General features: G+C 37.6%; 1 protein-coding gene across 1 annotated transcript; it reads left to right on the top strand.

The window, feature by feature from the left end:
* Positions 1–11,522: 11,522 nt before the first annotated feature.
* On the top strand, positions 11,523–43,975 carry LOC108037609. The gene is given in 11 exon segments (XM_044457014.1): positions 11,523–13,647; positions 21,894–22,022; positions 22,102–22,409; positions 23,805–24,021; positions 39,152–39,301; positions 40,380–40,523; positions 40,643–40,945; positions 41,403–41,677; positions 41,735–42,002; positions 42,057–42,176; positions 42,179–43,975. Coding segments are annotated over 11 exon segments (2,247 nt in total). The 5' UTR covers positions 11,523–13,547; the 3' UTR covers positions 42,412–43,975.
* The last annotated feature ends 27,928 nt before the right edge of the window (positions 43,976–71,903 follow it).

Here is a 71,903-nt window from a genome sequence, read left to right as displayed (position 1 = left end):
TATTTATTACTAATTTAACAGCTTATATTTTGTTTGTCCTCCTTTCTGGTTCTGAGACGATTTCCCATGGATTCCCATGCATTCTTCTAAAATAGCACTTTTTAGCTCATATTGCTCTTCCTTATGTCCAATATTTACAAAAATTTTCGATTACATTCAAGACTGGGACTGTGCTGGCTTAATGACCTCGTGAGGGCAGTTCCAGGCAAGCCAAGTCTTCACAATTCCTGCCAAGTGTTTGGGATCGTTATCCTGGTATTACCGAAATCGACCGCGTATCCCCAGTTTTTCACCAGTTTGCAGCAGATTTTCAATAAAAACAAGGTTTCCCCGCCAGAAGCTGCCATACAGGTTTTCGTGCTATGTATTTGGGAAAAGGGAGCATATTCTTCTTCCGATTTTTATTGGGATGACGTGTTATTTGCAGACGAGTCAAAATATAATTTTTATACCCTTGCAGAGGGTATTATAATTTTGGTCAAAAGTGTGCAACGCAGTGAAGGAGACATCTCCGACCCTATAAAGTATATATATTCTTGATCAGGATGACCTCCTGAGTTGATATAGCCATTTCCGTCTGTCCGTCTGTCTGTCCGTCTGTCTGTCCGTCTGTCTGTCCGTCTGTCTGTTTCTACGCGAACTAGTCTCTCAGTTTAAAAGATATCGAATTCAAACTTTGCACACACCCTTCTTTTCTTTGCACTCAGTATATAAGTCGGAACGGCCGGGATCGGCCGACTATATCCTATAGCTGTCATATAGCTGATTGATCGGAAATGGCATAACTCTGCTGTTTGGTAAGTTAGGAAGTTGGGACTTTCTATGGGTTTTATATTTGGCCAATCAATCCGACGTACCAAATTTCATAAGGATCGGCCGACTATATCCTATAGCTGCTATATTACTGATTGATCGGAAATGCCATAACTTTGGTGTTTGTAAAGTTAGGGAGTTGGGATTTTCTATGGGTTTTACATTTGGCCAATTAATCCGACCTACCAAATTTCATAAGGATCGGCCGACTATATCCTGTAGCTGCCATATGACTGAACGATTGGAAATGCCATAACTTTGGTGTTTTTAAAGTTAGGAAGGTGGGATTTTTTATGAGTATTAAGAATGCATCATATATATATATTTGGAGAATATAATTTGCAGAATATTCTGCAAGGGTATTTCAACTTCGGCTCCGCCCGAAGTTAGCTTTCCTTTCTTGTTTTGGTTCAATATGTTTGTCGTCGAGAGGTGTCGCTGAAGATAAACCACATATTAGCTGTAAAATTAGTAAGTAAGTTTAGTTGAATAAACTCCACGAAATAAGCAGCGGCATGAAAAAATTCTGAACATTTGGTTTGTGTTAAATAATATTTTTGTTTTTAAGGAGGCCCATAAAAATGTATATCCTCGATTTTCCAAAAACATCTTACTGTGTGTATTTTTAAAGGAAAGAGCATGACATTACGTTAAAAATAGAAATTGGGCCTTTTATAAAACAATTTAATTTAAAGCATTAAAGGGCTTACTTAACGATTTGGGTGAGGGTTACAGAAATTAAACAACCTTTGAATAATTCTTTATATCTTAACATAGTTTTATAGGAGTATTCAGTCAAATATTTGGTTTAAAGGCCGCAATTTCTGATCAGCAGAAAAATTAAAACTAATGCATTTTTTCTGGCACTGTTGCTTTATACTTTGAAATGTACTACACCACGAAATATAACCCAGAGTACCAAGGAACACGAACTACATTATAGCACGAAGTTCAAGCTGAAGTCATTTTTATGGCACTCCTAATATATTTATTTGCTATAAAACGTGTTTTAAAACTTTGAAATGTACTACACCATAATTAAGAACTCAACAATTAGGACCCCGAACTGCCTCACGAAACTCACAAACTCAGAGTTCTTAGGGACAAAAACTACATTATAGCACCGAAAAAATTAAACAAATTTCGTAACACACCACTCTCAAAAGCATGGACAACAACCAAACACTGAAGGACTTTTAGCTGTGCTGCAGATTGGACAACAACCCAATGGGCTGGGTACTGTCCGTGGTGATACAAATCGAAGAAGCCCTTGTGAACTTTGGGACTTGAACTACAATATAGCACGATATAAAATTTCGTAACATACAACTCAAGCGTGGACAAGAACCAACAACTCTAATGACTTTTTAGAGAACTGAACGAAACGGATAAAAACAAAACGATATTCAATATTATATGTAAGCGCATTACAAAAAAAAATGTACAAGTTTGCGACTAAATTAATAAAAAATTCGATTAGTGTTTCTTCAAATAATTATAAAATGTAGAATTTAATTAAGTTGTATATCTTGAATGGAAACAATTTTCTTTAATATGTATCCCTTTACAACACTTTTGTTTGCCATTTTAAAATTGTAAGAATTATTTACGACATGTTAGACGCATTCAAAAGAGGTGATCTGGTAAGCAAGAAAGTAGGCATTTTTTTTAAAATTATTAAAATAAAAAACATTTTTCAATTCGCAAAAAATTTTTAAAATAATTTATGTTGGTGTTAAGAGTACACGTAGTTCGGGAGTTCTCTTAAGCAACCTGTTAAGGATAAAAAAAAATCAAATTTGCCTATCAATATTTTTGTTAACTATATGTGGGTGTTAACAGGGTATGTGTTCTGTATTATTTTCTAAATGTGTGCCTAAGAAAGATTGGAATATCAAAATCAGCTTAGAATTCATGTCAGATCCTTTACAAATCTACTAAATGTCAAACAGTATGGATTACACACGGGAATGTAATGTAATCCGTTAGAGATTTAATTTATTTTTAATTATTTTTGATTTGCGTGTTATTTATGTTCCACAGAAGGCGACACCTTAAATTGGTGAAATGTGCCATCACTTGGGTCTTCAGTAAAATTATCGTGTGATAAATAAGAATTTTTTTTTGGGATCTATGACCTAATTTGGAAAAGTGTCCTATCTCTGACGATTCTTCTAATATAACATTTGGCGAATCGTCTGCGATTTTTTAGATTTGACTCGTTCCAGGAAGAATTCCACAGAAATCTGTCTATAGAAGGCTATCTGGTTATTCTGGTTAGTTTTGTCAAAAAAAACAATTTTGTTTTTTACATTTTTCGATAGCTACAAGTGTCTGGAATATTATATTAAAAGGGCAAATCGAAATATGTGAAATATGAAATAAATAGTTTAAAAGTTATGAGCCGACCGACTCACAGTAGGTAGGGAGCGTACATAAAACTTTAAACGCGTTTTCTGGAAAACTACATTTTTCGAGCTGGCGACTGTCATATCTCAGTCAATTTTAACGAATCTTAAAGTTTTTTTTATACGCGTAATTAAATTGTCCATTAAATGAACTATAATTAAATAGATAGCTTATACCTTGGATTTTTTATCGACAAAAAGTGAAGAAAAAGTTCAGAAAAACGAAACTAAATTTTTTAAACGCCGCCATTCAATTTTGATAAAAGCTGTCTATTCCATAATAACACTTCTAATAAACAAGAAAATTTGTGATTTTTTTGTTTTAGACGATTTTTACGACCTGTAACCTCGCCAGCGGGGTTCAGAAAGCCGAAGTTGATATACCCTTGCAGAATACTCTGTAAATTATATTCTCCAAAATTATTTATATGATGCATTCTTAATGCTCATACAAAATCCCAACTTTCTAACTATAAAAACACCAAAGTTATGTCATTTCCAATCGTTCAGTTATATGGCAGCTATAGGATATAGTCGGCCGATCCTTATGAAATTTGGTATGTCGGATTGATTGGGCAAAAAAAAAACCCATAGAAAATCCCAACTTCCTAACTTAACAAAAACCAAAGTTATGGCATTTCCGATTGTTCAGTTATATGGCGGCTATCGGATATAGTCGGCCGATCCTTATGAAATTTAATAGGTCGGATTGATTGGCCAAAAATAAAACCCATAGAAAATTCCAACTGTCTAACTTTACAAACACCAAAGTTATGGCATTTCCTATCGTTCAGTTATATGGCAGCTATAGGAAAGAGTCTGGCGATCTTTATGAAATTTGGTAGGTCGGATTGATTGGCCAAAAATAAAACCCATAGAAAATCCCAACTTCCTAACTTTACAAACACCAAAGTAATGGCGTTTCCGATCAATCAGTTGTATGGCAGCTATATGATATAGTCGGCCGATCCCGGCCGTTCCGACTTATATACTGCGTGGAAAGGAAAGAAGGGTGTATGCAAAGTTTCAATTTGATTTCTTTAAAACTGAGAGACTACTTCGCGTAGAAACAGACAGACGGACAGACAGACGAAATGACGGACAGACAGACAGACATGCTTATATCAACTCAGGAGGTGATCCTGATCAAGAATATATATACATTATAGGATCGGATATGTCTCCCTTACTGCGTTGCACACTTTTGACCAAAATTATAATACCCTCTGCAAGGGTATAAATATCAGAAATACACCTGAAAAGTTTTGAGGTACCTATGTTTTTTTTTTGTCCAAATAAAAATTCCTGAAGATAGCCTATTTTTTGACACAGCTACCCTTAAATAATAAAAAATTAAGAACATTTTTAATAATTTTTTAGACATATACTTTATTTAAGTTTACATGGTTCCAAAATTAATATTAAATAAATTTAATAAAAAACCGCAATCAGTTCACATAAAATAAATTTTACACCAATAATCAAGTTTCTTGCTAAATATTTTTCGTTATAATATTTTAATTATTTAATTTAACCACTTTTTTTCATCACAAAATTTGAAATCAGAAATGTGATAGCCGTATAACCTGGCTAATGAGAAAAGCCGGCTGAAAATATATGTTGTTCTGTGTTATTATTAAAACGAAATAATAATTTTATTTAATAATAATGTATTAATTAATAATTAATCTAATAGGAATTTGTATTCACCAAATTGGCTTATTGCGTTTTTGAAAAAAAGCGATAAACGGCGGGCACAAAAACTAACTTTGAGAAATTATGTGAAGGCATGGTAATTACATTTCAGTTTAAAACAAGAGAGAACGCTATAGTCGGGTGCCCCGACTATCAGATACCCGTTACTCAGGTAAAGGGAGTGCGAGGGAGATGGAGATAGAAACTTTGATCACGCATAACTTTTTAACGAATGGTCCGATTTGAAAAATTTCTTCTACATTTCGATAGGTATTGATAAACACAATACAACTGCATTTTTACTTTTCCGAAATATTTAAATTTTTAAAATCGTATATAAGCGATTGTGGGCGTTAAAGGGGGCCCACGCACCATTTTGAAACAAACTTGCGCTGCGTAGGAACTTCTAAAATCTACATGCAAAATGCCAATCTTCTAGCTTTTATAGTTTCCGAGATCTCAGCGTTCATACGGACAGACAGACAGACGGACAGACAGACGGACAGACGGACATGGCTAGATCGACTCGGCTAGTGATCCTGATCAAGAATATATATACTTTATAGGGTCGGAAACGCTTCCTTCTAGCTGTTACATACTTTTGCACGAATACAATATACCCTTTTACTCTACGAGTCACGGGTATAATTAATACTCTTGTTAAAAAAAATTATTACCAAATAATATACGACCTATACTCAGTAGTAGTTTAAAGTTTTAACTTCAAATACAAATCTGGTGTTAGTGTTTTGGCGCGGTCATCGGGTTCTGGCTTTCTGATGGCATTTATGCAGGGGAAAACGTAAGTTAAATACACAAAAAAGCCAACCTGCCGATTTGGGGCTTTAAATGTCACCACAAATAAGGTTATAAATATAGAAAGTACCGATCTACGGAATGGTAATTTAGTTAACAGATTTCCTAATCGTTTAGAAATACACTCACTCGCATATCTCTGCGTACACCCCAAAAAAATTTCAAAATCTAACTTTAAACCCTAGCTGTTCGGCCATTTATGCATATATTCAACCCATTCTTTTTTTTAAACATAATTATAATTTATTGTCTTCATTGACGTATTTTTTTTTAATTATTCAACAGTGTCTTATATTTTATTTTTAATTTTAAACTTAACACTACCAAAAAATGTACCCGCAAAAGTCTGCGTACACCTGTTTAAAACACAAATAATATTATTTTTAGTAACTGGTAGGGTATTCTTTTCTCTGCAAAACTTCCGTAAGGCGTCTCGGGATGGAATCCACTTTTTTTTTTGTCTCATTTGCAGTAATTTTCCCCTACTCCTCGAGAATCACATTCTTGAGCATTTTTTAGATGTTATCGTGTGTCTTCGGATTTTCCTCTCAAGAAGATCCCAAAAATGCTCATTTGGGCTTAGATCAGGACTTTGGGGAGGTGTTCGCAGCTGATTTATGACGTTATACAGCAGCCAAAGCTTGGTATTCTGCGCCGTATGCTTCGGGTCGTTGTCTTGTTGGAACCAACATTCACTTTCGAGCCCTAATTTTTCAGCACTTTCTTTTAAATTGTTTTTTAATATGTCAATATAGATTTTCTGATCCATTATTAACTCGATAAATACCAATTTTCCAACGCCACTTGCTGCCATACACCCCCACACCATTATTCCGCTTCCTCCTTGCTTTACTGTGCCAACCAAATTTTCTTAATTTGAGGCTTCTCCGCTTTTCCTCCATACCAAAACCTTTCCCTTGATTCCAAATATGCAGAATTTAGTTTCGTCGGGAAATATAATCTTATTCCAGAAGTCTTGGTGTTTGGAAATATACTCATTACTAAAGGTTAGGCGCTTATGTCTATTGACTTCCGATATGAGAGGTTTTTTGCGGGCGACTCTGCTATGGTAGTCAGCCTTTTTTATGGTCCGGCGTACAGTATCTTCGGAAACTCTTTTGGAAAATCTATCCTCGACCTTCAGCTTTGCCTGGTGAGCTGTCGTCCTTGGGTTGAGCTGAATAGATTTGATAATATTCCTCTGCTCGCGGATTATAAGCAAAGGCGGACGGCCAGAACGAGCCTTTGGCAAGATACTTCCAGCCGAGTTGTAGTTATCTATCACTTTTGGATGGATGAGTGGGTTCTACCAACTAAAGCACCAATTTCTCTATAAGATTTTCCATCCAAAAAACCTTTTAATATAATTTTCCACTCCTCAACAGAAATTTCCTTGCCTTTTTGTTCCATGTTGCAATATGCTCGTTATTATAATGAAAAAGTTTCATTTTAACTGCGTAATGTCTATTTTTAGGCATTCTAAAGTAGATCGGCGACAACAAAATTAACGGAAATCGCACAATCCTGCATTCCTCGAAGTTGAAAACTGCTGTACGCAGACTTTTGCGCGTACACTTTTTCGTAGTGTTAGGTTTAAAATTAAAAATAAAATATAACCCCCTGTTGAATATTTCTAATATTTCTACGTCAATGAAGACAATAAACCATAGTTTTGTTTAAAAAAAGAATGAATAAAATACATGCATAAATGGCCGAACAATTAATGTTCAAAGTTAGATTTTGAAATTTTTTTGGGGTGTACGCAGAGATATGCGAGTGAGTGTAAGGACCACTAGATATGCTGGAAGCTTCGGTTCGTCTGTGCGTGCTTTTGTCTTTTGGAAATTTTAAACTGAAAATGTATTATTAAAAAATATATTTTAATAAATTATGCATCCAAAGCAATGTACTTTATTCTGTAAAAAAATTGCCTGTAGTGGTGGTCATGTATGTTTTGACATTGAATATATTTGGTGTTTGAAAAACATTTACTTTCATAATAGTATGTTGGATACTGTGATACAATTTGTTGCCCATTTTTCTTTTACAGGTTTGGCAGTATGAGTTCGTACAGAAAAGATTTGCCGTTCGAAAAATAAATGTCACATCAAATAAACAAATTGTGTTTCTAAACAATTTTGCTTTATGTTAGCTTTCTTTCACATATTTAGGAAACTTATACCATTGAGAAATCGACTATTAAAATTTTTCGACCCAATCGGTTTTATATTTAAAGATCGGATTTATATTTAAGGAAAAAATTATAGTATTTTTTAAGTTTTATTTAAAATATTTCTTAAAATATATTTTATTTGTGTATAGGCGTTATTGAATGGAAGCCAAGGGTTATTTGTTAAGCTATCAAACTGAAAATTAAAAGTTTTTGTAAGAGGTAACTCAGGCCTCTGGCTATAACTGGAGTTGTTGATAATATATCAATCGATATTTTTTCCTAAAAATTATATATTTATATCGTGATTTTTTATTTGCCCAAATATCGGAATTCCGACATTTTTTTTTGATATTTTTGTCTGAATTCCAAAGCGACATCGAGTGAAAGAATTCAGGCGCGAAATAAAAAATTGAGTGTAAAATCAAACTATACGGATATAAAAAACGGCGTCCGCCATCAAATGTGTTGTGTGCGACTCAAGAAGCATACTATTGTTTTTAAAAAGAAACTTATTGTCTTTTTATTGTGGGTGGTCAATTTTTTCATTTAACACAAAAAATATCAAATATATCAAATATATCGACATTTTTATGTGATATTTTATATTATAATTTATTTTTTTTATAAAAAAAATATCATCGATACTATATTTTTAAAATTTTCGACAACCCTAGCCGTAACATAATAATATATAAATTCGTTAAAAATAATAAAACTAAATAAACAGGCAAAACGATGTATCTCCGATTTCAAGACAATTACAGACTAAATAAAAAACAAGTTCCCAAAAGTTTGCAACACAGTGGAGGAAACCCTATAAAGTATTTGTATTATTGATTAGGATTACCAGGAGAGTCAATCTTGCCATGTCCGTCTGTCCGTCCGTCTGTCCGTCCGTGAGTCTGTCCGTCCATGAGTCTGTCCGTCCGTGAGTCTGTCCGTCCGTGAGTCCGTCCGTCTGTCCGTCCGTCCGTCTGACCGTCCGTCCGTCCATTTCTACCCAAACTAGTCCTTTAGTTTTAAAGCTATTTGCTGGAAACTTTCCCAAAAGTTGTTTTTCTATTGAAGGTAGTATATAAGTCGGGGATTTGATAATATTTTAATACTATGGAATTGCGGTTTTAATTAAATTAAAATCGGACATCTATATCACATAGCTCCCATAAGAAAATCGAATTTTTTTTATATTTGTTGTTGAACACGCCACACTAGGATGGACCTTGTTTTTGTGTATTGTCAAATTATTATTTTTATATTTATATTTCTAAAGATCCCAAAAAAAGCGGGTAGCGGGCAAATCAGAAAATCGAAAAATAAAAAAAACAACATGGAAAAAATGTTAATTTGCTGTTTTTCTCCTTATCAAAATATTTCTTTAAGATAAGGTAATTATTTAATATATCAAAATTACGCTTGTAGTTTTGTCAAAATCGGACAACAATATCATATAGCTGCCATGAACAGCGGGAAATGAACATTGTTGGCTTCACTGTTTTTAGTAATATAGGCATAGAAATCGAAATAGTCGGCTTGTATTAACTGCGAGGGTATATAAACTTCGGCTTGCCAAAGTTTTCTTGTTAAAACTAATGTAATTTACAAATATAAGGCAAAACAGCTTAAAGTTATATTTTTTCATTAGAAAATACAAAAAAATAAAATGAAAAAAAATAATAAATCCACCTTTAACAAGGACGGAAGCTAACTTCGGCAAGCCGAAGTTTTAATACCCTTGCAGACTTTGCCGAAATTGCTAAAACTGAAAAAGTAGCGAAAGGAATAAGGTATACATAAATAAACTAGATTTGCATCGTTTAATGTCAATTGCTTTTATACTGCAAAAATGTCATATAAAAATGGAAAAAAAGGGATACTTTCGCAGCCTTTAACTATTTTTCCTACGTAAGCTATAAGAAATAGACGTCCGATCGGCAAGCGCTTTTACCCTAATCAAAATATGCGTAAATAAATAAGACTTGGAAAAATGTATGTCAGTAGCTTACACACTACGCGAAAAATTCAGAAAACCAACAGATTTGGACCGATTTCACCCTGTGGTTCCTATGGGAGCTGTAGGATATAGACGTCCGATCGTCACGTACTTTTACCCTAATCAAGGTATGCATAAAAAATACGATTTGGAAAGATTCATGTCAATTGCTTATATACTGTGCGAAATATCCTAAAAATCATTAAATTTTAACCGATTTCACCGTATTGTTCCTATGGGAGCTATAGGATATAGACGTCCGATCGCCAAGCGCTTTTACCCTGATCAAGGTATGCATAAAAAAATAAGATTTGGAAAGATTTATGTTAATAGCTTTTACACTGCGCGAAATATCTTCCATTCTTGAAAGTTATATCCGATTGTTCCTATGGGAGCTATAGGATATAGACGTCCGATCAGCACGCGCTTTTATCTTGATGAAGGAATGCATAAAAAAAATACGATTTGAAAAAATTTATAGCAATAGCTTTTACACAGCGCGAAATATTCTGAAAAACATAAAATTTGGACCGATTTTACCCAATTGTTCCTATGGGAGCTATAGGATATAGACGTCCGATCGCCACGCGCTTTTACCCTGATCAAGATATGCATAAAAAAATACAATTTGGAATGATTCATGTCAATAGATTTTACACTGCGCGAAATATCATCAATTCTTGCAAGATATATCCGATTGTTCCTATGGGAGCCATAGGATATAGACGTCCGATCGGGGCGATTTTCAAACTTGATCTGCGTACACATGTTTTAGGACGAGTGTGAAAGTTTCAGATCGCTAGCTTTTAAACTGAGCTCGCAAACGGTATTGAAACAGACGGACAAACGGACAGACGGACAGACGGACATGGCTATATCGACTCCCCTATTGATCCTGATCAAGAATATATATACTTTATAGGGTCGGAAACGTCTCCTTCACTGCGTTACAAACTTCTGACCAAAATTATAATACCCTCTGCAAGGGTATAAAAATAGCGTATGGCCGTACGTCTTTAATAATCTTTTTTTTTAAATAGACTTTATTTTAATAAAAACTCTGAGAAGTGCATTTTCAACGTTTTATAAATTGGCCGAAGTTAAAAATATCTTTGGTTTTAAAAGATTCCGTGTTATTACGTAACTGTAAGGACGTTTTGTCATGTTATGATATGAACATTATCAAATTAACATAGACCTTTATAAAATGGTGAATGGTCTCGAATTCATAAATGGAATCAGATATGAAACAAATAGTAACGTCAATATCAGCCGCAATAGGCAATTGGACATGGTAAAGCGATTTGTTAAGTTGACTGTGAACGTTACATTCGATTTAACTCGTCACTCTTTGCCCCATAGCCGACTGCGGCGGAGCCTCAGCGGCCATGCTGACCCACTTTCACAGTTCGTCAGCCCTTCTCAATGCCGGTTGGTGGTGGGTTTCCTTTTGCCCGGGAAGCAGTTCCGCTCTCTTTACCTAAGACGACATGCGCTGGTCATCCTCACAGAGAGTCGATTTCCAGTACCAAACCTCTCTCGCTGAGTGAATTTCCCTGCCGACACCTCGTTGTCCGAAGCTGCTCGGCCGAGTCCTGGCGGAGGCTGCAGCAGTTCCGCGCAGATATCCGACCGATGTGGACGTGCAGTGCTCGAATCACAGAGACTTACTCTAGCTCGCAATTGCGTACCGCGTCCGAGGCGCTGTTCCCAGCCGAATCAAACGCGAACGGTCCGCTGGCACGTGCTTTTTTCATGCCGAGCTCAAGGTGTTTCTATAAGTGCGTGTGTGTTCCCCTTTTCGTTGAAAGGTAAAATATTGAAGTAAAGCCCCAAAATATATTTTTATAGTGCACAAGCCCTATCCCGCTTCCCTTTTATATAGTCAAAAATAATGAAAATATAAGAACGCAGAATTAAAAAATTAAAACCATTTTGTATAGAGCATTACTTTACCACACACAAACAAAATGCTTTCAAAAAGTTGCAGATTATTCCCTGGTGGTTGGCCCCTGCGCTATGTCCATACTTCGGCGACGTCCTTTGAGCCGCTTAATTTTAATTTGGACGCAGGTTCTGACAGCAACCAATCGCTGTGGTGGCACTCTCTCCCAAATAATGCATTGCACGGCTCTTCCGCCACCATTTTTTAGGCACTCCTGCAGATTTTGGTCGCCGTTCGTCAAGGACGGTGGGAAAACCAGATAAAAGTTGGCACGGATCGCACTATTAATCAAACTTGGAGTGATCTGTTGGTGCTTGTGCTCAGTCGCAGCGCAGGCCAAATTAGATAATTGAATAAGACGGAACGGCAAAGACACCCGAACTCCCGCAACAACAATGTATTTTCCATGGTATTCTCCTAAGAGAGGAATCAGTTTTTTCTACAAACTTTCTGTAGCACGATGTATTATTCAAAGTTTAGTGCCTTCATTCCATTTCTCAGTGCCGACTTTAATAGAAATGAGTGCATGTCCCAGTCCTACAGTGGGTACAATTTGAACAATTGCGGCTGCTCCCATCCCCGGAGGAGACTGTCATTTGCCTAATGCAAGCTGAAAGCTAGGGAGCAAATGACGAATGCCATAATAATTGCAAGCGAAGACATCCCTTGTTATTTGGGCCCCTCCCCGTAGGTTTCTGCTTGTTCTCTCAGTCTAATGCTCGCTTCAAGGGAATTTGGTAATCGTGACCGAAAATATGTCTCCCATCAGTGAAGAAAAAGTTCATTTTGGACGAAAATTGGTTTGCTAATTATAACTCGTGTTTCTGGCTTTTCCGTTTGACAGAGCTGGCAGTGAAGGATCGCAGCAAACGCACATAAGAGATTAGAGAAAAGCAAACAATTCTAGAAGTCCTGTTTAGTTTAAAGAGGCATCGGTTAAAAGCACAGAAAGTCAGCTTGCTTGTCACCAAAATTTCATTTGAAACTCCAGGCGTTTTGCGGATTAGCAAGGGGAGTGTGCCTATGGGTCTATCTGACTTTTCAAGACCTTTTGAGAAACGGTTAGCCCATATAAGTTGGGCATCGCAATAGTTACGAAAATCATCTGCACAAAAACAATTCGAGCGTAATTCGGGTGCATTCAAGTCGTCAGTGATTGCAACTCAAACTCATGTCGGAAAACCAAAAAGTGGTACATATTTCTTTTGATCGGTGAAAATAAAATAAATATATACACAAGCCATTTTGTGCGAAAAAAGCTAAAAAGAGTGGTTGTTGAGCTGATTGCCAATGGGTCTATCTGACTTTTCAAGACCTTTTGAGAAACGGTTAGCCCATATAAGTTGGGCATCGCAATAGTTAGGAAAATCATCTGCACAAAAACAATTCGAGCGTAATTCGGGTGCATTCAAGTCGTCAGTGATTGCAACTCAAACTCATGTCGGAAAACCAAAAAGTGGTACATATTTCTTTTGATCAGTGAAAATAAAATAAATATATACACAAGCAATTTTGTGCGAAAAAAGCTAAAAAGAGTGGTTGTTGAGCTGATTTAACCAGCCCATGAGTGTTGAGAGTGGATATCCCAAGAAAGACAGTAAGAGGGACTTGGACTGTAATGCGAGTGCCCAACGAAGCTGACGATTGCTTTCTCTGCTGCGCAGCCAGTGGATCTACTGACTATAACTTTCTCGCCTCTGCTAGAGAATGGATTACTCGAAGGCCAGGAGCCTGGTGCTGTCTTTGCTGTGCGTTATCAATGCTGCAACGGTGGATGGTGAAATCATTTTTCGTATCGATCCGTTGGGTAAGTTAAAAAGAACCTATTTCAAATAAGGAAAATTGAAAGGAAATCAACTTCGACAAGGCGAAGTTTATATACCCTTGCAGTTATTACAAAAGGACTACATTTCGATTTCTATGCCTAAATATGTCGATTTTGCGCTGCATTTTGCCAACTATATGATTTTGTTGTCCGATTTTAACAAAACTAAACGCGTACTTTCTGATATAGTAAATAATTACTACATCTTAAAGAAATATTTTGATAAATAGAAAAACAGAAAAAAATTGTATTTTTTTTTTTTTTTTTTTTTTTATTAATTTTTTGATTTTTCTATGGGAGATGTATAATATAGATCTCAGATTTTAATATAATTAAAAACGTAATTCCATAGTATTAAAACATTCCCAAGTCCCAAAGAAAAAAAATAAATTGAAAACAACAAAGTTAAACTTCTCTTTTTTTCCGATTGTTTCCATGGGAGCAATATAATATTGTCGCCCGATCCAGCTCGTTCCAATTTATATACTACCTGCAATAGAAAGACAACGAGCAAAGGAAGTAAAATAAAGTATAAATAGATAATACAGAGATTGTACAGATCGTACCATTATATCCTATAGCTTTCGTAGGAACGATTGCCTCCGTGCTTGCACTTAGATGAGAGAGCTATATTTCTGATTTAATAAATGTACGTATCATTAAATATTAGTGTTTGGTTAACTGATATTTTATGAAAAGTGGCAAAACTTCTTCAATTCTTATTTCGGAAATTTATTTATTTCCTTGCAAGTCAGACGTCCGTAAAAGAGATGCAGCATAATTATTTCGAATTGCAACCTCTGCAATGCGTCGTCCTTTCGTCCTATTTGAAACCTCGGTGATATCCTTTCTTGGGCATCCCCGATATACATTATAAGCTTTTGGTTGGGAACAGAATTTTATTATAATGATTTCATTGCACAAGCCAATCAGAATATCTTTTCAAAAATATTGATAGTTACCACTTAACGAATTGCCTAAACAATGCAAACTTCTTACAAAAATAAATAGTTGATTCCATTTCGTAATGCTTGTAAAGTCGGCTCATATTTCTTATTTATTATGTCCTTAATTAACGCATCTAGCTCATTTTTATTTCTTACGTAACGTTTTGCGAGAATACTCGCATTGGTAAACAATTAACTAACAAAATATAGAGCTTCTGAAATAAAAATGAGGTTATGTTGAATTTTGAAGAAACCATATTTAAAATCTTTAAATATTAATAAATAACAGGAGGTACATTTCATTTGGGGACAACCGGGGGAAAACACTTAAAAGTTTTCTTAAACATTGTAATGTACAAAATATACATACGTACTAAAACAGTCTCTCTCTTTAACAAAGATTAACACAAACGCAAATTATTTATATATTTATTTGTATAAATAAAGTACATACGACTATGTACAATATCCATTCCAATCGTTTTTGATTTGAGAGGGTTTTAAAATTTATCTTAATTTTTGAAATTCACTGCACTGCGGACAAATTGCAAATACATAAACACTTGTTCGCTCTTTTCATTCAATTTCTGGGAAGTCCCGTTATAAATGGAAACAAATTGTATGATGTAAAAAAGGTTGGACAATAAGCTGATCCAAAAACCGGCTTTCGCTGGAATCAAATTTTTATACCCGTTACTCGTAGAGTAAAAGGGTATATTGTATTCGTGCAAAAGTATGTAACAGGTAGAAGGAAGCGTTTCCGACTCTATAAAGTATATATATTCTTGTTCAGGATCACTAGCCGAGTCGATTTAGCCATGTCCGTCTGTCCGTCTCTCCGTCTGTCCGTCTGTCTGTCCGTATGAACGCTGAGATCTCGGAAACTATAAAATCTAGAAGATTGGCATTTTGCATGTAGATTTTAGGAGTTCCTACGCAGCGCAAGTTTGTTTCAAAATGGTGCCACGCCCCCTCTGACGCCCACAAGCCACAAGCTGTGGCCACAGTTTTGATGATATTATGAAAATTTTAATTGATATGTATTTGTTTCGTCAATAAATATCGATTGGCCTAATAAAAGTTTGCCACGCCCACTCTAACGCCCAAAAACCCATTAAACGCTTAAGCCTGGCTAGCGCCTACATTTCCGCCTTTCATGGCGCCATCTAACGGATGACTTTGGAACAGCTGGCCAGGGTGCTGAGTCAACGTTAATTCTCGATAATTTCTATTAAAGGAAATTGCGATGGTTTTCATTTCTCAATACCGAACTATATCCCAAGAACTATGCCAATCAAATCTAGTTAGCCAAATTGGAGGTCTGAGTCAAACAATGGCGTATGTATGTAAGCATATACATATGTATGTATTTACATTGTACACAGTTGCAATTGCCCGGCAAAGATAACTCCTTTCAAAGAAAGCTATTCGCTATACCCGTTACTCGTGTTGTGCAAACATTTAGACTTTAATGTACATAATACTATTTAAGAATGTATGTGTTTAGCCAATATAAGTATGTATGTTTAATATTTCTATTAATTTATTGCACTCAAAACATAAACATAAACACAGCTGCTGGTGCAGGACAAAAGCTGCCTGCGCTAAAGCAGCGCAGTGCTCGTGCTGTAAAGCTGCCGGCACTAAGAGATCGCCGAATTCAAATTGATAATTTGAACTTTTTGTCTTTATACCCGTTACTCGTAGAGTAAAAGGGTATATTGTATTCGTGCAAAAGTATGTAACAGCTAGAAGGAAGCGTTTCCGACCCTATAAAGTATATATATTCTTGATCAGGGTCACTAGCCGAGTCGATATAGCCATGTCCGTCTGTCCGTCTGTCCGTCTGTCCGTCTGTCCGTCTGTCCGTCTGTCCGTCTGTCCGTCTGTCTGTCCGTCTGTCTGTCTGTCTGTCTGTCCGTATGAACGCTGAGATCTCGGAAACTATAAAAGCTAGAAGATTGGCATTTTGCATGTAGATTTGGGGAGTTCCTACGCAGCGCAAGTTTGTTTCAAAATGGTGCCACGCCCCCTCTGACGCCCACAATCGCTTATATACGATTTTAAAAATTTAAATATTTCGGAAAAGTAAAAATGCAGTTGTATTGTGTTTATCAATACCTATCGAAATGTAGAATAAATTTTTCAAATCGGACCATTCGTTAAAAAGTTATGCGTGATCAAAGTTTCTATCTCCATCTCCCTCGCACTCCCTTTACCTGAGTAACGGGTATCTGATAGTCAGGGCACCCGACTATAGCGTTCTCTCTTGTTTTTTCCTGTGGTCACTACAATTCACATTATGTTAAAAAAAAAACAAAAAAAAACACAAGAAGGCATATTTATATAAAGTTGTTTAGCTGAGTAACGGGTATCTAATAGTCGAGGCCCTCGACTATAGCGTTCTCTCTTGTTTATTTTGGCCTATGGCATCGACCGCTGTGCAATGGTTATAAATGCTATTAAATATCAGCCAGCAAATTAGAAGGGGTGGCCGACCAAAGTTATTGGCCAAAAGGTCAGTGGATCGTTTAGAAAGACAGTCAAGAATGGAGCCTTTTGCATCTGATGCATCACAAAACAGAACTTGTAACTTATATGTACGTTTGGAAACAATGAGAAGCAAACCCGAAATAGTAACCTCATTTCAAGAAGTACCGTTAATGACAAAAAACATGCCGCCAAACGTTTACAATTAGCCAGACAGCACTAGAATTGTCCTTGGAAAAATGGATGAATATTTTGTGAATGACTCCAGAATAGTTTTGTTTGGAGGCCGTGGCTCCTGAAGTTTGTGTGACGACCACCCTCGAAAAATAACTTTTTTAAGGTAAAGTGGTTTTATAAGTTTGGAGCAGTATATTGGGTCGAAGCCATTATGAAAAAAAGCCATTATGAAAAATTCCAAGTTCCTAAGTTGCTATGAATTAATATTAACTAGTTAAGTTTCAATAAAAATTAAAAAATTCGGAAAAAAATTAATTAATTGGGGTTGCCAGAAAACTTCAGTAGGCACTAATATTATTTTGACCGCAGCAGGTATATCGATATTTGCAACTATTTTTTTTGCACTATATGACTTCAAACAAGAAAGGAAAGCTAACTAACCCTTGCAAAATATTCTGTAAATTATATTGGTTGGCCAAAAAATAAAACCAATAAAAAATCCCAACATCCTAGTCTTAAAAACACCAAAGTTATGGCATTTGCGATCGTTCAGTTATATGGCAGCTATAGGATATAGTCGGCCGATCCCTATGAAATTTGGTAGGTCGGATTGATTGGCCAAATATAAAACCCGTATAAAATCCAAACTTCTTAACTTTACAAACAGTACAACAATATCGGAATTGCGATATTTTTTTGATATTTTTTGATATTTTTGTCTTGGGTCGCTCTGAATTCCAAAGCGACATCGACTGAAAGAATTCAGGCGCGAAACAAAAAAATTGAGTGTAAAATCAATCTATACGGATATAAAAAACGACGTCCGCCATCAAATGTGTTGTGTGCTACTCAAGAAGCAGGATGACTGACGCACACATAACGCAAAGGGTGTTATTAAAATCCCAAAACCCTGCATACTGGTCATAAAATATATATAATAAAATACTATTGTTTTTAAAAAGAAACATTGTCTTTTTATTGCGGGCGGTCAATTTTTCATTTAACACAAAAATATCAAATATATCAAATATATCGACATTTTTATGTGATATTTTAAATATTATCATTTTTTTTTTTGATAAAAAACAACCCTATATAGGATATAGTCGGCCGATCCCGACCGTTGGGACTTATATACTGCGTGCAAAGGAACGAAGGGTGTGTGCAAAGTTTAAATTCGATATCTTAAAACTGAGAGACTAGTTCGCGTAGAAACAGACAGACGGACAGACGGACATGCTTATATCAACTCAGGAGGCGATCCTGATCAAGAATATAAATACCTTAAATGGTCGGAGATGTTTCCTTTACTGCGTTGCACACTTCTAACTAAAATTATAATACCCTCTGCAAGGATATAAAAATGTATGTTGTGCATACATTTGGCCTAAGAGCCTAGGTCAAAGTCTGATTCCAATATTTTGGTAAACATGTACAGAATGCTGAAAACATTTTGATTAATGGTCGCATTAAAAAGATAAAATCAAATACCAGTCTTTACAAATAGAAAAAATTGCCAAATTTGAAAGCATCAAGGAAAAGGAAAAATGAGGATATTTGCTAGATGCTGGCAGCATCTTCCGTTCCACTTATTCCTTCTCTGCACCATGTAAAGTCACGAGAAGGGTTAGAATCAAATGATTAGTCTATTAGATATTTTACGAATTGTGATAATTACTTACAGATACCAAAGTCGGGAAGAATTCTTTAAAAACCTTTATTGATAATAATATTTAAAGCTTCTGGAGCATCGATTTTAAAGGTCGATACAATACAAAAATAATTCGAAAAAGCGATCTATTAGACCATCTATGTGGTAAAAAACTTTTATTCAATTCAGTTAAAACATATAGAATCATACCTTTCCATAAAAGTTGTTCAGTTTTTAATTCACCATCTTAGTAATAATTTACAATCGTCTCATTAAGGTCTTATTTTAATCTTTTTGTCTAATTAGTATCCTTACCCGAGTCGATATAGAACATCTGACTGAGATTAAATAGCTTAAATGCAAATTCACAAATGTAAAGACGGTCAATGAAATAGCATTTAAAAACCAAAGGATCATATCAACCGCCCATGAGGTCTCTAGTAAATATCAAGATGTTTTTATCTGTGAAGTATTTGATAACACATGTAGGAAAAGCTTTAAGCTTTAAGCTTTTATATAAAGATAATGGTTTCCTCTGAAGCAGACGTATTGCGACTAGTCCTATGATCAAGAAAATGTCTTCTTCCTTTTTGAGCCACAAAAATAAAATTCATTAACAACAAATTTAGAGTTTTATTTTTTTTATTATTTGTAAGATTTATTTTAAAAATCACAAGATAATGAGTTTTATTTAGTTTTATTTTTATACCCTTGCAGAGGGTATTATAATTTTGGTCAAAAGTGTGCAACGCAGTAAAGGAGACATCTCCGACCCTATAAAGTATATATATTCTTGATCAGGATCACCTCTTGAGTTGATATAGCCATGTCCGTCTGTCCGTCTGTCTGTTTCTACGCAAACTAGTCTCTCAGTTTTAAAGATATCGAATTGAAACTTTGCACACACCCTTCTTTCCTTTGCACGCAGTATATAAGTCGGAACGGCCGGGATCGGCCGACTATATCCTATAGCTGCCATACAACTGATTGATCGCAAATGCTATAACTTTGGTGTTTGTAAAGTTAGGAAGTTGAGATTTTCTGAAGGTTTTATTTTTGGCCAATCAATCCGACCTACCAAATTTCATAAGGATCGGTCGACTATATCATATAGCTATTATACAACTGAACGATCGGAAATGCCATAACTTTGGTGTTTGTAAGGTTAGGAAGTTAAGATTTTCTATGGGTTTCAGTTTTAGCCAATCAATCCGACCTACCTAGTTTCATAAGGATCTATCCTATAGCTGCCATATAACTGAACGATTGAAAATGCCATAACTTTGGTGTTTTTAAAGTTAGGAAGTTCGGATTTTTTATGAGTATTAAGAATGTTTCATATGAATAATTTTGAAGAATATAATTTACAGAGTATTCTGCAAGGGTATATCAACTTCGGCTCCGCCCGAAGTTAGCTTTCCTTTCTTGTTTTGTTATAAAAGTGTGAGGTGTGGAGAAGGATTAAATTAAAAGTTAACTTAGTCCTTTCGTTATTGTCACTGCTAATCCGCTTGCCTTGGCCATCTCTGTTGGTCGCTTCTGGGGGATGCTCCATCTGATCGTGTATTCGGAGACGATCCTGAGAAGCTCGTTGGGACTCTCTCGGCCTATCCTTTAACAACATTTTTTTTTGTTTACACGAAAAAATAAGCTGTAATAAAAATAAACATTTTTATGATGTGTATAATATAGTCCTAGTTGCATTTCCATGCTTATAAACATTTTAAGTTAATATAATTATAAACTACAACAAGAAAGGAAAGCTAACTTCGGGCGGAGCCGAAGTTGAAATACCCTTGCAGAATATTCTGCAAATTATATTCTTTAAAACTATTCATATGATACATTCTTAATACTCATAAAAAATCCCACCTTCCTAACCTTAAAAACACCAAAGTTATGGCATTTCCAATCGTTCAGTTATATGGCAGTTACAGGATATAGTCGGCCGATCTATATGAAATTTGGTAGGTCGGATTAATTGGCCAAAAATAAAACCCATAGGAAATCCCAACTTTCTAACTTTACAAACACCAAAGTTATTTCATTTCCGATCAATCAGTTATATGGCAGCTATAGGATATAGTCGGCCGATCCTTATGAAATTTGATATGTCGGATTGATTGGGCAAAAATAAAACCCATAGAGAATCCCAACTTTCTAACTTAACAAACACCAAAGTTATGGCATTTCCGATCAATCAGTTATATAGCAGCTATAGGATATAGTCGGCCGATCCTTATGAAATTTGGTACGTCGGATTGATTGGCCAAATATAAAACCCATAGAAAGTCCCAACTTCCTAACTGCAGAGTTATGGCATTTCCGATCAATCAGTTATATGGCAGCTATAGGATATAGTCGGCCGATCCCGGCCGTTCCGACTATATACTGCGTGCAAAGGAAAGAAAGGTGTGTGCAAAGTTTCAATTCGATATCTTTAAAACTGAGAGACTAGTTCGCGTAGAAACAGACAGACGGACAGACAGACGGACAGACGGACATGGCTATATCAACTCAGGAGGTGATCCTGATCAAGAATATATATACTTTATAGGGTCGGTGATGTCTCCTTCACTGCGTTGCACACTTTTGACCAAAATTATAATACCCTCTCTCTATAAAAAAGTACTAAAGGTCTATGAGCAAATGTGGGATGTAACCTGAACTTATGATAAAAAAGAAAATAAAATTAAAAATGTATTTCTGTCAGAATTAGAGTAAATTAAATTTAAATTTACCAAAAAGTTACTCAATTTAAGTAGTTTTGGAATAATTTTGGGAATATTTTTAAAAACGTTTTAAGCTAAAAAATGTCATTTCATTCTTTTTTAAAACATTTTTAACTTATTTAATAATTTTAGAATTTTCTCAGCTGTGAGTTTCGGGTTTCTAGGAAAATGTTATGATATTGTAAAACAAAAACATAATTTGCCTCTTTTTTATCTTGCTTTTTGACTTAGCTTTGTTATCGGCCACTTTGCGCACATATCAGAAAGCGGCTTGTGATTCGGATCAGGTGGTTATTGCCTGCCCTCGTGGTACCAGCATTTCAATCGAGTTTGCCCAATACAACAAGTTCGTAGCGAAAGGTAAGTTAGAAAGCCACTTGATTCTCTTGATGCGAATTTGTTTCTACTTTGTGTGAATTCTTCGGTATCCTTCTCGCAGATGGCTACAGTATCGAAGAGCTATGTCCAGGGTCAGGGAATGCAGGACCTGTAATCCGGGGCAGGTCGAAGCATCTGCTCCGCGGGTCTATCTTTGGCTCTTCCTCACTGAAACTACCGTCGAGCAGATATATTAATGGCGGCTATGGCCTTGCAGTACCATTGCAAACTGTCGATGAATCTAACAGCACCATTGCAAGGGGCTCCGAATTGGTCTCCGGCACGACTGGCTCTGTTGACGACGTGCAAAGTTCGGATTACAACAGTGAAAACCCTTCTGAAAACTGCATGTGGCCAAATGCCTTACAGGTAATTAACTAGAAAGCATGAAAAGCTAATAATGTCTTAAAGATCGTGCTTTCAACCGCCATAACAGAATGTGGTTTTAAATATGTAATGAAATACTAAAATAGTTTGATACTGTCTTTTTAACATTTAAACAATGTTTTCACAAATTTTCAACGACAAAATAAAATAAATAAGCCGTTCACAGCCAAGCTCCGTAGGCACCTCCAATTGTATTGAATTTTTGGATTTTTGGTAACACTTTGAAGTCAAAAACGTGAATTTAGCCTGAAAATTCGATATATTAGTTGTTATAAAATTAACAAGAGAGAACGGTATAGTCGAGTGCCTCGACTATTAGATACCCGTTACTCAGCTAAACAACTTAATATAAATATGCCTTCTGGTGTGTTTTTCGCCGCTCGAATTAGCACCTTGGCCAGCTGTTCCAAAGTCATCCGTTAGATGGCGCCATGAAAGGCGGAAATGTAGCGCTAGCCAGGCTTAAGCGTTTAATGGGTTTTTGGGCGTTAGAGTGGGCGTGGCAAACTTTTATTAGGCCAGGTATTGACGAAACAAATACATATCAATTAAAATTTTCATAATAGCATCAATACTGTGGCCACAGCTTGTGGCTTGTGGGCGTCAGAGGGGGCGTGGCACCATTTGTAAACAAACTTGCGCTGCGTAGGAACTCCTAAAATATACATGCAAAATGCCAATCCTCTAGCTTTTATAGTTTCTGAGATCTCAGCGTTCATACGGACAGACAGACAGACGGACAGACGGACATGGCTAGATCGACTCGGCTAGTGATCCTGAACAAGAATTAATATACTTTATAGGGTCGGAAACGCTTCCTTCTACCTGTTACATACTTTTGCACGAATACAATATACCCTTTTACTCTACGAGTAACGGGTATAAAAATTTGATTCGAGCGAAAACCGGTTTTTGGATCAGCTTATTGTCCAACCTTTTTTACATCATACAATTTGTTTCCATTTATAACGGGACTTCCCAGAAATTGAATGAAAAGAGCGAACAAGTGTTTATGTATTTGCAATTTGTCCGCAGTGCAGTGAATTTCAAAAATTAAGATAAATTTTAAAACCCTCTCAAATCAAAAACGATTGGAATGGATATTGTACATAGTCGTATGTACTTTATTTATAGTTTCCGAGATCTCAGACAGACGGACAGACGGACATGGCTAGATCGACTCGGTTAGTGATCCTGAACAAGAATTAATATACTTTATAGGGTCGGAAACGCTTCCTTCTACCTGTTACATACTTTTGCATGAATACAATATACCCTTTTACTCTACGAGTAACGGGTATAAAAATGGCAATTACGTGTCGTTGCATCTGGGTCTGAAGTACAACTAATGCTTGTTTTTATTTTCCCTATTTTCAGTACTCCTTACTGCAAACTGTGGTCGAGGCCTGCCAGAAAAAGAAGCACTGCAAGTTCCACGGATCTCCACAGTTCTATGGACAGGGCGCCAGCGGTGTGGGCGACTCGTCGGGAACGAGCAGCTATCACAGCAGCACGGCTAGCTCCCATGCAATAAGCAGCGACCCATGCCCCAAGCGCAGGAAAATTGTCGAAGTCGCCTATAAATGCCGCCCATGTAAGTGACCCCTATATAACACAAATTTAGTCTCAACAACAACAACCATCACCTCAGCACCAATGGTAATGTTAACTGGGCTAACTCGGTTTCCATTCTTTTTTGGATAACTACAAAGCAGTCATGGGGGCACACAAGCGAAAAATGTAGTCAGGTGAAATGGGAACGAGTCGTTAGGAGGTATTGAGTTCTCTGTTAGCATGGCTAAAAGTCAGTTGCAATAGGAAAATTTTAAAGTCGTCTCTGGGACATTAAGGTGCTTTGCAAGCAACACAAAACATCGATAAAACAAAAATATCCTTACCATTGTCAAGCATCGGTCGCGATTAAAAGGCACAAGCCAACAAATTGAATTTAATAGCAAATATGCCGTTTGAAAGTATCCCGACCCAGTGATAACTATAATGAGCTTGGCGTCTGAGACCAGCCTCTTGTTGACTATTTAACTCGAACAATTAGATAATTTATTTATGTGAGCTTATTATTTAGTTCATACAATTTTGCTTATTAGGTATTGAGAGGTATTTGTAATTGTTGTTCCTAAAAAACGTTTTGTAAAAACTGTTTTTTGTAAAAACAATATGTAGTCTAAACATCCAGGTTTCAACTTTGTGCACTCTTATACCATTGCAGAGGGTAATTTTTCTATTGTACATACATTGGAATGGGCCGGATCGGACGCTTAGATCATATAGATCATATAGCTTCCATAGAAATAATCGGAAAATAAATGAAAATAAATTATAACCTCTGTGTTTTTACAGATATACTCTTAGAAATAGCAATTTTAATTTATCGGTTAACCGACCCAAGTTCGTTGGTTTTACACTTCGGCTTGCCGGCTTACCTTCTTAATATTCAAGTTAAAATTTCTGTTAAAGGCAAAAAACAAACGTGGAATAAAAAATATTACTGAAATTTTAGAAAATTTGCACTAAAATGAATGAGAAATTTTCGTAATATGATTTGTAGAAGCTTGTGCAAGCCAATTTTCAAACCAATAGGACAATTTCCATACCTATCTTAGGGGATATCTGCCCACCAAAAAGGTGGGTAACTTCAAGAACTACAAGAAAGGAAAGGTAACTTCGGGCGGAGCCAAAGTTGATATACCCTTGCAGAATATACTGTAAATTATATTGGTTGGCCAAAAATAAAAACTATAAAAAATCCCAACTTCCTAACTTTAAAAACACCAAAGTTATGGCATTTTTGATCGTTCAGTTATATGACAGCTATAGCTATGCTGAAATACTCGATGTTAAGAGGCCCATGTGCAGGCAAATATGTCTTTCTAGTTTATTGGTATTATATATTTTAATAGACAGTGAGCCAGTCTTATTAGCAAAATCGCTAACGTTGTCTCTTAACAGAGGTTAAACATGAAAGGAATGCCCAGGCAGCTGTTACATTTTGTTATTCTTTATTTCGATTTGTATTCTTATAGGGTTAAAATCAATAAAGCAGCTTTTCAGATAAATTCGTCGATCGCCCCTATGGCAGCTATACGATATAGTCGTCCTATTATCATACAATTAAAATGCCCAATAATATAGATGTAGGCCCAGAAAACGGGATTATTTTGACTAGTGAGTTCGATTGTCTTAGCTACGAAAAAAAGTGGGGTATTAAGAATGTGATTGCTAAGATTGCTACCAGAGAGTATAAAGAGCACATTAATATTTTAAGGTAAAAGAAACTTATGTTGGGGCAATAAAGGTAACTTATGGAATCCGGGCAATGACTTTCAACCTCCCGCTGAGTTTCTGAGACTTTTGGATATGTGCTCCTATTTTGGAGGTTATCATTTATCGATAAACGATCCCAGGAGGTCCCCAGAAAGACATAACATTCGTGTTTGGAATTGAAAAAAAACAAGAAAGGAAGCAAGCTTTGGCAAGCCGAAGTTTCTATACCCATGCAGTTTTTACAAAACGACTACATTTCGATTTCAATACCTTTATTATTAAAAACAATGAAGCTATGTTGATTTTGCGCTGCATTTTTCCATTGTTTCTATAGCAGCTAGATTTTAATTTACGTAAAACCGTGATTTAATAATATTTAAATATTACCAAAAACAAAAAAAAAATTAAAAACAAGAAAGGAAAGCTAACTTCGGGCGGAGCTGAAGTTGATATACCCTTGCAGAATATTCTGTAAATTATATTCTTCAAAATTATTCATATGATGCATTCTTAATACTCATAAAAAGTCCCAACTTCCTAACTTTAAAAACACCAAAGTTATGGCTTTTCCGATCGTTCAGTTATATGGCAGCTATATGATATAGTCGCCCGATCCGGCTCGTTCCTACTTATATACTACCTGCAATAGAAAGACAAATTATGGGAAAGTTTCAATCAGATAGCTTGAAAACTGAGGGACTAGTTTGCGTAGAAACGGACGGACGCACAGACGGACATGGCTAGATCGGATCTTCTGGTGATGCTGATCAATAATATATATACCTTATATGGTCGAAAATGTCTCCTTCACTGCGTTGCAAACTTTTGACTGAAATTATAATTCCCTCTGGAAGGGTATAACAACAAAGTTATAATATTTTTTAAAATATATTTTTTTTCGATTTTTCCTCTGAGAGCTATATGATATAGTCGCCCGATCCGGCGCGTTCCTTATTATATACTACCTGCAATAGAAAAACAACTTTTGCGAAAGTTTCAAGCAGATAGTTTGCAAAGTTTCCAAAGCCCCCGTGGTTCTCTCGTAGACTCTCTTTCCTAAAACATTCCATGGGTAGACTTTTTACGAAATTTTAGAGTTCAAGTTCACCATTCGATGTATCTAATAGCTCGTTCCAATTTCTTAGTCCGCAATATGTTACAATAGTTACCTAAACCATTGCAGAATAGAATTCCAAGACAACACCAAGCAGTTCTACGCATTTGGTAATTCGAAATGAAAATCGCAACAATTTCAATCTTGCCTTCACCTTGTGACGACATCTGCCTCTAGTGACGCCGATATTGCGAACTTATTTGCACAACTTTTCCAGTCCACGCATTTATCTTTCAGTTACAATAACACTTCATCCTACCCCTACCCTCTTCCCCACTCCAACTGTATTTTCACGCCCGTAATTAGTGAGGATGATGTTTTACAAAATCTGAAAACAATCAAGATGTCTTTTTCTTCGGGCCCTGATCTTGTACCGAGCTGTATTAAAAAAAATGTGCCAATGCTTTGTGCAAACCTTTATCTAAACTTTTTCAGATACTCCTCCTTCATTTGTATTTCCCTGAAGTTTGGAAGGAATCGTTTATCATTCCACTTTATAAAAAGGGAAGCAAATCGGACATTAAAAAACTACCGCGGTATTGCAAAACCTAGCGCGATCCCCAAGTTTTTTGAACAGCTTATTACCGCTCAGCTACTGCACCAATGGAGTAATGCCCCCAACTCAGCATGGTTTTATGAAACTAAGGTCAACGACTACAAATCTTCAGGAATTTACCTCAGTCATTAGAAGCGCTTTTAAAAATTACAATCAAACTGATGTTAGTTTTACGGACTTCAGTAAGGCTTTTGATTCCGTGAACCATCAGTTATTATTAAAAAAACTAACGTTACTAGGATTCCCGATCATGTTGACTAAGTGGATTTCAACATACCTTTCGAACCGGACTCAGAGAGTAGCTTTTAAAACCACAATCTCAAACTCTGTTCACGGGAACTCTGGTGTTCCGCAAGGGAGCCACCTAGGACCAATACTGTTTGGAATTTTCATAAATGACTTGCCTCAAGTAGTTCTCTCTTCTTGTGTTATGATGTATGCTGACGAAGTAAACTTTGTTTACCATTATCGAACCCCTCTCTTGCAAGCCGATCTGAACAACCTTCATTCTTGGTGCATCCAGAATTTGCTGTTTTTAAATAACTAATGAATGATCTTGAACGGATAAATTCCGTAACAGACCTTGGAGTGTTATTCAACCACAACTTAAACTTATCTGATCACATTGGCACTATTGTTAGTAAAGGTAAAGGGGTTTTTGCCTTTGTTAAACGTTGGTCTAAGGAATTTGAGGATCCCTATACCACGAAACACTTATATATTTCATTGGTTTGTCCAATTCTGGAATACTGCTCTTGTGTTTGGTCTCCTCAATATACCAATCATCAAGACCTTATCTAATCGGTACAGAAACCGTTCCTTTTGTTTGCTTTACGTGGCTTAAACTGGGAAACACATCGTCACCTACCATCTTACGTGGATAGACCGCGTCTACTGAAGCTGCCCTCCCTCAAGGATTGTCGAACCTGCCACGGTGTCATGTTCCTTCATAAATTAATAACTGGACTTGTAAATTCAAGCTACCTTCTGGGTCAAAAAATTAATTTAAAATAGTTAATTAAAATAGTTTAAAATTAAAATAGTCAAATAGTTAATTTAATTGTAACAAACATCCTAACTCACCTGTCCTTGTTCCCTCCCACTGTGAGTCGGGTACTATGTTTATGTTGGCAAATATTTGTTAACTTGAATGTAAATAAATGTTTTACATGTCGCTTATAAGAACCTAAAATACTAACCGTCATCTTCAGTCATCTATACATACTCTACAACCAAAGTAGTAGTATACTATTATATATGTTTCATGAACAATACTCTACCTTGTAATGATCATTAACAAAGCATTCCCATTTGGTGGCTCAACAGTGACAACCGACCGAGGAGCGCAGTCATGTATCGTACGGCACGATTCGCGAAAAGATAGACGCGAGATAAGAAAATAAAGGTAAAGGTGCCAATGAAGCAAGTATTAATCGTTTTAGGAGCGGTAGAGAGTCAAGATTTAAGATTACAGGAAAAAGTCTATTATAGTCAGAACATAATACTCTGAAAGGCTTATGCAAGGCATAGTTAGATCTACAATGATTTAAAATTAGGGGAATATAATTTCTAGTTAATCTACTTGGCACAGAAAAGTTTAGCCGACTTATCAAGTCGGGGCAGTCAATATCACCATGTATAAGGTTATAAATAAAGATAGTACCAAGCATCGTTCTACGGTTGGCTAGGGAGGGTAAATTAATCAACAGAAGTCTACTAGAATAAGAAGGAAGTTAAGATTTGCATCCCAGTTTAGGCGCCTTAAAGCAAAAAGAAGGAAGTTTTTTTTTTGTGGACTCCAGACGGGAGACCCATACTCCAGATTCGGACGGACTAGCGAAATAAATAAAGTTTTAGTCAAATAAAGGTCATCGAATTCTTTTGACCACCTTTTAATAAATCCAAGCACTCCTCTGTCCTTATTAACCATGGACGAAATGTGATTAGAAAATTTTAATTTAGGGTCCAAGAGAACGCCAAAATCGTTTACAAAAGTTATTCTATCCAAAGAGCTGCCACTTAACGCGTAAGTCGCGTATATCGGATTGGCCCGACAAAACGTCATCAGCTTGCCCTTGGAACCGTTTAAATTTAGTAAATTAGCTCGGCACCAGTTTTGAAAATTATCTAGATCGGATTGTAAGTCTATTGTAATTTTTGCCATTGAGCAAATATCTTTATACTGCAGGTATAACTTAACATCATATGCGTACATAAGTACGCATAAATGACTTATAGTTGATGGAAGATCGTTAATAAATAATGTAAAAAGTAACTGATCCAGATGGCTCCCTTGTGGGACACCGGAGGTAACACGGAGAATTTCAGAAATTGAATTTTTAAAAAGGACCCTTTGTGACCTGCCATTCAGATAACTTAAGATCCATTTAAGTAGATCGACTGGAAAACCTATCAAGTCAAGTTTTTGAACAGTGTAAATGACGTCTGTTTGAAAACTACTATTGAAGCTCTTTATCACAAATGTAGTGAGCTCTAGAAGGTTTGTGATTGTGGATCTACTTTAATAAATCCGTGTTGACACGGAGAAATAATTGCTCTGCAAAGGTGCTGCAAATGAGGAGTAATGATTTTTTCAAAAAGCTTAGGAATAGCTGACAACTTAGAAATACCTCTCTAGTTACTGGCTTCTAACTTGTTACCTTTTTGAAAAGAGGAATAACAAATGATTCCTTCCAAATATTTGGGAATTGGGAGGTTTCTAAAGATAAGGTAAGCAACTCGTGAAGAGGTTTGCACAGGGCCTTAGCGCAATACCTAAGCACGCACCCTGGAATACCATCGGGCCCTGGCAAATAAACAGGCTTAATACGAAGAAGATCCAAAAGAAGAGAACTTTCTGTTAAAGTGGGACACAACATGAGGTTTGACTTGGAAAAAATTGGTCAAATAAATCGGCTAGCGCCTGATCTGTGGTTGCCGTCATGTTTTCGAACGAAAGCGAGGAAGGATATGAATTAGATTTACGCTTGGTGTTAACGAAATTATAAAACTGTTCCGGGTCTTGAGAGAACTGGACCTTACAACGGTTTAAGTAACTATTATAACACTGAGCATTAAGCACGGTATATCTTGACCGAGCACTTAAATATCTAGTTAAAACAGATTGAGAACCCGTATTTTAATATTTCCTAAAAAGTCTGGACTTTACATTTCTTAAGTGTGTCAACTCTTTGTTAAACCAAGGAACACAGGAATTAAAAAATGAGTTTATTGCAGTGTTAAAAAACCTTAACTGCCTCGGACATATTATTGCATAAGTAAAGATCAGACCAATTAATGCCAGAAATAAAATTATTTAGCCTCAGAAAGTCAGCCTTGCGAAAAAAATGTATTCGTTTGGTTGACTTTGCTTATTTTTCTTCTATAACTCTACCCGTGTCAAATGTAAGTTCAATTGTAGTGTGATATGGATCTTCCGGTTGCGTGAGTGGTGCTACTCTGGACAGAAACACACCTTCTGATACAAAACACAAATCAAGTAGGCGACCTAGTGAATTTCGAGAATGGTTTACTTGAGATAAGGATATGTCAAGCAGGCCGTCAATAAAATCATGCTGTGCTATAGGTAGTAATACATTCGACGTGATCCTCAGTGGATCAGGTAACTCCAGGTATATTAAAATCACCTAGAACCACCAACTGATCCCTTTCGGAAAGCTTATATAAATAATCAGGAAGTTCAGACAACGTCGGAATATATGAGCAAGTAGACAAATAAATTCAATGGTATTGAATTCCTCAAAAAATAACTCCTCTGACGGGAGGTTTGAGTCAACTCCAATCCCGTCATACTCCTCCCCGTCATACCTGTATATTGCGTACTTACCTGGAAAAACTTCAGAGCTAAAGATCCGGCTTTAACCAGGTTTCTGTAAACACAATAATATGAGATGCAAACGAAAGGCTATCAGAATACAATTTAGTCAGCTTGCTACGCAAGCCTCTTGCATTTTGATAGGAAAGAAGTTAGTTTTTTTAAATTGCCAGTGTACTAATTTGGCCTCGACTAGGAAGTTCGACACACCCGGGCCCCTTCTTCTTTTTCTTAGCCTCGAACTCTTTTACAATTAAATTATTCGGCCAAAAGTCGCCCTAGCATATGGCTACAAAGAGCTCGTTAGGGACAGTTATCTTGAAAGATGAAATGTCTCTAGCATAAGAAAACTTAAACGTTTTCACCTTTACACTATTACAATCGGCTTTAGTTTTGTCTTGTATATAAGACAATACATCAGAAGATGTTCGATCAGGGGAAAGCCGAGAAACAAAAATTTGTTTCTTTAGTGGAACCACTGAAAGGGATTTTGGTGGAGCAGACATTGTTTCTGCAAAACCAACTTGAGACGGTTGTCCGGACTCAGAGGTCTCTTGTGGTGGCGGTGCTACATTCTGAGAGGTAGGTGGATCCACTAATTGTGAAACCACTACGGAAAAATCGGAGTTCTTAAAGTCCCTGTTTGCATGCATTCTGTTACGGATTGTTCGGATACCGAATCTTTTTTAGATGCTGATCTTAGCAACATTTGAGAATTTGCTGCAGTCAGCGTCTGATCCGCCGGAATGCTCTGTTGTTCTTTTGAGTTTGGTTGCGTACCACCAGAGGCCTTTTTGCGCTTAGGGGACTTTTCAAATAGTTTACGACTATTAAACTGCGAATCCAGCGCAGAAAGGAGATCATCAGCTCGGCAACTCCGAAACAGTTTGGCGCATGAACGATTTCATCACGTTCGCAACTTCAACACAAGCATCACAACAGAACTGCAAATTAGGCCTTCTTGAAAGGTCATCACTTGTCCGGCTAGTGAAACCGGCGCACTCGGTGTGCACCATGTTTTCACACAGCAAGCAAGTCATATTAGATTGGACACCCCTGATTACGAGGCTGCATTTTTTGCATAAGCAGACTAAATTATTGCTACTCATTTTACCTATTGAAACCACTGTTCCAAGAAAACGAATTGAAATTTATAAGCGAGCAGTTATTAGTATTAGTTATGAGCGCAGAAACTGCACGCTTAGAACTTTCAAAACAAAGAGAGCGGGAGCGTAATTTAGTTCAAGTGCATGCAAAAGCAACACTGAGAACAGCACTACGACTTACGACGAACAACGCACAAAAGAGAAACGACGGGGTTACAAGAAAAGAAAAAACAGAACAGAATTACGAAAGTAAAACAATTTTTGATTATTATTAGTGCACAAAGATTCAAAGATCACTCGCGAAGCGAACGGAAATTAAATGTAAATTTAAAGATCTGAATGAAAGTGAAAATTGTTTTAATACAACCCACCGATGGGATTAAACTAAAACAAAATACAAAATCGGAGCGCAGACAAAAAAAAACGACCGTTCACTTTGAAAGTCAAAGACGAATGTTATTCCAGTTTACCATTGGTTTTTAACTTAGATCAAAATTTAGACGTATAAGTTCACAGTAAAATGACAAAAGCCAAAGCCCTTTTTGTCTTTTTAGAGACTTACCTCGATGTGGAACTTAAGAAACTTAATAGCTGCGATCGGTCTTGGTGAGGCTATTATGCCAGTAATAAGTACAATTGATGGCCTGTACATAAAAAGCAGCTTTTTAACTTCTGTTTGGTGATGCAAAACAATATAACAAGCTTGATATGGTCCTGAAACAGGAGCTGATTAAACATTTTAAAGAAGAGAGAAAGAAATTGATACTAGAACGCAAATACGAAAATCACAGGATGTGGTCATTTATAAGGACGGGGACTTGGTCGCCATTGTTCGCCACTGTTCATCTCTGGAAGAAAATTGGCTAGCTCGTTTTTAGGTGAAAGCGCGGATTTTGTAAGTTTTTTATGTTATTAGCTAGAAGATTTTATAGAGCAGAATTTGTACTTCACTCGCAAAATTTGGCAACTTACCGGTTAATCATATCTCTGGTTGTACAGTATACACATATGTACATATGGGCCTTCTTGTGAATTAAGGGGGTCTTCTAGTCTAGAAATTTGAGAAAATCGAAAATTTTTTTTTTCATAATTCGATAGTTTTTATATTCAAAAATATCTCCCTAAAAGGATTTTTCAAAACTCAAATTATTTTCAAAGTTATAGCCGCTTTAGTGACGTGGCCACTAGACCGGTTGAGCGAACGACCGGAACAATAAATGGCTGGAAGCCCGGGCTACCTTACTATGAATAACTTTCTCTCCTTCTTTCTATAACAATACCCTTATTCTCAGTATACTACACTAATCGTTTGAAGGTCATTGTATGAAGCTGGGATAGCTGATTAAGGGAATGTAATTTATACGTAATATTCTATCAGTTACGCTGCCCGAAACTTAACGTAAAACTTTAAACGCGTTTTTCTCGAAACTACTTTTTTTGATGAGGTCGTCACTATATCTCAAGATCCAATCAGTCGATTGTCGATTTACTTGAAATTTGGCATGAATATTCTTTAAATATATCGCTATCGCCGGAACCAACAAAAAATAAAAATTTTAAATTTTATAATATTTTTAAAAATTTCACATAATGGAAAAATTAGTGGAAAAAATCGACTTTTTTCTTTGAGTAGCCGCCATTTCATGAATTTTTTTTTTTTTTTTGGTGCTACATGCCTTAGCGACATTTGTACTCATTAATAATCTATCATTGTTTTATTTTTCAAATAACGACAAATGATAAAAAAATGGAAAAAAAATATCTATTGCTTTTTTTTATCAATTGTTGAAAAACGCTCGAAATTCAAGACTCTAGACTCTAGACCCTTAAAGTCAGTGTTGTCAGAATTGCTTTCATCCAACTTTGTAATAGAATTCACAGATTCACATGTGACCCGTTTTCGGATGATAACATTTGTTGTTTTCTCCCCAAACTTTAAAGGGCAATATATGTACAGGATATATAGGATATAATAAAAAGGATATCCATTGTTTAAAAGGACAATTACAAACAACGGAAGAAAAGCCTAATAGGTAGTATTCGACACCGAATAACATTGTTTTAGGACCACGGTCGTTGGGGACGAGTGCAGCTAAGGGTTTTCACCATTTTTACAAAAAGGGCGACATTAGCTGACTTATCTCTTTGCTTCTTAAGTTAAAAAAAAAATTGTGATTCAATATATTAAAAAACAAAAAAAAATTTTCATTGTGTTCGTTGGCACCATTAACAATTTTAGCAAAATTAGTTATTCAAAAGCCAATGCATATCTGCAGTTGGATGAATGCATTTATTAAAAAAAACAAAACCAATAGAAGCTATTAGATTACAAAATAGACTCGAGAATTCACGAGTGACAAATAGAAATGCATGGAATTGCATATGCATCTGAGTTAGCGTATGTATCAAAATTGTTGATGCAGTTACGGCAATCATATTGACAAAACCTGAAATATTTGCATGGATTAACTCAAAACAAGAGAGAACGCTATAGTCGGGTGCACCGACTATCAGATACCCGTTACTCAGGTAAAGGGAGTGCGAGGGAGATGGAGATAGAAACTTTGATCACGCATAACTTTTTAACGAATGGTATTGATAGGTATTGATAAACACAATAAAACTGCATTTTTACTTTTCCGAAATATTTAAATTTTTAAAATCGTATATAAGCGATTGTGGGCGTTAAAGAGGGCGTGGCACCTTTTTGAAACAAACTTGCGCTGCGTAGGAACTCCTAGAATCTGCATGCAAAATGCCAATCTTCTAGCTTTTATATCTCAGCGTTCATACGGACGGACAGACAGACGGACAGACGGACAGACGGACAGACGGACAGACGGACATGGCTATATCGACTTGGCTAGTGACCCTGATCAAGAATATATATACTTTATACGGTCGGAAACGCTTCCTTCTATTACATACTTGTGCACGAATACAATATACCCTTTTACTCTACGAGTAACGGGTATAAAAATATAAAACTATGAAGGAATAAAGGCAAGTTATGGTAAAATAAATTGGATCAAAGGAAAATGGAACAAGAAGTGTACTTGGTTCAGTAATTTGAAAAATTTATCAGAGTAGAAGCTTATTTACTATAATTGATACATTTTTGTCAGAAAGGAACTTCATCAGGAAATGAAAACTTAATCAGTGGAAAAACTGGAAACAGCTGCATCAACTTATCGTTGTCGTTGTAAATTGACTCCATTACACCTAAGATATAACATTTTAAGAGTCGCACGAAGATTAGACCTTATTATTAGATAATAGGCCTAAAAACAGCTCACGTTGTACCAGATTTCGTCAGCAAGTTAAAAAGAGAGAAACTATGTCACATGCATTTACTTATTCAGGAGTGGATTACGCCAAAGTCATACGAGAAGAGCACAAAAATCATACAAAGGAATATATAGATACCGATTCAAATTTTGTTGGAGCAAAACATGGGTTTTTGGAGCAGCATCGAAATTGAACTTAATAACTTACCACAACTTTTAACTGAGCTAAGGAAAATAAAAAAGTAGTGTAGCACACCAAAAACTTATGACATAAAAATTTAAAAAAAACAACATTTTAGATAAAAAAAGCGGGATATACGACTATTGTTTCTACTACACATAAAATTTGGAAAAAATGTATATTGATAACTTTTACACTTACACAAAGAACAACAAGGAGAATAGGGCAAAAAAATGAAATCATCGGATATTAATCCACAACGCTTGCAGCTTCCTACAAAATATCAGCTAGGCGCATTATGATATATCTTTTATTATATTATAAGTACACACATATAACGCCATTTCGACAATGCGGTCTACGAAACCGAATTTCTCAGGGTAAACGCTATAATAATGGAGAACAAAAGTGATATATAACCGAGAATAGTCACATAATCAAAGAGCTACAACTTCTTGAGACCTGGATATGGGCTCAGCAGGTGCAAGTCTACATAGAAATGTAAATAAAGGAAGCAAAACATTGGCTTTAGAGATATTTAAGGATCTGCAATTGGCAGATACACTCTTCAACACAACAGAACTGGTATACATTCTATTGAGCAGTGAACATTTTCGTTTGTATGTAAAGGGAGGAAGCTATAAGACAAAAAGGGCAATCTTATAGCAATTTCATCGGTTTTAAGCCGGTTTCCCACTCAAGCAAAGGTACAACAATGGCATCTCGTCAGCGGTTTTGAAACTGGCAAATTTTTAAAGAAGCACATGAACCGGAGAATAAACACGCTTTCTACAAGCCCTACTATTCTGCGAGATCTATTGTGTGCCTTCGCCTTAGATTGTACGTCTGGAGAGATAATCTGAACGATTCAATTAAGGGGGTACCGTATTTAAAATTTTGATTTTATTTTCTGAATGCACAACATTTAAAGAATCTTGCAATTTTCAAAGTCGGTGCACACGATCCTGCAAAATCTACTAGAATAATCGTTTGAAATTTTGCACAGTACTTCGTTACTAAACTCCTCAGGTAACGCCGTCGAGTTTTTTTTGCTTTTGGGAAATTTTTCGTTGTTTTCGATGTTTATGACTTACAAGTGAAAAAAAATTAAAAAAAAATCTTGACAGCGTTACCTAAGGAAATAATGACTATTGATTTTATCAATTCAGATGATTCTGTGATTAGTTACGATGTGCACCGAAAACCACTTTTTTTTTCTAAATGCCGCCGAAGATTCCCTATATCTCACTCACTTTTCAATATTTTTGGATGCCAATTTTTGCACATATTGTTTAAGTGTTTTATTATCACATGGAACAAAAATTTTACTGAGACTATTCGTATTGCCAATAAATATTCGTAAGAAAAGATTTTGCAGCGTATTAACCATACATAACAAAACATATTTGAATTTAAAGAGTAGCTTTTCATATCGTATTAACAAAATTTGGACAAACAAAATAATGTAAAAATAATGTTTTTAAATTAAAGTTAAATTTTAAATAAGAATAATTTTAATTTTTAATGTAAATTTCCCAATTTTTAATATTAAATTAATTAATTGTTCTGTCAATTCGGTAAGAAATTTGTAAGCCAAAAAAAAAGAAATCAAAGGGTAGTTATACATTTTCTTATAAATTTATTTTATGAAGACTTATTGGCCGTTTAAAGCTTAAGGAAAAAAGTAATTTCTTTCAGTTTTAATATACATGGGGCGTAGAATTGTTATTTTCCGTGACCTCTTACAACTATGACATAATGCCAATATTACATTTAAAATATTAGAGTAGGTAATAGTAATATAAATAAATGAAAATGATTCACACGGTAACTACGAGGATCAAATACGGTGCTTTTGACGGTAGATGCTCTATGTGCCAGCCCAAACCATTTAAGGAGGGGGTTTGGTATTTACATTTTTTTGCCTTTTTTTATATTGTTTTCTGAATGAACAACATTTGAAGAATATTGCGTTAAAATTTTACATTGATCCAAGTAAAACTTCCGAAGTTATGGGCAGTTGAACGTAGGTGAGTTAGATCGTTTTGTATTCGATTTTTGGGTGCCCAAAACTTTAAAATGCTCTCCTGAAAAGTTGCCATTTTTAAGTCAGTGAGCACGATCTTGCTGGACGAATCGCTTTGAAATTTTGCACACTATTTCTGTACCTAAAACCGCAGGTAATGACGTCGAGAGTTTTTTTAAATGAGTATTTTTCATTTTATAATAACTAATATATCGAATTTTTAGGCTAAAATCACGTTTTTGACTTCAAAGTGTTACCAAAAATCCGAAAATTGAATACAAAAAGAACTCAGCGTAGTTACCTTTAGAAACATCTTAACTAGTAAACAATTTTTAATCCAGTAACGAGTTATGCTATTCACCGCAAAACCTTTTTTCCTGGAGGCGCCTACGGAGCTTGGGTGCAAACGGCTCATTTATTTTTATACCCTTGCAGAGGGTATTATAATTTTGGTCAAAAGTGTGCAACGCAGTGAAGGAGACATCTCCGACCCTATAAAGTATATATATTCTTGATCAGGATTACCTCCTGAGTTGATATAGCCATGTCCGTCTGTCCGTCTGTCTGTTTCTACGCGAACTAGTCTCTCAGTTTTAAAGATATCGAATTCAAACTTTGCACAGGAAGTTGGGACTTTCTATGGGTTTTACATTTGGCCAATCAATACGACGTACCAAATTTCATAAGGATTGGCCGACTATATCTTATAGCTGCCATATAACTGACTGATCGGGAATGCCATAACTTTGGTGTTTGTTAAGTTAGGAAGTTGGGACTTTCTATGGGTTTTATTTTTGCCCAATCAATCCGACATATCAAATTTCATAAGGATCGGCCGACTATATTTTATAGCTGCCATATACATAACTGAACGATTGGAAATGCCATAACTTTGGTGTTTTTAAAGTTAGGAAGTTGGGATTTTTTATGAGTATTAAGAATGCATCATATGAATAATTTTGGAGAATATAATTTGCAGAATATTCTGCAAGGGTATTTCAACTTCGGCTCCGCCCGAAGTTAGCTTTCCTTTCTTGTTTTTTTTATGATAATTTGTGAAAACATAGTTTAAATGTTGTACTTTGATATGCTTTTTTTGGCCGAATTAACCATATCCAACTTAAAAAAAATTTAAATTAAAACAAACCTATTTTCTAATAAAAGAAGTAGGTTTCTCCATCTGGCAAGAAAAATTATTAATATTTACTTGTACAATCATTTACAAGTTAAGTTTCTTGCTGAAAACTGATCTTAAAAATGTGTTTTTAAGTGCCTAGATTTTGTTTAAATTAAATAAATTAAATAAAAGTTGTAAATCGGTTTTATTTATATTTTAGATGAGTTCCGCAGTAAGGTGGCTTGCCACAGTGATGTTGCTCAACTAGAGTGTAATCCGTACTCCCGGATAGCCATATATAGTGCCAGCTTTGGAAGAACCGAGTACGAGAGCATTCAGTGCCCCCAACCACAAGGCGTTCGTGAAGAAAGTAAGTTAGGGTTATTGCAAATTATCACATTTGTTGGCCAAAATAAATAACTCTTTACTTTAAAAGTCCTTAAGACTTTTACAACTCGTATTTGCTAAAATGTTCAAATTAGGCAATGGTTAGATGGTCTGTTCAAATTCTTCAAATTATCATATAATTATTTCTGACTTATTTTATTATTTTTTATTCAAAAAATAAAATTTCAGGAAAAGTGATTTATTTCATAACTAAATATTAAAATTGGTAGTTTTAGACTGTTTACAGAAACACTTCAAAAATGTCACTCAAACGAAAACCAAAGCTATTTTCGGCAATCCGACATTTTTATACCTTCACATCCATACCGAAAATTGATGAATGAGTTTGAAAATAAATTTACCGATCGGCGAATAATACTTATAATAAATATGTCAGTTATATAATAGATAAAGGGTGTAAAAATCCGATATGAACTATGCTCAAGTTGTCAAACCATAAGACAAAAATATCGAGGTATACGAATTATTTTACAAAAACCAACCAATTTAACTTCAGCTGTAAGACCTATGTCAACGTATATTAGCTACATGATATTGTCATCATTTTTATTGATATAGCGGAAAACATTATATAAGACAAATTTTTAAAAAATGAGCAATCGTTCCTCGTTAGTAACATATTTTTAAAGTATATGAACCGAAATCAGATCCAATAATACGGGAAATAAACTTCTACTTCTTCAATTTCTATTCTTCTATTTCTATTTTTGCCAATTGCTTTAATAGCTAAACTAAAACAGTATTTCTAAAATTGCTCAGAAAATACTATATTTTGGAGTGTAAACGGACAGACGGACGGACGGAGATGCCTAGATCGACATGCCCTATTTTAAATTATAAATATGCTTTCCTTAATAATATCGTTCCACTTTAAACATCTTGTTTATAGTTAAAAGCGATTCGTTAGAAAGTTATAACAAAGATATTCTTTTATCGACTTTTAAGAAGACGTTTTCGCCAAAAAAAGATTTTATTCGCCATAGCGGTTAATCGATCTCATATTTGTGACACTAAATTTGCATCGTAATGTTTGCCTTCAGCGTGCCTGGCCTCGTTTGCCACAGAGACCGTAATGCAAATTTGCCATGGCCGGCGGAGATGCAACCTGGCTGCAGACGCGAACACTTTTGGTACCCCTTGCCAACCCAATTCTCGGATGTACTTGAAAGTTGTTTATACATGCGGTAAGTGAAAAATCGAGGCCCGGAACCGAACAGTGTACTTTGCAAGATAAATGTCGAATGCATTTTAAATTATGTACTTCACATAAACTCCGTCTAATCTTCTTTTTGCGCATGTATAGTTCCAAAGCAAGTTCTAAAGGACAGCAAGGATTCGGAAAAGGAGCCTGACGAAGCTGAGGATTTTGAGGGCGGAATGAATGACCTTTATGACGATGAGCTGATTTATAAGGAGTCCGAGGCGATTCCAAAGCTGTATAGCAACACAACAACCCCAGGACGCCGCAACGGCACCAGCGGGCTGGGGTCAGGAACCGATAACCCGACGAGCAATCAGACCATGACAAACAACTCTTTGGTCACAGATGTCGATAGCAGTGGCGTGAATCCTGTGATGACACACAGTGCTGACTTGAGTCTGGAAGGTGATTAATTTATGACTATCAAACTTTCGTTCCTTTTTTTGCTGAAAAGCGGGTTCTTAGTTTTCAAGTGTGAAAATTGATTTTTAAATTCAGTGCTATTTTAAAACAGTAAACAAATAAAAGTCGAGGGTGTTGTTTACCGACTTAAACATTATTTTTATTATTGTATACAGTCTTTTATTTTGAGATTTTCTTAATGATTGTCCTAATGATTGTCCCAATGATTGTCTTTAAGATGTAAAAATTTTTGATATCTTTTTCTCACTATTTAGAGTTGTTGAAGAAGAAGCAGTGTAATGCCTATTAGTGATTTCTACCAGGTTTCTTTAAACTTAATTTTATAGGGTTTATTCTTCGCGGTAAGGACAATATTCTTAGCTATCGGATATTCTTAGTTTACATATTTTCTTTAAACTGTAATTTATTGTAATTTTTAAAAACTTGTTTGTTTCAACAGAGGACCAAGAGCGTCTTTATTTGTATCTGCTTGCGTTGGGCTCACTCGGAGTGCTCTTCTGCATAGTAATTATCGCCACTAGGTTAGTGCTTCAAAAGCGTCGCGATCTAAATACTGACACGCACTCAAGCTCTTCGCTCAAAGGAAGAGCAAGAGCAGGAGCATTAGTTGAGGAGACAATTATTTCGAGCGGATTCAATGACACGATTTCCGAAATAGACGCCGATATTGACATGAAAACTTCGCAGCCTGTGCCCTTCGTGTCTAAGAACGAGGTAAGTAGTTTTTAATAAGGTCGTTCCGCTACCCACCATCTTACCTGCCCCATGCAGAATTATTTGACATACGCGCCAGCAGGCAGTCTGTATGCAGGCTTATCCCCTAACCAACATACCTCAGTTGCTAGCCCGGGATCCACAGCCGGGATAATGGCAAATCCGCTCTTGGTGGGGACTCGTCAGTCACCCGACCTCATTGGCATTACCCCGGGTCCCTTTGTGACCACGAATATCGCCAGTACAGGCGATCAGGGTACGATGGCGGGCATTTTGACGTCAGCTATTGTGATTGGAGCCAAAGCCCCCAGTAGCAGTGCCATAAGTAAGTAATCCATCCCATTTTACCAATGATTCCAATATTTTTCTCCCTCGCAAGGCACCATGGTACCCATAACTTCGCTGGCTCAGTATACGTCGGCGCCGACAATCAGAGGCAGGTATTTAATTAACGCCGACACCATGGGCGTGCTTCATCGGCCAAGTAACACGCCGACCCCCCGACCTCGCTAGCCGGGAGCTCGCCAGTACATCCGCCTCAATCGGTTCCATTACCCCCGCCGCTGGGTATGACTGTGACTCCACAGAGCCATGTGTCCATGCCTATTGGGGGATCATCGACCTTGCGGCGCGCCAAGCCGCCCATGTTACATCCGCAGCTTTCATACGACGGCACTGCTCCACGCACTCTCTCCACAGGCGTGGCCGTTGGCTCACAGTTCTACTACGGATGACAAAGCACACTAGACTGCGAGCCCCATGTGTACACAACAGCTTTGGGTGTGGGAATAGGCGTGACTCCGTCAATTTCCAGTACCCAAGGGTCGTTCGATGCGGCAGATCGAGTAAGCGCAGTAGACGGATTGACTACATCTTAGCCAATGGCGCCAGCAGATCCAAACTGATCTACGTTCCTGGACAATTGTGTGCTAACTGCAGGGCGCATTCCCTAGAAATGTCGTTTGGGATTTCCCTCACCAGCTAAACCCATATCTAAAGTAAAGTAGGCGTCCATCTGATGCACTGCCTTTGAATTGGTCAGAAAAACATGGAAGCTGTTCTGAACATGTACGGGAAACCGTGAAATGTAATTAGCTAATGAATATATTTCATTTTGGGATAATTTTCAGATAATACTATAGGATAATAGAAATTGGGATTATCTGGGCTACATAAATAGGTTCCCTTTTCGCCAGCGTGACCACTACTAAAATGTATGTTTAAAATATTTGTTCGTAAAATTGGTTGTATTATACATGACAGTAAATTGCGATATCAAAATATACGGGCAAAAATAATCGTACACATATTGTCGATCAGTAGGCTAAATTAGATAAATTGCTCCTTATCATGTAATGTTAGTTTTTGGGCTTTAGTATATTAGTAGTTTATAAATTAGTTTACATTGGGACTCAACCGCAAGTTTAAATTCGAATCATACCACCCAGTGACTTGCAACTCTCATGTCGGTGTATTACGTCCTTTGTTGAATATGTGCAAATTTAAAATGTAAAAAGTACTTTTTGTTAATTACTTGTATATATCTTAAATACGTTGAGCTGTCCGCAGCTCTGAGCATATAAACAAAAAACATTTATATTATGTTGATCTACTCGTGATTTTTGGTTACTGTAAAGTGCCTTCCTAATTAGCCTTTAAGTGTGTTCTTTATGTGTACTTAAAACCTAGAACCATCGTCTGAAATATAAAAAACCGGTACCCAGATAAATACGAACAATACATTGTATAGTAATATTTTCATTGAAACATTGTAAATAAATACTGTAGTAGTCAAAATATTCTCATAATAGCAAACCCACAATTACAGGAACAGTTATCTGCAAATTATTGGAATGTTGATAGTGGAATTTCAAAATTGTAAAAATATGTATAGTTGCAAGGGAAAAGGACAAATTTTTTAAGGACATTCAAGATTCCCAATATAACGCTATTAATCAAGTGTATATACTATTTATTTTAGGTCAGACTTAAGATTTAGGCTAATTCATAAAAGACAACTGGTATTTGTATATCAAAAATGTTAAGGAAAATGAAAAATAAACCAACTAAATCATGAAAAATGCATGCTGGCACATAATTAACCAAGTAAATTCCATGATGGATATGGCTACGTCTTGCTCGTTAAATATGTAAAACTCTTAAAAAGAAATTAAAGGAAGGATATGTAGAATAAGTTTACATGGTAGGTAAACTGCAAAAAGCTCTTAGTTGTCTCTTTTCCTTATTTATTATTAAGTATTGTAAATTTTATACGATTTATTTTAATGAAATAAATAAATTATGTATTATTATTCCGAATACAAGTTTTATTATTTGGGTACCTATTTCAGATTTTAGAAAATTCTTAAAGGTTATATGTTTTCATTGAAAATGTTATTGGTTTTTCTTTCTGGTTTCTTAATTGGTAAGTACTCTTCACATCGTCTTCAGGAGAAGTTATGTGAAATTTCATTACGGCATGAATTGTATTCATTAACCGTTACTATGTTGTTAAGCTTTTTATGTTTTGACTGACAACTAGACTGGTGAGTAGTTTATGATTGAGGGTGCGCTTAACAACAGCGAAGAAGGCGGAAGGGGAAAGTTGAAAGATCCGCTAATGCGCGCATGCCAAGGTGGCCTGCCAAGGGCACCGAGGTAAAATTGTAATTGGAGGACTTTGGACTGCAAAGAAGAGGCGCCGTGAATTAACGGGATATCGGTGAACCTTGGACCCGGTAGAGTGATCGGAGGCAGCAGAAATAATGGGGCACAGGCCTATATAAGACGGGGATACGGAACAGGGATCAAGGATCACATGGACATAGACATTCCGGATTGGTGTTAATAGACTTAGGGGTTGCGTTGGAGTGGTACACGCTTGAATCAGGTGTCAAGCCAGGTGTTGAACCAGGCGTTGAACAATGTGTTTAACAAGGTGTTTAAAAAACCGGTAAAAAAAGGACAGGTCTTAAGCCAGTTGCCGAGCCAGGTGTTATACCGAGCCAAAGAAACTTAAGCTTAACATTGGTCATGAGAGGCTAAAGTGGTTAAATAGTATAGAGCGTTCGTCCGGAAGAATTGCTTGTTGGCTCACACAGATTTCACAGGATTTCGTTGGTCCACTACCTGTATCAAAGCACGGTTGTCGACCGATTCTACTAGATAATACCGATGGACGGGTTGTCAAAGGTTATAATGGCAGACACCGGAAAGCAATTTACAAGCAGATTGTTCTTCGAGGACTGCACCAGTTGACAACCCCTTGTACGCCATAGAAGATTAAAACGGAGAAGGCTTCTGTTAAGACGATGATTACTCAGTTCTCAGTTGACAACCCCTTGTGCGCCGTAGGAGATTAAAATAAGGAAGGCTTCTGTTCGGTAAAGACAATGATTACTCAGTTCTCAGGGGCAGATCAGACCAGATCTACTAACTTGCAGTAAACACGAGTATAGCCGACATTCTCCAGCATTTATATTGTAAGATATTTATCCACGTCTGCGCTATACAACGAGCCAAAACGGAACAGGAAGAAAAACTTACTCGCTTATTATGATCTTGATAAGGCAATATTTACCTTTAGATAATTGACAGCCCAAATTACGGTCCTCAATCGTAGTGTATTAAGGGGGTCTTCTAGTCTTAGGGCTTGAATTTCAAGCTTTTCTTTAACAATTAGTAAAAAAAAAGCAATAGATATTTTTACTATCCGTTTTTTTATTATTTGTTTATTAAACTTAAAGGAGTACATAAAATAAATTTAAAAAAAAATTGTTTTCATTTAGTTATTCGTTATTGAAGAAGAGGGAAAAAAAGAGGTCGTGCCCTCGTCGCCATCATTTCTATGCTTGTCGTTTTTTGAAAAAGAAAACAATGATAGATTCTTATCTTTTTCATGAAATGGCGGCTACTCAAAGAAAAAAGTCGATTTGTTCACTAATTTTTCAATTTTGTCGGACTTTTAAAAATATTATAAAATTTAAAATTTGTATTTTTTGTTGGTTCCGGCGATAGCGATATATTTAAAGAATATTCATGCCAAATTTCAAGTAAATCGACTGATTAGATCTTGAGATATAGTGGCGACCGCATCAAAAAAAAGTAGTTTCGAGAAAAACGCGTTAAAAGTTTTACGTTAAGTTTCGGGCAGCGTAACTGATAGAATATTACTTATAAATTATATTCCCTTAATCAGCTATCCCAGCTTCATACAATGAGCTTCAAACGATTAGTGTAGTATACTGAGAATAAGGGTATTGTTATAGAAAGAAGGAGAGAAAGTTATTCATAGTAAGGTAGCCCGGGCTTCCAGCCATTTATTGTTCCGGTCGTTCGCTCAACCGGTCTAGTGGCCACGTCACTAAAGCGGCTATAACTTTGAAAATAATTTGAGTTTTGAAAAATCCTTTTAGGGAGATATTTTTGAATATCAAAACTATCGAATTATTTTCGATTTTCTCAAATTTCTAGGCTAGAAGACCCCCTTAATATGGTCCATTCCGAGGTGCCAGCATGAGGGCTGAGTCTATAGATGAGCAGCAAATCCACGTCGGGGTTACCAAATGTTTGGCCAATCGCGAACGATTCGTGTTTGACTCAAAATAGTTGATCTTATAGTGGTCAACGATTATTCTCGGGTCACAAGATATCGCTTTTCGAAATTGTTAGTGTGTAGCATATTAAATGGCCGACACTATAGCGTCGGGTTTAAAATGGTGGGTCTTTTTAATAGCGATATTGCTTCAGGTTGGTCGTCCGAACTGCCAACTGTAACCTTAACAGGTAATCGTTGGGGCATCTGAAAACACGGTGACAACCTCTGATTTAGATGAGTATGTTTTTTATTTTAACATGCTAGTTTATTTCGGACGTTGATGCACTATGATCAGCGCAAACAAGTGGCCCTTACGGCAACAAGCAGTGCTTGTAACGCTCGGAGCCCTATTCCCAAATGGGCGTAAAAAACGAGATTGCGAAGAATGAAAAAGGAAACGGACAGAATAAAATTAGAATGCATACGAAACAAAATACTAATACTAATTTTGTGCTAAATAAGATAAAATTAATAATTTTAAGATTGGCAAGGAGTCAGTAGTAGAAATAGTATGGTATAGTCTATTATAGTCACTACACAGTACTCTAAAAGGTTCATGCATATCAAAGTTTAATCTACAATGATGTAAAATTAGAGGAATAAAGTTCCTGGTAATTCTATTAGGCACAGAGAAGTTTAGGCGACCCAGTAACTCGGGACTTTCCACATCCCCGTGAATAAGTTTAAGAAGTGCCAAGCATCGTTCTACGGTTTAATAAGGATGGTAGATTAATTAGAAGAAGTATACTGAATAGGATAAGGCCCCGTAGAGCAAATAATGAAAAGTTCTTTTGCACTGACTCTATCCGGTCTATATGTACACCATTCTGAGGACTCCGAACTATTGAACAGTATCGATTGGCCTAATAAAAGTTTGCCACGCCCACTCTAACGCCCAAAAACCCATTAAACGCTTAAGCCTGGCTAGCGCCTACATTTCCGCCTTTCATGGCGCCATCTAACGGATCACTTTGGAACAGCTGGCCAAGGTGCTCAACAGAGTCAACGTTAATTCTCGATAAGGATTTCTATTAAAGGAAATTGCGATGGTTTTCATTTGTCAATACCGAACTATATCCCAAGAACTATGCAAATCAAATCATGTTAGCCAAATTGGAGGTCTGAGTCAAACAATGGCGTATGTGTGTATGTATGTAAGCATATACATATGTATGTATTTACATTGTACACAGTTTCAATTGCCCGGCAAAGATAACTCCTTTCAAGAAAGCTATTCGCTATACCCGTTACTCGTGTTGTGTAAACATTTAGTCCTTAATATACATAATACTATTTAAGAATGTATGTGTTTAGCCAATATAAGTAAGTATGTTTAATATTTCTAGTCAATTTATTACAAGAAGGTATATTTATATTAAGTTGTTTAGCTGAGTAACGGGTATCTAATAGTCGAGGCACTCGACTATAGCGTTCTCTCTTGTTTTCCTTCTATAAATGTCGTGATGTCGTTCAATGCCACCGGTGCCAAGAATTTGGACACACTAAAAATCAACTGCGTCAGATGTGGCCTACAACACGACTTCGAGGCCTGCTTAAAGGATGTTTATCCAGTCAAATGCGTAAACTGTGGCGGTAACCATACAGCTAGATATAAAAGCTGTCTAAAAAGAGTGCAGACGTGTTTTGCGCGAGCTCCGGAAAAAAACAGCTCAAAAGTGAAAAAAAAAATAACTAAAAATACTCGAGTGGTGTAATAAAACTAAGAAGTGCCACGAGTGATTCAAAAAATGAGCGTAGAAGCTCCCTAGACCAGAGAAACAGTTATATCTCTTATTTCTCAACCCGTGATACAGAAGTAGAAAGAACTTATTCAAAGAGCAACTCAGCCCTACTGACCATTGACAGTGCAAGAGCACGGTCTTGTTCTCCCGCCCTACTCACACCAACTCCCACTTCATGGAGCTTGCAGTGTAGAACCCCACCCCCAGCTTCGACTCACAGCTCACCAGCCTCGAGCACTGCGACCTCGTTAATTTCTGCAACCGCAGCCACTGCAATAACAACATCAACGGTCGCCGTTAACAACAACGGGATTTCGAATGCGTTTGCAACTTCTGCAGCGCCGAATAAAACTACAAAGCCAATTGTAAGTACGAGTGAAAATATCGGCAATATCAAACAACAACAAGTGGGTCCGGCTATACAGACTGGCATGGACCGTTACATCCAAATCAAACGGAAGCTAAGTCCGCAAAATAAAATGGTTGGAAATAAACCAAAACAAAATTGCCCTAATAAAGGCAGCGAATAAACAGGTGCATCTAGTAACAACAGATTCGGCCTATTGTCGGAAATTGATAATAATCAATCCGAATCTGGACAGGCTGTTCAAAAGAAACCAAAGCCCCCACCAATTTACATAAGGGAACAGAACTCAAATGCCCTAGTAAAGAAAATTATTGCGCTGGTCGGGAATGACAACTTTTATGTTACTCCTCTTGTTAAAGGGAATATTCATGAAACCAAGCTTCAAGCTAAAACTGAAGATCAATTCAGAGCTGTAACTAATTACCTAGACGAGGCTAGGAAACCCTACTACACGTACCAGCTCAAGAGTAGCAAGGGCTTGCAAGTAGTGCTAAAGGGCATAGAGCCCGACGTATCCACCAATGAGGTAAAAGAGGCACTGAAAGAAAAAAGATTCTTCTCCAAAAATATTATTAATATTATCAACAAAAATAAAAAGCCTCAACCACTCTTTAAGGTCGAACTGGAGCCAGAAAGCAGAGCCTTGAAGAAAAATGAAGTACACCCGATCTATAAACTGCAATTCCTGTTGCACAGAAGGATTACTGTTGAAGAACCGCATAAGCGGAATGGCCCGCTGCAATGCACAAACTGCCAAGAGTATGGACACACCAGAAACAACTGCGGGCTTCGTTCAGTCTGCGTAGCTTATGGTGGCTTCCACAAATCCGAACCTTGCCCTGCAAGCAAAGAAGACCCAAAGACAAAGAAATGCGCTAACTGTGGAGATAACCATACCGCAAACTACAGAGGCTGCCCGGTCTATAAAGAGCTGAAGAGTCAGTTTCAACAAGCAAAACAAGCACGCTCCCAGAATGCACGAAATGCGTACGTGCAATCCCAAACCACACCTAATGTTTTCTTTGCGAAAGCAGCCAGATCTTCATTTGGGCCCCTCAACACAAATGGGGGAGTTTCATACGCCACTGCCCTAAAATCAGGACTTGCCAATCAAACGGGGTTCCCACAAGCTCAATGCTCTGAGCAAAATATAATAACACCTCAGCAAGCAATAGGACAAATACCAAACAGCATGGAAACCATGATGCTGACTTTACAACAGGGTATGATGGAATTTATGTCCTTCATGAAAACAACAATGACAAACCTTATGCAAAATCAAAACATTTTAATAAATTTGCTCACATCCCAACAATCTAAATAATCGAAGTCTTGTCTTCGAATATCCATGTGAAATGCCAATGGCGTTTCACGGCACAAACTTGAAATAACTCAATTCCTCAATGAAAAGCAAATAGATGTAATGCAGCTGGCAGAAACGCATCTCACAAGTAAATACAACTTCCAAATAAGAGGCTATACTTCATACTGCACAGATCATCCGGACGCTAAGGCTCACGGAGGAACTGGAATCCTAATCAGGGAACGCATTAAGCACCACTTTCACCAGAGGCTTGCAACAAATTATTTGCAGGCTACATCTATAAAACTACAAGCAGGCAACGGCAGTATCACCATAGCCGCTGTCTATTGCCCACCTCGTTTTACAATAACTGAAGAGCAATTCTTGGACTTCTACAATTCACTCGGAGATCGCTTAATAGCAGAAGGAGACTACAATGCCAAGCACACGCACTGGGGATCAAGACTCGTGACGCCCAAAGGAAGACAACTGTATAAAGCAATCAAAAATTTGAGCAACAAACTCGACTATGTCTCCTCTGGCAGTCCCACATATTGGCCAGCTGACCCCAGAAAACTCCCGGACTTAATTGACTTCGCTGTGACCAAGAACATCCCAAGAAATTTAGTAAGCGCCAAATCGCAATCGGACTTATCATCGGACCACTCGCCTGTTTTAATAACTCTCCTCAAAGCCCGAAAGTAATCGAGCACCACTTCAGGCTGACCTCGACTAGAACTAACTGGCTAAAGTACAAAAAGTACGTAAGTTCCCACATTGAACTAACACCACAGTTAAACATAGAGAACGACATCGACTTCTGTGCTGATGCCCTGGAGTCAGTACTCGTGGCAGCAGCCAAAATCTCAACACCAGAAGAGACAATCGTGCGTAGCAATCAATACAAAACTAATCTGCAAATCGAACAACTGGTTCGGGAAAAACGACGTCTACGACGCGCTTGGCAATCCTGCAGATCGCCCCATTCGAAGCAACTCTATAATGATGCCACCCGCAGACTCACCAAAATCCTCAAGCAAGAAGAGGTGCTTGCGCAGCGCCGGTGCATCGAGAAACTTTCGCCGACCATCCTTTGTGGAGAGGTCACCCAAATTTAAGCTCTCCGATAGAATCAGTCACTCCGATTAGAAACTCCTCGGGTACTTGGGCCGGCAGTGACGAAGACAGAGCCGAAACATTTGCTTTACACCTACGAAATGTATTTCAGCCAAACGCCGCTACAAACTCTCTTCAACTACCGCCGCTTAGCTCTAAAATTGCAATTAACCCGATTTTGTTCCAAACACCTGAAATTGCTAACGTCATTAGGAAGCAAAAAAAACCGAAAAAGGCTCCAGGGGGCGACCTAATAACCCCAAAAATGATAATTGAACTTCCAAACTGCGCAGTGGATGTTATAGGCAAGCTATTTAACGGGATCACAAAAGTTGGCTACTACCCCAAAAAATGGAAAAAGTCCGTGGTTATAATGATACCGAGGCCTGAGAAAGACCACACAATTCCCTCATCGTACAGGCCAATAAGCTTACTATCGTGCCTGTCCAAATTGCTGGAAAAATGCCTGCTCACGCGCGTTACACCATATTTAAGAGAACAAAACTTAATCCCGGCACATCAATTCGGGTTTCGTGAAAGCCTCGGAACCATCGAGCAAGTCAACCGGATAACTTCAGAAATCCGTACAGCCTTCGAAACATCGGGAATATTGTAGTGCGATATTCCTCGACATCTTTCAGGCATTCGACCGAGTGTGGCTTGAAGGCCTTATGCATAAAATCATAACATTACTGCCAGAAAACACTCATAAGTGACTTAAGTCGTACCTCTACCACAGAGTCTTTGAGGTTAGATGCAATACAACGACATCCAACGAGTATAACATTGAAGCCGGAGTCCCACAAGGTAGCGCCCTGGGCCCTACCCTGTTTGTCCTATACACAGCAGACATCCCTACGAACGAGAGGCTGACTACGTCCACATTTGCTGACGACACCGCAATCTTGAGCCGCTCGAGATGCCCAACTAGAGCAACAGCTCAACTATATGATCATTTGGTGGTGAAAAGTGGCTATCAGACTGGCGAATCTAAATTAATGAACAAAAGTGTAAACATATAACGTTTACCCTTAACAGACAATCGTGCCCCCCGCTAACTTTGAATAGTACGCAGATTCCCCAAGCCAGCGATGTAACAAATCTCGGCGTTCACCTCGACAGGCGCCTAAACTGGCGGAGGCACATTGAATGCAAGAAAGTACATCTCAGACTTAAAGCTAGCAGCCTACACTGGATTATAAATTCTCGATCACCCCTGTATCTGGACTTTAAAGTTCTTCTCTACAACTCCACCCTTAAGCCCATTTGGACCTACAGCTCCCAGCTCTGGGGGAACGCGAGCAACAGCAACGTTGACATCATACAGCGCTCACAATCAAAAATCCTGCGAACAATCACTGGGGCACCATGGTATGTTCGGAACGAAAACATCCACAGGGATCTGGGCAACCACCGGTCAAAGATGAAATAGCAAAGCAGAAAGCGGCCTAACATAACAAGCTTACACTGCACCCAAATAATCTCGCAAGGAACCTAAGACGGGTTTCAAACAGAACTCGTCTGCATCGTAACGATCTACCAGCCCAGCAATAAATATTAGGGCCCGTTAGTCTAAATTCAGTCATGAATTACATGACTGTAAGTTAAGTTATATTCTTAAGATTCGATATACTTATTGTTAGTCTCATATAGAGAAGATTCAATAAATAAAGTATATATTTAAAAAAAAACAAGAGAGAACGCTATAGTCGGGTGCTCCGACTATCAGATACCCGTTACTCAGGTAAAGGGAGTGCGAGGGAGATGGAGATAGAAACTTTGATCACGCATAACTTTTTAACGAATGGTCCGATTTGAAAAATTTCTTCTACATTTCGATAGGTATTGATAAACACAATAAAACTGCATTTTTACTTTTCCGAAATATTTAAATTTTTAAAATCGTATATAAGCGATTGTGGGCGTTAAAGGGGGCGTGACACCTTTTTGAAACAAACTTGCGCTGCGTAGGAACTCCTAGAATCTGCATGCAAAATGCCAATCTTCTAGCTTTTATAGTTTCCAAGATCTCAGCGTTCATACGGACAGACAGACAGACAGACAGACGGACAGACAGACGGACAGACGGACAGACGGACAGACGGACATGGCTATATCGACTCGGCTAGTGACCCTGATCAAGAATATATATACTTTATAGGGTCGGAAACGCTTCCTTCTACCTGTTACATACTTTTGCACGAATACAATATACCCTTTTACTCTACGAGTAACGGGTATAAAAAAAAAAAATTTATCAGCAGGTTACAAAACAACGAAAAAGTCACACATCCCATCGCAGCAACGTTCCCCAACATCCGGTTATAAGAAATGTTCGGTCAAACTTTGTGGCTCCAAACTCCTACGCTAACACCGTCCATGGTCAAAGTCAATAGTTTCCCCCACTGGGCAGCAACAACAGGATGCAAACTCATTAACACCGTCAAATAGTACCACCTCGACAGCAGCAGCCATCACAACAACAACAAAGGCCTTAACAACGACAACCGCCAGATCAAAAGCAGCCGTTTTCCCCTCAACAACAGCGACTCAACTAGGAGCAATTGCAATGGCAGCGTCAAGAGCAAATGTTCTTGTAATCCAACGAAAATCTGCCAATCCTCCTCGCTTATATTGACAAGCTATTCAAAATGATGGTATAGATAATGCGACTTGTCTCAAAAGTGCTACCCAAAATTCTCCAGGCACTTTTTAAACATTTTCAAAAACATATGTCCCTAAGTTTTCCGATTGATCTGAAAATCCACGTTCTTTTCTACCAAAGATCTCAAGCTGGCCAGACGTATGGTCACGCCCCATCCAGACTGGTAACGTAACCTCAAGTCGGCTCATAAGCCATGTGACTTGAAAGAAAAACCAGGCCAAACCAGCGGCACTGCCCTTCCTACTCACTGCAATTGCAGATCAGGGAGGCCAAAAATAAATCAGTTCAGACAGACAAAAGGAAATCATCAGGTGCCAGCCACCCAAAGGGTAATTGTTTCCTTATTATATTTGCCTCCAGACCCCACTGATTCCCCGCGTTTTTTACAGGAGGGTCTGGCCCCTTATAAACCCTTATAAAACATTATTTGCCAGTACCCTTCATGCATTTTATTTGTTTTTTTATTTATTTTTTTACTTTAGCTGTAGCCAAATAGTACCAACCAGCCATCTAACCTGAACTGCCAGTCGCCGCAGTACAGGGAGGACATACTAATGGAGACGCAATGAACAATCCAAAAGTGCAAATGTGAAAAGACAGTATAAAATAAAATAAACACATAACCCCTAAATTAACCCTAAGTTGCCTAGCACGTGCACCTGCCCATGTAGGCATAAGAAAATAATAATGTATAAAAATATTAATAATAAGTGCTAAAGATTAAATATCTTAATTTGTTTGTGTTTTGACGGGTTAATTTAAAACAAAAACTATGTAAAAGTGGTTATATCTGTCTATTCTCTCGCCCACTCCGGCTAAAATTAACTAGTTATTAAAGTTCGGTTAAATTAAGCTAAAGCGTTTTATCTAATTTTGTTTATTAAAAGTAAAGATCTAGTATCCAAAAAGTGAAAAGATAACGTGTTCCTATACCCAATATTTCTGCCATGAGTGTTATTTTTTTTCTTTCTTCTTTTTCTTTGCTGAAACCCAATAAGAATAAATAAATAAAACACTAGAAAGTAGACCAGTAAAGTCAAACAACAAACACATTCACCGATTAATCTAACATACTTATTTTTGATCAGCTGTCGCCGCCGGAGAAAGATCTTTCGCCGTTGGATTGACGACCATGTAAGTGAACAACAAAAATAAAATGAAACCCACCAAGTTATATGGATTTGCTCCTGTGATTGTTTTGTTGAAAGTGTTAAGAGAATTTGACCATGCCCTTCAGGCATATTGGCAAGGAGTAAAAGAGACAGAACAACGCTAAAGCCTCTCTCTCTTTCATTTCTTCTAGATGAGCAGTTTTATTTATTTTTGGCCTATCCAATTTTTTATTACTGTCGCTCTCTTTCTCTAACGCATGCAGCCACGAATCGAGACGCGATAAGAGCTTTGCGATCTTTGTGTTTACAGTTTGGTATTCGCTGCCTTCTAAGCCTTGACCTAGTTTAATTTTTGTAAGATGCTGAGACACAGTGGCGGCTCAACATAATGTGTATGGCTAAACTTTACTTAGTTCTAGTAATATGAAAGCGATTTAAACTTAATAATATTTAAATTTATAACTATCTATAACTACTCATGGCAAACTATTGAAACATATTACATATCTTATATATATAATTATTGTTGTACTTTATATGAAATATATTGAACCCTCTTATTTCAGCCACCTTATCTCACTCACTTTGCAAGTAGGTAGTTGACTAGGGAATTAGGGAAAATGAAATGATAATAATGTAGGCAAAAAACTCATGAAAATGATATTTAATTCCTTATCTTTATTATACCCTTGCAGAGGGTATTATAATTTTGGTCAAAAGTGTGCAACGCAGTGAAGGAGGCATCTCCGACCCTATAAAGTATATATATTCTTGATCAGGATCACCTCCTGAGTTGATATAGCCATGTCCGTCTGTCGGTCTGTCTGTTTCTACGCAAACTAGTCTCTCAGTTTTAAAGCTATCAAGTTGAAACTTTGCACACACCCTTCTTTCTTTTGCACGCAGTATATATGTCGGAACGGCCGGGATCGGCCGACTATATCCTATAGCTGCCATATAACTGATTGATCGGAAATGCCATAACTTTGGTGTTTGTAAAGTTAGGAAGTTGGAATTTTCTATGGGTTTTATTTTTAGCCAATCAATCCGACCTACCAAATTTCATAAGGATCGGCCGACTATATCCTATAGCTGCCATATAACTGATTGATCGGAAATGCCATAACTTTGGTGTTTGTTAAGTTAGGAAGTTGGGATTTTCTATGGGTTTTATATTTGGCCAATCAATCCGACCTACGAAATTTCATAAGGATCGGCCGACTATATCCTATAGCTGCCACATAACTGAACGATTGGAAATGCCATAACTTTGGTGTTTGTAAAGTTAGAAAGTTAAGATTTTCTACAGGTTTTATATTTGGCCAATCAATCCGACCTACCAAATTTCATAAGGATCGGCCGACTATATCCTATAGCTGCCATATAACTGAACGATTCGAAATTTCATAAGGATCGGCCGACTATATCCTATAGCTGCCATATAACTGAACGATTCGAAATGCCATAACTTTGGTGTTTTTAAAGTTAGGAAGTTTGGATTTTTTATGAGTATTAAGAATGCATCATAGGAATAATTTTGGAGAATATAATTATAGAGTATTCTGCAAGGGTATATCAACTTCGGCTCCGCCCGAAGCTAGCTTTCCTTTCTTGTTTTTAATTTATTTTCGCTTTAAAATATATTTTAAGTATGTTTAATAAAATCTTTATAATGAATTCCGAATAAGAAGATTTTTTTAGTTCGGGAATCATGCTTTACCGATATGAGGCATTGACCTAGCTGCTATACTACCTTAAGGGATCGCCAAATAAAACTATAGGATGCAATGCACCAGGCTATCATTGGAAAAGTGGGGATACGGCCGCTCACAGACATCTGAGCTGGGCCAACGGGTAGTGTGGGTGGTTTAATTTTCCTGATTGCAATTCTATCTCTTCTTTCTCTTTTCTGTCCCGTCGAAACTAGCTAATGGGTAAACATAGCACGTGAATATTTATTTAATTATTCCGTTCAGCGAGCAAGTAGAACTAATAAGTACTAAGTACTAATTAAGTATCCCCCAACCCATTTGACCGACTAAACTGAGTCGGAATACTAGCGCGTGCTCCGCAGAATAGGACTACGATTCCATCAGCTCGAATTACAGGTAACGAATCCTTCGTTGTATGCTACAGGTATCTCCTAACTTAACTTGTAGACTTTGTACAAAGAGGGATTCAGCCTGAGTACCTATACATCTCATAAAGTCTTAAGCTTAGCTCTGATGACATCCCATTAATAGTTCAATTGAGAGTCGCTGTGGAAAAAATTCGGCGTAGGCCTCGCTTCTAAGGAGCAGTTAACCGGCTTGTTAGCCTTGATATGGTGTTAAACTCTTCTAATGTCATCAACGACGCTGTCGAGCTGTTTTTCCGGAACATCCACATCGCTGCAGAATCCTCAACCTGTGGACAAGTCTCAAGCCCCTCCAATCCACATCAGGCTTTAGGTTAAGATCTCAAGACAAAAAGCGGATATCGATCGTTTTCAATCTTTAAAAGTTTCTGTATAAAACCAAACGCAGGAATCCGTACGGTTGAAATCTCTGAAAATCCACACGGAATATGAAACCACAGCTTCTCCGAAAGATCCCATAAAGAAATCTGACTATTCATGGTCCGACCCAGAAATTTCTTTAGCTTTTTCGGCAAACTTGGGAACCGTTTTCAGCCATTTGACCTAGCGAGCGCCGAGAATGTAGAAGGAACAATTGCCTTCCTTAATGCTCCTTCCCCGGATGCATTACTGATCCAACACGTAAGTCCAGATGAAGTTTGCATTTATATTCAAAAGCTGCATCCCAGAAAAGCCCCGGGCTGTGATGGCATTAATAGCAGAATCGCCAGGGCTTTGCCTAAGAAGGGAATCCTGTTCCTTGTTCTCCTCTTTAACTCAATGCTACGTATCCATCACATTCCCTATCAATGGAAATGTGCTGTGATAACGATCATACCGACCGATAAGCTTGCTACCCACATTCTCTAAAATATTCGAGAGAATATTTCTTATCACTTAAAACTCTAATTAACTTTACCACGAATACAATGAGTCTGAACGACGTTTGCACACAACGTCAATGTGAGCAAGACGAGAGACGGCTCTCAGTACAAAGAAATAACACGTACTTCTCTTTTAAGGGGGTATATACTTTTTTTTGTTGAAAAAAATAGGAAAGTTTGGATTTTTTTATGTATGTAACTATTGTTTTTATTAAATGAATGATTATGTTTTCTGAATGTTTAGATTGTTGACAATGTTTATGCAAAAATTTTTGAAAAAATATTTAATAGTTTTTAAGGTGTGGCTGTTTCCCTTAAACGCCTTTTTTTTAAAGAGCCTTGCGGTGATATTTCCCCAGGACAAATGGGTCAACTGATACCGAAAAAATAAAAATATTTCATTAGTTTAAAGTAGTATCCTGTACTGAACGAACGTTTTAAAAAATTTTTTTTTTTGTGCATACGGGAACGTTTAATGCAAAAAATGACGTTTTTGGACGCAAAAATTCTTACAAAACTTTCTATTTCGGCGAAATAAAAATTTTTACATGAAAAAACGATCGTTCAAGTACTAATAAAATTCATTACGAACATTTAAAAAAAAATTTGAAGAAAATCGGTTCAGTAGTTTTTCGCCAATCCATATCACCGCAAAGTCATTTTTAAAAAAACCATTTCGAGATATTCGCGTTTAAAGTTTCAAGTTTGGGTTTGGGCGGGGACGAACGCGCGGCTAGGAGCGCTGTAACTTTTTTTCTACTGCCCAAATCTCTATGAAAATTTTGGGAAATATTCTCAAGAAGTTGTTCTTTAAGATAAAGCAAAAAAAAAAAATTTCGATTTTTTGAAAATAATGCAAGCTCTGATCAAGCGGGGGCAATTACCCCCAACTTGACCGAGTTCTTAAACGTAGCGAGCGAGAGAGCGCGTTCTTGCTCCCCCTCGCTACCATCGACGTTTCTGCGGCCAAAGAGCGCTGAAAGTGCTCCAATGCAGGTATGCAATAACCTAAGCTCATGAGCAGTAACTAGCACCGCAATTTCTTTAACAACGTCAACTGTAACCACAACAACAACTGCAACCGTATCGACTGCGCGTTTAATGACATCATCAGCTAGCAGCGCAAATATTAAGACGTCTGCCGCTGCGCTGCCCGAAAAACAGAACAAAACCAATGAATGTGCTAAGCCGGCTGTGCTGACTGGTATGGATCGCTACATCCAAATCAAAAGGAAGCTGAGCCCTCTATATTCTCAACGCAAAATAACCCGTAACAATGCTAGCCTAGCTGGAATAGAAACGCCCATGAACTCAAACCGATTTAAAATCTTGGCAGACACCTATGACGTTGAGGAGGCCGAATCTACTGAAGTCGAAAAAGGGAAACCAAAGCCTCCGCCTTATATTCTCCGAATATAAATTCGAGAAAAAAGTTCCAATATTCTTGTCAATAAAATTATCGAGCTTTTTGGAAAGAATAACTTCCACATAATACTTCTAGTAAAGGGCAACATCCAAGAGACAACGGTTCAAATGAAGTCCGAAGATAATTACAGAGTATTATCGAAATATCTTACCGAGAATAAAAAGAACTTTTACACGTATCAGCTAAAAGTAGCAAGGGCCTGCAAGTCGTACTTGAGGGCAATATCCTTAACAGGGATAGAAAGCCGCTCTTTAGGGTTAAGCCCGAACCAGAAATTAAGCCCGTAAAGAAATACGAACTGCTCCCTATATACAATCTTCAGTTCCTGCTGCACCGCAGAATTACAGTTGAGGCCATACTAGGTCATACTGTAGACTGCACCCGGTGTGTGTAGTTTGTGGAGAGCTTCATGACTCCGCACACTGCCCAGCGAACAAAGATGACTGCAACTCGAAAAAGTGCGTGGCAATCACACTGCTAACTACAGAGGCTGCCCAGTTTATAAGGAGCTGAAAAGTCGCATCCACCAGAGAGGAACTACTGCCCGCACCCAAAATAAACAGACGACAGCTTCCAGATCAAACCCTGAAGTCTTCTTGTCAACTGCAGCCAGGTCCTCACTAGGACCCATAAACTCTGATAAAAATTAGACTTACGCAAGCGCTTTAAAATCAGGACTGGCTAACCCTGTCTCAAAAAGTTCATTTTTGAAATCAGCATACCAAGAACCTTACACGGCTTAGCAGCAACAATTCCCGGAACAGTCAAAAAGCAACTTTGAAGATGTGATATACAGCCTGCAACAAAGCCTCACGGAGTTTATGACGTTTATGCGCACAACTATGCAAGACTTAATGCGAAACCAAAATCTACTCATTCAAATGCTGGTTTCACAACGATCCAAATAATGACTTCCCTAAGGATATCTACACACTAACACTAACGGCGTCTCACAGCATGAACTTGAGTCGTCGATCATATCGACGTAATGCTGCTTTTAGAAACAGTCGGGGCACCCGACTATAGCGTTCTCTCTTGTTTTTTTCGTAAAAATGTTCCTAAATAATTCAACGAAATCGAGCTTCATACTAATTTGACAGCTGTAATTAGTTCGGAAACACTCGTATATTCTGACCTGATCCATAAACATGACCTGTTAGCAATCCCCACACATTATCAATGATATTCAAGTCCGGTGAATAGGGTGGTCAGTTTAATAAGTCCACGTCTTGGCTCGCTATATACGATTTAACAATCCGGGCCGTATATATCGGGGCATGATTATGTTAATAATTTCATTTTAGATTTCCAAAAATAGTTTAGAAGTGTGGAAAGGCCTCTTTCAATATAACACAACGCATTCATGGTGGTTGGAACAAATTTAAGCTCACAGGTGCCATAATAGGAAATAGCCACCCACACCATAATACCTTCGGCACAGCTGTGCAACTTATCAAGATGAGGTCAAGGTGAGGTTATTTTCGAAAATCATGGAAATAAAAGCTATAGCTATCGCGGTCCTGCAAAATAAAAAATTTAAAAAAATTCTTCCGAAAGATTACATGTGCGCGAGCGATAACAAGGCGTTGCAACTTCCGAGCTGGGTTAAGAGGTGGCTTCTTCTTGATTTTTAGTCTTTTCAGATGTGGATCATTATCAATAATACGACGCATGGTTTTCAAAGTTGCTTTAACGTTGCGTTTTCCTTTATTTTGGCCAAAAAATCGTGCGTATTGGAAGCTTCTCTTAATATAATATACAGTGGTGCTCATAGACTTAAGCCACAAGACTTCAACCAAGAATTTAAACGAAAATTAAGAAAAGTTTTTATTTCACAGCTCCAATTTTTTGAAAAACATTAGTTCTATATATCAGTGTTCTAATAGAAGAAAAACCAAGTTATAAAAATATATATTCAACGAAAAACTTAAAAAATCTGAGACCATCTCCAAAATGTCCTGCTCACATACTTAAGCCACCTGGAAAAAATGGTTGAAAAAGTTAAAATTTGCCCAATATTCCTTATACTTTTAATAAATTTACTTCAATACTGAGTGGGATGACCTTTCTGCTTAAGAACAGAGGAGCAACGCTTTGGCATTGAATCCACAAGACGTGCGCACTGTTGAGGGGTGATTTTCTTCCACTCTTCTTGCAAAATTCGCCACAAATCCTTTTTATTTGCTGGTTTTTTTTGGCCAACGACTTGCTTAAGAATTCCCCACAAGTTCTCTATAGGGTTCAAGTCGGGGCTCTGCGGCCATTGCAAAACATTGATTGCCTCTTGGTTAAGCCACGACTTGACTACCTTGCTGGTGTGCTTCGGGTCGTTGTCCTGTTGAAATATCCAGGCAAGTGGCAATTTATCGGCATATTCTCCAGATAAATTGTTAATAAGGATGTCCCTGTACATTTCGCCGTTCATAATGCCTTCTATCTTCACTAGGGGACCTACGCCCGATGCGGTGAAACAGCCCCAGACCATAATCGAAGCGCCACCATGTTTAACGGTCTTCTTCGTGTATTTGGGGTCCAATTGTTTGTTGGGAGGACGTCGTACATATGGTTTACCATCACTCCCAAAGACATTAAACTTGGATTCGTCGCTCCAAACAATCATGTTCCAAAAATTGGGACCTTTTTGAATATGCTCTCTGGCGAATTGAAGGCGCTTTTTAACATTTTTAATGGACAGCAATGGTTTTTTCTGGGCAATGCGTCCATATAACCCGACTTCATTTAGCCGTCTTCTTATGGTCTGAGCTGACACATTCACGCCATAATCTGCCACCATTTGACCTCTGATTTGCGTTGAAGTCAAGAACGGATCGGCTTTACTGATTTTGGCGATCCGTCTATCGTCGTTTAAAGTGGTTTTTCTGGGCTTTTCACGTGGAATATTTTCGCAGGTACCATGTTTCTTATAAAATGCAATGGCATTTCTGACTTTGCCACGCGAAAAATGTAAAGTCTTACAAATTTGTAGAATATTTGTGTTTTTTTCGTAATATTCCCATATTAGCTTTCTTTCGGCCGGATTTGTATTTTTATTTTTAGCCATAGCGGTCAAATTGTTTTGGGAAACGTTTTTAGTATTCAATATTTTAGTTTAGAAAATAACTAGTACAACTTTCCCGGAAAAAACACAAGTTTGACGATTTTAGCTCAAGGTGGCTTAAGTATATGAGCAGAGCGCAACACTGCTTTTTGACATTTAGTCAATTTTTTGGGAACCCCCGAATTCCTACTTGTCATTTTTTAATGTGATCAGCTGCTTAAATAACAGTGTTGCAAAATGTAAAAATTTCAGGGCGCAATAATTATGTTCAAAAAAGTTATTAAAAAAACAGTTTATGGTAGTGGCGGTGGCTTAAGTCTATGAGCGTATCTATGAGTGTATCTCTTGTCCTCGCTAGTAAGCACACTGTTGGTTCGGCCCTTCATGTTTTACATTATTTTTTGCTATTTTGGCAATAGATAGGACAGAATCCTTGTAAGCTTGGATTTTTCCTATCTCCAACTCAGATAATAAAGTGCCACGCTCGATTTTAATTTTTTCTAATTTAATACCCAATTCAAATTTGTGAGCACGTGGCAACGATACCCACCACATAAAATGCATGATTTATTCAAGTGGCGCAAAAATTCCATTGAATTTGTGCGAATGCTCACATGAAGTGCAAACAACTTTATAACGGGCTTATTCCAAAACTTAGAATATACCAGAATGTGCGAAGAATGCTTGCACAAAGATAATATGCAAAAAATACCGTAATTTTACCATTTTGTTTTCGACCTATGAGAAGTTGTAAATATGTATGCTCTATACAAGTGGCGAGCAGTGTATAGTTGTTTGTATTTGCGCTCTGCCGCTCCGGGCACTGTACAACAAAGTGTTTAAACACCCCGCAGGCATAGCAGAAACCGGACTTCATTTTCGGCTTAAAGCATTCCTTGGCGAAGTGGCCTTTGGAATTTCAATTGGCGCGACGCAAATCCTTGTTGCCTGCAACTCCTCCGGATAAGTCCTTAAAAAAAGCTTCCCCGCTTACGATCCCGCAAACGGATCTGCGTAAATCGGTTCAGATCTTCGTCAGACATGGTGAGAATGACCACTTCTGATGTTGCAAAAGGGTAAATCTCTGTACTTCCTTAATAAATGTAAGTCTTTCAGGCCTCCTTTATTTTTGATTATGCTTAATTTAAGATACTCTCCGTAATAACTCTGTTTATTTAAAATATTTTCGTTTACGTTATGTTTTCACAGTACTATCATTTCGGAAATCGGATTTAAAAACAACCGTACTATTATTCCACTATATTATCCGTAATTCCGTGTTGGATATACTGATCACCTGTATGTTCTTTGTGCTTAGCCACAGCATTTGAATTAATCATGAGTTTCATTAGCAATAACAGCTTGTCCCATAATACATTTTTCTGAATTCAAATCTTATACTTTAAGCCCACTTTATGTCCATGCCTTCACTGTATAATTTTTTTTAGATTCAGCAAAACTTTCTTTTCTTTTCTTATTGTGAAAATACCCTGTGAAGCTTAATACTTAAAAATATTTAAGGTAATATTCCTTTAAAGCGTTACTTCGACTTTTATTCTTTAAAGGTTGTGTCCATCTGTGCCCCAAGTACAATAATTTCTATATCTCTATATATAAAGCTATCAGTAAGAAAACTGGGAATCAACGCACAGCCAAAACCACTGGTTAACAATAATAATATGCATTTTTATTACATTATAATAACTTTAAACTGATTTGTTAAGATTTATTGGGGCTCCCCAAGTGGCCCCAATCGCTTCCAATTGGAAAAAAGGTAAATTTTTTTTTACAAATTCTGGACGCTAAACCCTTTTACCAATCGAATCCGTGTTTTCGCCCAAAAATAGTTTAAGACATTATAAATGTTTAAAAATTTTGACCGTTTAGATTTAAGGCTTTTTACTATTTTTAACACCCGTTCTGAAATTACAATTTAGCCAAAAATATCTTCAAACGTCGAAAAATGGCACTTCTAAACTGAGTATCAAAAATTCCTTCGGTAAAGTTTTTCCTTAAGCTTTAACGATTCATTTGATGGTTTCACCAAAGCTCTAGCTATCTTCTAAACAAAGAAACTAAGCAAAAAGTCGTGCTATTATCGAATAAGCATCATACGTTTTCTGCCTGCATATTGCTATCTCTCTCTGCATTTTCATACAAATTGCCAACAAATGATTCCGTCTCCCTCCCTCTCCCACTGCCTTCCATTTCCCTGCGCTTCCTTAAATATATAAAATGAGCTTTAATACGGTTTTAATTTCTGTAGACTTTAGTTTATAGTTATTGGTGTCCCACCCCCCACCAAAGTGTAGGCCTATTTGGGGGAAACAACATTAAAAAAACGCTCTAAATAAATTGTAATTGTAATAAATTGATTTTAAACTTTGATTTTAAATTTCTCAAAAAAAAAATAACCTGACCTGTTTACTATTTATATAAGCTTCATATAAGATATAATCTATGAATTTTGTTTGTCTTTTAACGTCGTTTGACAGTGTTGTCCAAACGTTCAATTAAAAAGTCCCCTTTCAAATAAATTATACCAGGTCAACAGCCATGGTGAAATTACAGCATTAAATTTGTCATAAATATGAGATGCTTGGCCTACAAAAAGTAAAAAAGCTACTGAACAAATTATATGGAAGAAAAATTTCGAAATTCCTCACAAATAACTAAACTTTATTCGTAACAAGAGAGAACGCTATAGTCGGGTGCCCCGACTATCAGATACCCGTTACTCAGGTAAAGGGAGTGCGAGGGAGATGGAGATAGAAACTTTGATCACGCATAACTTTTTAACGAATGGTCCGATTTGAAAAATTTCTTCTACATTTCGATAGGTATTGAAAAACACAATAAAACTGCATTTTTACTTTTCCAAAATATTTAAATTTTTAAAATCGTATTTAAGCGATTGTGGGCGTTAAAGGGAGCGTGGCACCTTTTTGAAACAAACTTGCGCTGCGTAGGAACTCCTAGAATCTGCATGCAAAATGCCAATCTTTCTAGCTTTTATAGTTTCCGAGATCTCAGCGTTCATACGGACGGACAGACGGACAGACGGACATGGCTAGATCGACTCGGCTAGTGATCCTAAACAAGAATATATATACTTTATAGGGTCGGAAACGCTTCCTTCTACCTGTTACATACTTTTGCACGAATACAATATACCCTTTTACTCTACGAGTAACGGGTATAAAAATGGGTTTGTCACAAGCTCTACTAATGGTAACTCTTATTTTCCTTTCCGCCTTAATACTTAACCAAATTTTTCCCAAGAAAAAACTTTGTAAAAAATAGAGACCAATAGCAGTCTAGCATTGCCTGTCTAAAGCTTTTGTGCAAATAATAGCAAACTATGTAAGGAAAAAAATTAAGTTTTATTTGTAAGCATTGTGTTTTTTATTCTGATGTTATTCTGTTAACTTGTTCGATTGTTCCATGGCTTTGACGGAAGCCAAATTGATGTGTCGGGTTAACATTGTGTGCTCCCAAATAAGGTATTATTCGTGTTAGAAGCAATTTTTCGAACAATTTAGACAGACACGAAAATAAACTTAATGGTCTGTAGGATGACGGAATTGTGTGGTCTAGTAGATTTTTCCATTTTCTCGGGTAGAAGCCGAGACGTATGATCCCATTGAAGAGTTTACAAACTACCTCAATAGAAGTGTTTGGACGTTCAATTATCATGTTTGGGGATAATAGGTTACCGCCCGGACCCTTTTTCGGTTTCAGTTGCCCGATAACTTTCGCGATCTCCTTTGGCTAAAACGATGTTGGTAAGGATATAGCTTCAGATTCGATTTGTGGTAAGAGAAATGTACAAGTGGCAGGGTTCGGCTTGAAGGCGCTTCGATGATGTGAATCGAAAGTTTCGACTCTATCTTCGTCGCTGCGGGCCCAGCTACCAGTGATTGTTTCGATTGGAAAGCTTAGATTTGTGTGAGAATGTTTTGTACTGGTTGGTAAAAGTTTTTCGATGTACCGTAGTTGTGCATTTTCAGCGTCTTTCTTCAGGGCTTGGTTCGGCTTTCTTAAGACACAGACTCTTCTTTTCCTTTATAGTTTATTGAACACGCCACACAAGGATGGACCTTGTTTTCGTGTATTGACGAATTATTTCTAAAGATCCCAAAATAAGCGGGTAACGGGTGCTTCATTCTTGAGCAAATCAGGTGTGGTCATAGCCGGTCAAAAGTTAATCAGATGTGTTATTACAGAAGACGACCGTGTCTGTCACGGCAGAGAATCCATAAGTCTGCCGGGTGTCGTCTGCGGAGACGCCGTCGACCCAGTGGTGTTGCAAGATGTCTTGCCAGACCGTTTGCATGTGTGAGCAAACGTTCCCGGTATCGACTTGAGGATTTGCAAATCGTCTCTGTCACCGTCGGCACTCCCGTGTCCTGGAACTTAACTCAGTTTTCTACATAATGGTGCCACTTCACACCTAGCATCCTCCTGAGAGGAGGTGCCCCAGCAAGTGATTCCCCAGTTTAAGGTTGGGAGGACAATGGCCTTAAAAAGCCGCACCTTAGCTTCAAGGGATAGGCCTGGACGAAGGAGCCAGTCCATTTTGTCAAGTTTTGTTCTTGCTGATCCACAAACTCGATCAATTTGTCCTTTCCAACAAAGGCGACGGTCTAAGGTAACTCTGAGGTACGTCACCTTATCTTCGTGCTTGAGCATATTCCCATCAATGTAAAGGCTACCCGAACGGCCAGGGCGGAGAGCAAAAGTGGCATGTTGCGTTTTGTCAACATTAAGCGCAATGTTCCATCGAGAGGCCCAGCACTCAAATTCGTCTAAGAATGTCTGGACACGTCGGGACGCAGACGTAGTGGTGCTACCAGCTGCAAGAAATGCAGTGTCATCTGCATATGTGGCCAGGAGTGTACCACGAGCAACTGGGTTTGGAAGATCCGAAGTGTAAATTGTATACAGGACCGGGCCAAGGACGCTTCCCAGAACGTCCAGAACGGTGTCCACGAATGTCTACAGCAAACTCCCTTTTATCTAAGAACGATACAATGAGATTCCAGAGCCTTTCAGGCAAAAGCGGAATTAGCTTGTAGAACAGTCCTTCGTGCCAAACCCTGTCAAAGGCCTGTCGAACATCCAGAAAAACGGCTGAGCAGTATTTGTGGTCTTCGAAAGCCCCCAGGACATGGTTAATTACTCTGTGCACTTGCTCGATAGCACTATGGCGACTACGGAAACCAAACTGGTGGTTCGGAAGTGCGTCTTCAAAGACGTTAATAGCTAGAAGTCTACCAAGCATGATCCGCTCAAAAATCTTGGAGAAAGTGGACAGCAAACTAATCGGCCTATAAGATTCCGGGCAACATGGGTCTTTTCCTTTTTTTGCCACCATTGTAACTAATGCTCGTTTCCAAGGTGATGGAAAATAACCAAGGTCCAGGCAAGCATTAAAGAGGAGACAGAGCCGTGCAATGACAGAGCTAGGCAGAGCTTTAGTAGTAACCAGTCGCATTATATGACCACGTACTTCATCTTCGTCTACTGGACGGACAGTAACAGGATGACCAAATGAAAGTCCTAGCCTAGAGATTGTTGTCTGCTTGTTGCAAATTCAAATGCTTGTTGCAAATTCAAATGGAGTAAAGCGATTTTCAAGATCATCAGCAAATACTTCAGCAATCTCGGAATCACTGTGGGCCCATGTCTTACCGCGTTTAAGGGAAAACCTCTGAAGCGGCTGTCTTTTAAGGTTGCGGGTGCATTTCCAGAGCGCAAATCCGTGATTCTGGTTAGGATCAATTGCACTGAGCTTGTCTATAAAAAATTCTGACTTGGCCGAACGGAGGACTTTCCTTAGCTCTGATACAGTAGCCCTCCACCTTGCCAGTACAAGCTGTTCAATTAGCAGATTAGTTTTGATATGGATGATTTGAACGTCCTTCCCTTGTGGTGTAGAAATAGTGGCTGCTGCCACGAGTACATCTTCAAGAGCATCGGTAGAGCAGTCGATGTCCGCTTCAATGTTAAGCTGCATACACACTTTTTATATGCTAACAATTTTATTCTGTGCGATGTTAGCCTGGGGGGGTGGTCTGTAGATTCTGGGCTTTGAAGAAGAGTTATTTGCACTGGCGAATGGTCTGATGAAAGGTCCAAAAGCGTATCGGCGCTTATTATGTTGTGTGAAATGTGTTTTGTCAACGCAAAATTTATTAAGGTGGTACCTTTCTGGGGCCTGCTGGCCAGAATGTGGGGCTACCAGGGGAAACATAGTCCAATTTGTTGCTCAGTTTTATGATTTCATTATTATGATTGCATTGCCTTCCTTTTGGAGTCACAAGCCGTGATCCCCATTATAGTCTCCTGCAGCTATGCAGCGATCTCCAAGTAAGTTGTAAAAATCCATGAATTGTCCTTAAGAAACTGTAAAGCGAGACGGGCAGTAGTTACTTGACTTCGCTTTGATAGACGTGGCCTGCAAGTAATTGGTTGCAAACGTTTTGTGAAAGTGGCCGCCTCAAACGACACTGATTGTGTTGCTGGTTTTCTTGTAACCCCGTCGATTCACTTTTGTGCGTTGTTCGTCGTAAGTCGTAGTGCTGTTCTCAGTGTTGCTTTTGCATGCACTTGAACTAAATTACGCTCCCGCTCTCTCGCTCTCTTTGTTTTGAAAGTTTTTAGCGTGCAGTTTCTGCGCTCTTGCGGTACTTATAACTGCTCGCTTATAAATTTCTATTCGTTTTCTTGGTACCGTGGTTTCAATAGGTAAAATGCTTCTGCAAAAAATGCAGCCTCGTAATCAGGGCTGACCAGTCTAATATGACTTGCTGGGTATGTGAAAATATGGTGCACACCAAGTGCGACGGTTTTACTGGCCGGACAAGTGATGACCTTTTAAAGGGGCCCAATTTGCAGTTTTGTTGTGACGCTTGTGTCGAGGTTGCGAACGAGATGAAATCGTTCATGCGCCAAACTAAAGGCGGCCTGATGGGGCTGATTAGCTGTTTCGGAGTTGCTAGAGATAGTTTTCGCCGAGCTGATGATCTCCTCTCTGCGCTGGATTCGCAGTTTAATAGTCATAAGCTATTAGAAGGCCGCTGGTGGTAAGCAGAAAAAGGAGAACACCCCGCAACCGAAATCAAAAGATCAACAGAGCATTCCGGCGGATCAGCAGCTGACTGCAGCAAACCCTCAAATGTTGCTAAGATCAGCAGCTAAAAAAGATTCGGTATCCGAACAATCCGTAACAGAATGCATGCAACCAGGGACTTCAAAGAATTCCGATTTGTCCGTAGTGGTTTCACAATTAGTGGATCCACCTATCTCTCAGAATGTAGCATCATCAAGTTGGTTTTGCAGAAACAATGTCTGTTCCACCAAAATCCCTTTCGGTGGTTCCACTGAAGAAACAAATTTTCGTTTCTCGGCTTTCCCCTGATCAAACATCTTCTGATGTATTGTCTTATATACAAGACAAAACTAAAGCCGACTGTATTAGTGTAAAGGTTAAAAAGTTTAAGTTTTCTTATGCTAACTGTCCCTAACGAGCTCTTTGAGGCCATATGCACGGGCGACTTTTGGCCGGATAATATGGTTGTAAAAGAGTTCGAGGCTAAAATAAAGAAGAAGGGGCCCGTGGGAGTCAAACTTCCTAGTCGAGGCCAAACCAATGTACCAATTTCAAAAAACTAACTTCTAACCTCCTTCTTTCCTATCAGAATGCAAGAGGTTTGCGTAGCAAGCTCACTAAGTTGTATTCCGATAGCCTTTCCTTTGCATCTCATATTATTGTGTTTACAGAAACTTGGTTAAAGCCGGAGATCTTTAGCTCCGAAGTTTTTCCAGGTAAGTACACAATATATAGGTATGACCGTCCCTCTAGACGGGGAGGTGTAGTCTTAATTGGAGTTGATTCAAACCTCCAGTCAGAGGAGTTATTTTTTGAGGAATTCAATACCATTGAATTTATTTGTGTAAAGTTATTGCTTCCTGGAAGCTCTATATACATAGCTGGCTCATATATTCCGCCGTTGTCTGAACTTTCTGATTATTTAAATAACCTTTCCGTTATTAAGTCGGTTGCAAATAAGCTTTCCGATAGGGATCAGTTGGTAGATCTAGGTGATTTTAATATACCTGGAGTTACCTGGTCCGTTGAGGATGGATCAAATGTCTTACTACCTATACCACAGCATGATTTTATTGACGGCCTGCTTGACATAACCTTATCTCAAGTAAACCATGTTCGAAATTCACGGGTAGAGTTATAGAAATAAATCAGAAAAGTCATCCAAGCGAATACATTGTTTTCGCAAGGCAGACTTTCTGAGGCTAAATAATTTTATTTCTGATCTTTACTTATGCAATAATATGTCCGATGCAGTTAATGTTTTTTACACTGCAATAAACTCATTTTTTAATTCCTGTGTTCCGTGGTACTATCCGTCAATTTCCAATAAATCACCTTGGTTTAGCAAAGAGTTGACACACTTAAGAAATGTAAAGTCCAGACATTTTAGGAAATATAAAAATACCGGTTCTCAATCTGTTTTTACTAGATATTTAAGTGCTCGGTCTAGATTTACCGTGCTTAATGCTCAGTGTTATAATAGTTACTTAAACCGTTGTAAGGTCCAGTTCTCTCAGGACCCGAATCAGTTTTATAATTTTGTTAACACCAAGCGTAAATCTAATTCTTTTCCTTCCTCGCTGTCGTTCGAAAACATGACGGCAACCACAGATCAGGCAATATCCGATTTATTTGCCCAATTTTTTCAAACGACTTACTCTACTTTAGATTATTGATCACAGCCTTATTCTTACACCATGTCCAAGTCAAACCTCATATTCTTTCCCACTTTATCAGAGAGCTCTCTTCTATTGGATCTTCTTCGTATTAAGCCTGTATATTCGCCAGGGCCCGATGGTATTCCTGGGTGCGTGCTTAGGTATTGCGCTAAGGCCCTGTGCAAACCTCTTCACAAGTTGTTTACCTTATCTCTAGAAACCTCCCAATTCCCAAATATTTGGAAGAAATCATTTGTTATTCCTCTTTTCAAAAAAGGTAACAAGTTAGAAGCCAGTAACTACAGAGGTATTTCTAAGTTGTCAGCTATTCAGCTTTTGAAAAAATCATTACTCCTCATTTGCAGCCCCTTTGCAGATCAATCATTTCTCCGTGTCAACACGGATTTATTATACCTAGATCCACAATCACAAACCTTCTAGAGCTCACTACATTTGTGATAAAGAGCTTCAATAATAGGTTTCAAACAGACAGTCATTTACAGTCATTTACACTGACTTTAGTAAACCATTTGACTCTGTAAATCACTTACTTCTTGTTCAAAAACTTGACTTGATAGGTTTTCCAGTCGATCTACTTAAATGGATCTTAAGTTATCTGAATGGTAGGTTACAAAGGGTCCTTTTTAAAAATTCAATTTCTAAAATTCTCCGTGTTACCTCCGGTGTCCCACAAGGGAGCCATTTGGGTCCCTTACTTTTTACATTATTTATTAACGATCTTCAATCAATTATAAGTCATTCTCGAGTACTTATGTACGCAGATGATGTTAAGTTATGCCTGCAGTATAAGGATTTTTCCTGTCATTTAGACTTACAATCCGATCTAGATAATTTTCAAAACTGTGGCCGAGATAATTTACTAAATTTAAACGGTTCCAAGTGCAAGCTGATGACTTTTTATCGGGCCAATCCGATATACGCGACTTACACGTTAAGTGACAGCTCTTTGGATGGAATAACTCTTGTAAATGATATTGGCGTTCTCTTGGACCCTAATCACATTTCGTCCATGGTTAATAAAGCCAGAGGAGTGCTTGGATTTATTAA

Source organism: Drosophila rhopaloa, unplaced genomic scaffold (assembly GCF_018152115.1).
Source record: "Drosophila rhopaloa isolate 14029-0021.01 unplaced genomic scaffold, ASM1815211v1 contig_155, whole genome shotgun sequence".
Taxonomy (NCBI): Eukaryota; Metazoa; Arthropoda; class Insecta; order Diptera; family Drosophilidae; genus Drosophila; species Drosophila rhopaloa.
This window is presented reverse-complemented; position numbering and strand designations above follow the sequence as displayed.